This window comes from Nymphaea colorata, chromosome 10, assembly GCF_008831285.2.
Source record: "Nymphaea colorata isolate Beijing-Zhang1983 chromosome 10, ASM883128v2, whole genome shotgun sequence".
NCBI classification, from domain to species: domain Eukaryota; kingdom Viridiplantae; phylum Streptophyta; class Magnoliopsida; order Nymphaeales; family Nymphaeaceae; genus Nymphaea; species Nymphaea colorata.
Window position 1 is genome coordinate 17,972,139 of NC_045147.1, and position 69,707 is coordinate 18,041,845.

At 39.5% G+C, this 69,707-nt stretch overlaps 7 protein-coding genes across 9 annotated transcripts; 2 read left to right on the forward strand and 5 right to left on the reverse strand.

Annotated features, from left to right (window-relative positions):
• Positions 1-980: 980 nt before the first annotated feature.
• Positions 981-7,840, forward strand: LOC116262540 (pto-interacting protein 1-like). Its single transcript, XM_031641993.2, has 8 exons — positions 981-1,219; positions 2,287-2,425; positions 3,601-3,851; positions 3,931-4,057; positions 4,737-5,010; positions 6,985-7,117; positions 7,229-7,315; positions 7,548-7,840. Exons 2-8 carry the CDS (start codon positions 2,332-2,334, stop codon positions 7,677-7,679), a joined length of 1,098 nt encoding a protein of 365 aa, XP_031497853.1. The 5' UTR covers positions 981-1,219; positions 2,287-2,331; the 3' UTR covers positions 7,680-7,840.
• Positions 7,841-9,781: 1,941 nt separating this feature from the next.
• Positions 9,782-16,674, reverse strand: LOC116262344 (probable receptor-like protein kinase At2g42960). Its single transcript, XM_031641628.2, has 8 exons — positions 16,123-16,674; positions 14,706-15,380; positions 14,428-14,532; positions 13,879-14,001; positions 13,452-13,622; positions 13,235-13,364; positions 12,285-12,494; positions 9,782-10,263 (listed from the first exon to the last, which is right to left on the reverse strand). Exons 2-8 carry the CDS (start codon positions 15,374-15,376, stop codon positions 10,132-10,134), a joined length of 1,542 nt encoding a protein of 513 aa, XP_031497488.1. The 5' UTR covers positions 15,377-15,380; positions 16,123-16,674; the 3' UTR covers positions 9,782-10,131.
• A 10,476-nt stretch (positions 16,675-27,150) lies between these two features.
• Positions 27,151-29,017, reverse strand: LOC116263160 (protein CURLY FLAG LEAF 1-like). Its single transcript, XM_031642776.2, has 2 exons — positions 28,710-29,017; positions 27,151-27,772 (listed from the first exon to the last, which is right to left on the reverse strand). Exons 1-2 carry the CDS (start codon positions 28,869-28,871, stop codon positions 27,401-27,403), a joined length of 534 nt encoding a protein of 177 aa, XP_031498636.1. The 5' UTR covers positions 28,872-29,017; the 3' UTR covers positions 27,151-27,400.
• Positions 29,018-33,822: 4,805 nt separating this feature from the next.
• On the reverse strand, positions 33,823-39,558 carry LOC116263304 (nuclear envelope-associated protein 2-like). Of its 2 annotated transcripts, none has more exons than XM_031642991.2 (6): positions 38,924-39,558; positions 37,041-37,421; positions 36,852-36,959; positions 35,870-36,331; positions 35,613-35,714; positions 33,823-34,330 (listed from the first exon to the last, which is right to left on the reverse strand). In XM_031642991.2, exons 2-6 carry the CDS (start codon positions 37,227-37,229, stop codon positions 34,163-34,165), a joined length of 1,029 nt encoding a protein of 342 aa, XP_031498851.1. In that variant the 5' UTR covers positions 37,230-37,421; positions 38,924-39,558; the 3' UTR covers positions 33,823-34,162. The 2 variants fall into 2 exon arrangements, with proteins under 2 accessions (XP_031498851.1, XP_049936262.1); XM_050080305.1 differs by lacking the exon at positions 38,924-39,558 and adding an exon at positions 38,715-38,737.
• Positions 39,559-43,044: 3,486 nt separating this feature from the next.
• Positions 43,045-53,201, reverse strand: LOC116262587 (novel plant SNARE 13). Of its 2 annotated transcripts, none has more exons than XM_031642076.2 (10): positions 52,901-53,201; positions 51,405-51,497; positions 50,928-51,021; positions 50,806-50,843; positions 49,483-49,580; positions 48,813-48,892; positions 48,677-48,733; positions 48,489-48,581; positions 48,340-48,414; positions 43,045-43,616 (listed from the first exon to the last, which is right to left on the reverse strand). In XM_031642076.2, exons 1-10 carry the CDS (start codon positions 52,975-52,977, stop codon positions 43,596-43,598), a joined length of 726 nt encoding a protein of 241 aa, XP_031497936.1. In that variant the 5' UTR covers positions 52,978-53,201; the 3' UTR covers positions 43,045-43,595. The 2 variants fall into 2 exon arrangements, with proteins under 2 accessions (XP_031497936.1, XP_031497935.1); XM_031642075.2 differs by lacking the exon at positions 43,045-43,616 and adding an exon at positions 46,149-46,487.
• A 5,807-nt stretch (positions 53,202-59,008) lies between these two features.
• On the forward strand, positions 59,009-63,686 carry LOC116262510 (uncharacterized). Its single transcript, XM_031641956.2, has 3 exons — positions 59,009-59,358; positions 60,363-61,962; positions 62,161-63,686. The coding sequence occupies exons 1-3, from the start codon at positions 59,121-59,123 to the stop codon at positions 62,369-62,371; spliced, it is 2,049 nt and encodes a 682-aa protein (XP_031497816.1). The 5' UTR covers positions 59,009-59,120; the 3' UTR covers positions 62,372-63,686.
• A 2,017-nt stretch (positions 63,687-65,703) lies between these two features.
• On the reverse strand, positions 65,704-68,804 carry LOC116261948 (uncharacterized). Its single transcript, XM_031640903.2, has 6 exons — positions 68,646-68,804; positions 67,235-67,327; positions 66,783-66,813; positions 66,616-66,642; positions 66,413-66,542; positions 65,704-66,091 (listed from the first exon to the last, which is right to left on the reverse strand). The coding sequence occupies exons 1-6, from the start codon at positions 68,709-68,711 to the stop codon at positions 66,037-66,039; spliced, it is 402 nt and encodes a 133-aa protein (XP_031496763.1). The 5' UTR covers positions 68,712-68,804; the 3' UTR covers positions 65,704-66,036.
• Positions 68,805-69,707: the final 903 nt, after the last annotated feature.

The following is a 69,707-nucleotide window of genomic DNA, read 5'->3' on the forward strand; positions in this document are numbered from 1 at the left end:
GCATAAAAAAGCTGACGATTAACGAATTTATGAGTACAGCTTTTGATGCCCTGGAATTTCAGGTAGGAAGACGGCAACACCAACCGTCTTGCTCCCACTCTTCTATGATTGATCATTTATCCCTTTTTTACACCTTTTTTTTATATTTGAGATCTACTGAATCCTGTACTTCTTTGCAATTGTTAATTTTTTTAGAATTTTTAGATAATTGTAAAAAGGTCAACTTTCGCATCTTTACGTTCTTATTTTGACCAGCATTAAAATCGGGAGTCTTCGATTCGATATCCCGGGTTGTCCTGCTTTTCTAGATAAAGCGGTAGCCAGCTGGAGTTTGTTTAACCCAGCCAACCTAAGCGCGTACCGGCCGGAGTACCTCGTTCCTTCTTGTACAACGGAAGTGGGTCCACTAGGCTGCTTTGACTGGGTGCAACTCGGTCCACGGGAATGAAGAGTCAATGCGCTAAGCTTGAACAAACGATCCAGGCTGAGTTTTGACTCCATTTATTATCGAAGCTGAGTCAAGTCTGCACTCGGTCATGTCCTTGGCTGCTAGGCTCGGTCAGCGGCCTTCGAAATGGCAGCTGGGCCCGCAGACGGAGTCATGGTTAGAAAGAAATGTTCGTCAAACAAATTTGGCGTTGGGGGTAAATTCGTAAAATAGGTGATCAGGGGGCCTGGCTTCGGTCTGAATGAAAGCCGCCTGCGCTGCTTGGACTGAAGGGCGCCGCCCACCCCAGTCTCTGACTCAACCTCACCATTTTCTCCGGACGCCCTCCACTTTTTTGCTTAAACAAATTGTACCTCAAATTTTTCTAAGATTCCCGATATTTGCCTCACACTGCTCACTATCTGAGTCCAAGATGAAGATGGCATGTGAGAAACAGGAAAACTTTGATTGGCTTTTACGAATTATGTCTAAATGCATTGGGTTCATTAAAGTTAGAAAAACGTTCGGTTTCTGTGTCTTTTTTATCCCCTAGTTCACGACTTCGCGGACTCCCCTCTCTCTCTCTCTCTCACGCCCGTGCCCCGCCGGCATCAGATCTCCTAAATTTCCTCTCTCTCGCTTTTTCTGCAGTGAGCGAGACAGTCGCTCACGGTCAGAATTTGTATTTGCGCTGAGAGAAGTTTGTGTGGAGAAGGCTGCCAAAGATTCGGCCTCATCCTTCTTCTTCTACTTGTCACTACCAGCTGGTTAGCGTGGGATTCACCTGCGGAGGTTTGCGCCTTTTTTTCGTTTTCCTCTTTTTTGCATCGAGGCTTTGTCGAAGATCGATCTGTGCTTTTGCGCTCGTCTTCTTGTTTCCTTTCGTGAAGGATCGTTTGATTCTGTTGTAAGGCCGGTGTGCGCTTTGTTTTCTGGTTACTTTCCTCCCGTTTCTTCCTTGGAAATCTTCCGCCTTCTTTTTTGTTACCTTTTGTCTGGCGACCGATTTCTTGCGGATCTTTATGTTCTTCTTCGTATTAGTTTTCTTTTGTTTGTTTACGGCTCGGAAAGTACTTTTCGCCTCTTGTTTTTGGGTTCTTTGCTAGGCCTGAAGGTAGTTTCAATGGATAAAATCAGGATTTCTGTCATTTCCGACCGTAATTTGTGGCGTTGATTGAACGAATAAGATCGTAGACAGATTCTCTGTCCGATCGGTGCATTTTTCTGAGGTTAGGGTTCGGTACCGGGAATCTTCCGCTAATTTTACTGTTGAGACAGTGGAATCCACCACGTAAGTGTCCGGTTGCATGTGGATGTCTTCTTACTGGTTCAGCTGCTGGAACGCACTTTCTTCTTTTTACTTTAGCCTTTTCTAATACATTTTCAACTGATCTTCCTATTCAGCTTCTAGCTGTGGTGATGTGTTAGGCCTTTCCGCTTGAATGACTTTTCACTGATCTTCCCACGTCGTTTTTTCTGCAAGATTTGTTTCAAGGCGTGATTTCGCACTTAGTTTCTCTCCTGTGAATCACTGGGGCAGGGAATAGTTTTCGTCGCTGGAAATGTGTATTTTTTTGTTTGACCCGGCTTATTTACTTTCCATGGGCGCGTTTCGACTAAGTTTTTGACTTTTTTTTTTCCTGTGTTTTTTTGTTTTCAGAATTTGTACCTTCGCAAGTGATCAGGATTTTAGAATCTAATTCTTCGTTTACTTTGTTATTTTTTAACAGTTGACATTTGAATTTTCTTTCGTCTCTTATGAATTTGGTTGCATTAGTTTACATTTAAATTCTAGCATGGGATTTCGCAAACGTCTCTCCCTCTCTCGTCCTAAGCAACCATTCTCTTTCTTCTTATAGTGCTTTATCGAGAAAAAAAGGAGCTGGTTCGCTTCAAACATAAGTATGAGCTGCTTTAGTTGCTGTGATGACGATCCTATGCATAAGGCAGCTGACAGTGGGAGCTCATTTCCCCCAAATGTTGTAGCAAACCATCAGCGTAAGTATCAGAGTGGAACAAAGATGTATCTGCAAGTGCGCATCTTAATACTTTTTTTCATCATGCTTTAACTGCTAGTCTCTTTTTCTTTTGTCGTCTGTACGGTTTCATTTGATAGCGGATTTTCCTTTGGCAATTCAATTCTGTGCATTGATAATGCTGGTTAACTCTTGGTCTGCTTTTTCTGAAGTTTCAAGTTTCAAGTCATTTATGGAGATGAATACCCTTTTGAAATCGAAGGAAGCAGTAGGTTTTTGTGGTCATCATATGATCTTTAGTTTTGTTTTTCTTTAAGTGGATGCAAAATATTTATGATTTAAAGCTTTTTGCATCATCATACTGCATGCATAATGTTCTAACTGGTTTTCCTGCTTTTGATCATTATTGAAGGAATAAAGAGTAAGAAGCACTCGTTATATTGGTGGTAGTTTGGCAAAAAAGTTTTAATCGCAAATTTCACTGGCATTAGAAAGGATCGTTTTGAAATGTTAGGTTAGGGTTCATTTGGTGATATACTGCATTATCCAAGGACCATTTTGATGAAAAATATTTCTAGACCTTGCAGACCTTACGTCTGTCCTTTTGGTTCCAGCCTAGTCTGTGCTGTCTTGAAAATTCTGATCTTTGTTAAACATGATTGATCTTTGTCGGACATGTTCTGTTGCAACTTGCAAGATATTCTTACTGAATTCTTTGTCACAGATATCACTGTTTTTCTTGAGAAACACTTTAAAAAGGGAAAACAAAGAAAAAGAAAAGAAGTGGAAAAACCACAATATATTTGAAATACAAAGATGGGAATATCCCATTGTTCCAGAAAAAGGTGATTTAAATATATTTTTGATATTTTTAAAGTTTAGCATTCTAATATGTAATAGCTATTTTGAACTTTTATCAATTTATTTCAAGAAAGTTAGTAGAAAACTCAAAATTTTCGTATGATTATATGTTTTCATATTTTAAAATTTTTTGAATCTCTAAATTTCCCTAAGAAAAATCAACTTTCCAATTAGTTCCCGAGAAAAAATTGCTCATAAAATCCAGGGAAGATATTTGTGACAATAGTTAATCACTATATACATATTCATAAAGTATTTGTTTCAGGCTTTGGATGAGGCATTAGGTGCTTGAGTATTTATTGGAACTGAGAAACTTATTAAATGGAAATAATGCAGGCAATGAAGGTGCTTACCGTCCCACAGAAGCAGCTCCTAAAGGTGCACAAACTGTGAAGGTTCAACCTATCTTAGTTCCTGCTCTTTCAGTGGATGAGTTGAAGGAGATAACAGACAACTTTGGTGCTAAATCCCTAATTGGAGAGGGCTCATATGGGAGAGTATACTTTGGTGTCCTAAAAAGTGGTCAAGCTGCAGCAATCAAGAAGCTGGATGCTAGTAAGCAGCCCGACCAAGAATTTCTTGCTCAGGTCAGTCTTCTGCATTATTAGGCAGTTGAAAATTGTTAATGTGAGCAATTTTTTATTAATTTGTGGACATTTTTATTAGGTTTCAATGGTTTCAAGGCTTAAACATGAAAATGTGGTGGAGCTAGTTGGCTACTGTGTTGATGGAAGCCTTCGTGTTCTTGCATATGAATTTGCAAGCATGGGATCACTACATGATATTCTTCACGGTACATGAAAACATTGCCAATTGATTTTGAATGACTTGTTTCTGGCGACTTGTTCGTTTTATTAAATACAATAAAGAGTGTATTGTCCCCCTAGAATCCAACTGGCTGGATTGTTTGACCTATGCAGTCATTGCAGTCTGTTCTGATGCTTCTCTGACTTTTTTTCCCTGTGCTCAATATTTCCAAGTTAATGTTCAAATTGGAATATGGCAAAATATAGAACTATATAAATTCAAAAACTTCTCAATCTCAGACAGTATTACAATTCAGGAGTGTGCTTGAAATACTCAAGCTTCTGAATGTTAAGGAAAAACACCGTGAAGGTCATGGAACTGTAGTAACAAATTTAAATGGAATGTAAGGAAAAGAGGAGAAAAGCAAAAGAAAGGTTTTGAACTCCTCTAGTTGCCACTTAGTTTGCTTGCTTGAATACAAGTGTGAAACTGTTTCAGCCAAGAGCTCTATGTGAGTTCAGGTAAAAACATGAAATCTGAAGCCAAATGATTGACCAATGTATTCTGTGTTCATGATTTTGCTTGGATAACACAAGCATTTTATTGCAGCCCTGTTTTTTGCAATCTTCCACTCCTTTAGAAAGAGTTTGAATTGCATTAGCTATTTGCTGATATATGTATATTAGAGTACAAGTTTTGATATGTGCTATGATTGCATGAGGCAGGACGGAAAGGTGTGAAAGGAGCTCAACCAGGTGATGTCTTAAGTTGGACACAGCGAGTGAAAATTGCTGTAGGTGCTGCAAAAGGGCTCGAGTACTTGCATGAAAAAGCACAGCCTCACATTATCCATCGTGATATAAAATCCAGTAATGTTCTGTTATTTGATGATGATACGGCTAAGGTAGCTGATTTTGACCTGTCCAATCAAGCACCTGATAATGCGGCAAGACTTCACTCCACTCGTGTGTTGGGTACTTTTGGGTATCACGCTCCAGAGTAAGTTCTTCTCTTTATGCTTGCTGGATATATTGGTGAAATATCCAACATGTTCAGTCAAGGATTTCAAATTTTCCATATGATCATAATGACAGATAGCCGCACATCTTTGTGTTAGGAACTATTGGCTATCATGCTTCAGAATAAGTTTTTTTCATGCTTACTGAATATAATGGTGAAATTTCCAACCTGTTCAGTCAACGATTTCCTCATGATTATAATGATAGGTACCATATTTTTTGTTCAGATAATCGGCTACTACAAGTTCCCATTAACCTATTTTTCCTTTTTGACATCTTAAAAATGTTGTGCTCAGAAATAATTGGTCATGTATCAACTTCTAACTCCTTTTAATTACTTTCTCACTTCCTTAGAACTGGGATATACATTATTCAATAATACGACAGAACTAAGAAGTAAGAACAGATAATATGTGATTCCAAAAAGGAATACGTTTGTTCTGCAGTCATAAGGCCCTCAGGAAACCAATTTAGTTTCTGGAGACTTCCAGCTGCCTTGGAGGTTCTTCCTTCAAACCTAGTCTATTAATCTGATGGACATGGTAACTGTAAGACGAAAATGGACTCATCCAGGCCAGAAGATGTGATAATTCAAACGGCTGATATATCATTTCGGGCCTTCAATTTAATTGGTGGGTATAGCTTATTATAGTTTGTTGTAGCATGGTTTTTCCATCATCATCGTTTGTCAGAGTTCTTGACCATATTAATGTCTTCGGATCTGGTAGGTTAAAGTTTATTCCAATGTTATCCGTATCGTACGATACGGACGCGTATCGTACGATACGTATCGTATAGGTCAAGAAAACCTATACGATACGCTGTTTAAAGACGATACGCGTCTATATCGTACACGTATCGCACGATACGTGCGATACGGGGCCGTATCGTACGATACGGGCGATACACCCCCGTATCGTACGATACGGGTTAAAACACAAAATTTTTTATTTTTTAAAGTTTAAATACTCCTCCCTCTCTCTCTTCTTGTATTTAAAGACTCCAAGAGACGTAGGAGGGAGAGATTTTGCACATTTTCATCAAAAATAACCAAGGATTCATCGATTTGGAAAATATTATCGTTAAATCATGAAAGATGATAAGTTGATAACTATATGTTTTGAACTTATAAAATTGTGATGTAATATAAGTCCTAAAACTCAAAGTCCTAAGACTCTAAGTCTTAAGATTCTATAAAATTTTCAAGTTTAAAATTGTGATGGATGCTTATTATGTTATTTTGAATATCTAATTTCTAATTTTTGAATGCGTTGTTGACACACATGAATGTTCCTTATGTATGATGATCTTTTTTATATTTGAATATATTTTTCTTGATTTCTGATTTTTTGTTTATTTTTTCAGATTTTTAATAATTTTTCTCTATTTTTTTTTATTTTAAAATATTTTTTAAAATTAAGAAATTAATTTTACGATACGCTACGCTACGTTTATGATACGTTACGATACAGTGTATAGGTCAGCCCGACCAATACGCGATACGCTACGCCTTTTATAACATTGGTTTATTCTGTCAAATAATAGCCTTCACACCCTTGGTTGTCTACCTGGTTCCTGTCAAGGCTCTTCAGAGATTCAGGAAATCTGACTTAACCATTGTTTTCCTATGGGCCATTTTAGATATTGAGGATCTTAGAGTTTCTCCACTTGCTTTGTTGTGTGAAAATGATAAGCACCATGGGTACAAGTTTCAACTTTATCATTTGATGGGGTGGACTGTGGCTTTGTTTTGGTTTTGAGCCAAACTGTCTGTCACTCGAGAACATTCCAATCACTTTTGTTTTTTGTGCTAGAGAGATGTCTTGGTTGGCACAAAATTGTGCAGTTCTGTTGTAGAATATAATCATTTGCCAGTGAATTGGTTTGGTAGTGTCACAAATGTCTTTGTCATTTCTCGCTAAATCATGGGCTGAGATTTCTGTATTAACTGCAGATATGCCATGACTGGGCAGCTGAGTTCAAAAAGTGATGTCTACAGCTTTGGGGTTGTCCTTCTGGAGCTTCTGACAGGTCGGAAGCCCGTTGATCACACACTCCCAAGGGGGCAGCAGAGTCTTGTGACATGGGTAACTACCGATTACTGACCCCAGCTTGCTTACCAGTGTTTTTGCTTCCTGCTTTGTGATCTACATGCTTGCATGAGTTTTCTTAATGGCTGGTGTTATGGTTCTCTTCAGGCAACGCCAAGACTCAGTGAAGACAAAGTTAGACAATGTGTGGATCCTAGGCTTGGTGGAGATTACCCTGCTAAAGCAGTGGCAAAGGTTTTTCTCTCAGCTCTTGTAGGTTAACACAATTCCGCGAGATCACTAGTTGGATCTCTTGATTTAGGCTGCAGCCAGTTCCTGGCTATCTTCTTGAAGCATAAACTATTTACTATTCCTTAGCGCTTCACTTCAGTGATCTGTGCGAAGCATAAGTCTGTTGTGGATGTCGTTTCTGCCTTGGGCCTCCTTTTTACGGGACTTGGCTAATGGTACCTAATTGTTCGAACAGATGGCTGCAGTAGCTGCCTTGTGCGTGCAGTATGAAGCTGACTTCCGGCCAAACATGAGCATCGTGGTGAAGGCTCTACAACCTCTACTAAACGCACGCCCTGGGCCAACTGGTGACGCTCCAAGCTTGTGAATTTCCCCCCATCTCTTCTGGCCTCGGTCAGCGCCGATGCTACTATTGAGCTTGTCGATTGGGTGATTGTAGATTGATGTATCATTCTGCCGACTTACATAATTTTATCTCTTTCCTGAAGAAGGAAAATTATATGGAAGACCCTCATGAGTTTTCACGAATTTGTCAATCTCGAACGCTGGCATTGCTTCTTTTGCAATTTGTGCGTTTGAAGAGTGAATCACGCTGGTGTGAAGGGATCGTTTTGGCAGCAACAACATTGTTGTGACCTATACTCACGCCCTTTTGGTTTTGGCTGGAGTCCTACGGTGAACAGCGTTGGGAATGCTTTGGTGCTTTTTGGCGACTTGTAAGGCTCGTTTTTTGGTCTATAAATGAGAAGTGCATTGTTTTTTTCTCTAAAAATAAGGGATGTGCGAATCTGTGTTTGGTTTCTCCTCCTTCAATATGCTTACGCTTCCAATCAAAACAGACGGTGACTCTTGCAGTATTAAATGCTGTGGTGACCTTTCTGCATGTGGTGGCATCGCCAGGCATTTCACTTGGCTTCCTTGGAGATGGGGGTGGCCTTCACTTCCAGCAAATAGTTGCTGTGCTCCACATGGCTTCTACTCCGAATTACGTGTGTATCCCATCTTGTGAGTTGGAATTTTTTTTTTTTTTCCTTGTAATAACTTACCTCATCTGCTTATGGTCCCTTCTTGCTCTAAGCAATCTGCTTTTAATCGCCTGCAAACTTGTCACGTACGGTTTGACCGTTGAATTAAATGATTAAGACGGAAGCTAAGCAGTTTCTCATATCTTTGTTTATACATAAGAAAGAAAGAAACAAGGAGTTGACATAAAAGGAGTGTGAGTGTTCCATGCATCTGAATAATAGTTTTAAGTATCCGACATGGCATAATTACAGAGTGCCTCTGCTGCCAAACTAACTCCTTGGAAAATACAATGTACTGGTATTGAACTTTATATTTCCTGTGTTTAAAAGACTTTACATGTCCTGGCCGGGCAAGCAAAATGGCCGATGTTATTGTGTGAAGGTAACAAGGTTAGGACCTACATTTTGGAGGTCTTGGCTTAAATGGGTGCTTGGCCGTTGTGCCACCATGGAAGGCGCTAGGAGGGTGCAAAGATGCACAACACAGTGCCAGTGCTTATGGTGGCTTTGTGGGCAATGTGGGACCATTGGCTTTGGTGGTATATTTGGCTTTTCAGTGGGGCCATCTTCACCTATACGGAGAACCAATTATACAGCATGTTATGGGAGACAAGGTCCACAGTTGAAGGCTAAAATGCAGTGAGTCATTCCCCATGATTACCTTATCCTGTAACACAGGGTGCCCCATCGGCAGTGGGATGTTAGTTATCTCGGAAGAGTGCTGCATGTGATCATGTCCACCTCCCCTCGGCCAACGCGCTGCCCAAAGAGCCAAATTTTTATCATAATCAATGGATGGGAACAGTTTGATGCTCTAGCATCTACAGTTTCTCTGAGAATCCCACGCGTCTCTCTCTCTTTCTTTCTCCATTTAACGGAGAAAGAGGATGGTCCACCTCTTGTCTGGAAAGCCAACCGAGCTGGATGAAAACAAGTTCTAGTGGAGCAGAGTGGTCCAGTCCAGACCAGACCACAAAAGAAAAAAAAACCTTCCACCGATCAACGATGTTGACGGAGGCAATTGTCCAGATCAAAGGCGGACAAAAAGAAAATTCCCATCATCGGGCGGACCGGATTATGTCCACTGGAAACGTCTCCGGTAGCATGTGCTCGAGCAACTTTGACAGCAAGTTGCAACGGTTACTGAATAAAGCTGGAGATGTCAGACTTATTGAGGGCGCAACGGCTACTGTACAGAGCTGGATGGTTCCAGATTCGTCTCAAACCACTTGGACATCAAGGCGCTTCCCAGAAACCGGGTGTTAAAGCGCTGTCTAATCATTTAATGTTGTTCATTAGAAGGGAGGAACAGAAGAAACATTATTTGGGACTGCTCGTTGCTCTCCCTCTCTCTCTCTTTGTTGTATACGTGCGTGTACGTGTTTCCTTCGAAGTGCGTAGCTGTGGAACACACGTGGAAACAGTTTATATGAACACATCAACAGGAATGGAGAAGCATATTCATTTCCTTCAGGTAACAAAAACAAACCAATCAAGTTCTACAAAGAACCGAGAAATTCTGTACAGGAGAGTTCAATGCAACTCGGGAAAATGAAACAGAAACAAGAAAAGAAAAAATAACATCATACAGAGATAGCTTCTTTCTCTCCACCATCCTTTACAAGAAAAGAGATGCATAGGAAATTTCCCCCTGCCACCCAGCTGAATGTCGGGTCAGTAGCATGCCTCTTGCAGATCCTCAGTAGTAAGCCCGTCCCAAAAGGAGTTTCCAAAAAAGAAAAAGGGAAAAATAAAAAAGGTGAATATAGGCTTTCTTATCCCTTGATCAATCAATCACTTCTCCAATGCTCTCATCCTCCTACTGTCTGATCGCGAATCCACGCGATCATTTCTGTCAGTGTCAGAGCTTTCTCTCATAGATTCAATTTCCATGCTTCCTGCTTGACTTCGGCGTTGCCTTCGATCCTGAGTCATAGAGTTCATGCAATTCAAATTTGCTTACTTTGTTGCCAGAAATATTCAAACTGCTTCATTTTTGTACAATTAGCAAATAGAAAAAGTTGGAGCATATGAGACAAATAAGAAATGAATTCTCAAACCAATTGGAACCTATATTAAAGAATGGCAACAAAAGTGACATTCAAGCAAGACCCACAGAAATAGTAAGCTTTTCTCATTCATTGACAACCCTGGTCGTGCAAAATTAATAAGAAGCCCAGTTTCAACCCCACCAAACCAGACGTCATGAGAAAGTAAACTATAGAAAAACATTTAAATAGTGGAGGAACTGAGATTCAAAAAGGATCAGAAAAAAAGACTAAGAGCAAACCCACATCAGCTGAACAAAGAAAAAAGCAACTATAGCCAACCTCGGGAGCAATGCACCCTCGCTACTCCATGCAAACCACTAAGCGCAACTTGTCCTACAGCCAGTGTTTTTGCAAGTTGATTAAAAATGTCACTGTCTATAAGCAAAGAAACAAAAACCACTTGAACAATATAACTTTCTAGCAAGTGCCTATCCACATCATAGACAAAACCAATCTGCCACTTGTAGGCCACCACATGGGCAAAGATAACGGAGCTTTTTACAAGGACACATTTTCTCCATAACTGGATCAAGAGAGTACAAATTTACAGTAAAAATATACGACTGTATGATATGAAGTGCCTGAACACTAACTGAAATTTTTTTTCTCCTTGCACATGTTGGGACCACAGAGCATCATCCTGTTCCCCATTATTAGTGTGCATGTTAGCCATGCCATGCCACAATATTATGACTCGAATATCAGAAATCTGTCCATCTGATCCGGAGTCAATTGCAGGCTATATACCTTTTATAATAAATTGTTTGCCAGGATTTCCAAGACAATCAGCCACTTTTGCCATTCATGATTCTCTTTTGAGTTCTTGCTTTCAAGAATATGCTCCTGCAGTCACCTTTTCCTATTGGTCCTTAGGACCTTACTGCACATTAATCTTTACTGAGGCCCGTTCCTTAGTTGATTGCTTTTTCAATGGACCATCATTACATTACCAATTTCGATCTCCTGCATTTTCAATCCTAATTCTACAGCTCTTCGCAGGTTTGCTCAAGTTGATTACTTGTTTGAAAAGCTTGTCATGTGAATCCTCGGTGCAATCTGTGCTCATTTCTCCTTTTACCGATCAGCTGGTTGAATAACTTTATCAAGATGATCTGATGAAAGGGCTTCTAAGTGCTAACCTAATAACATTGCGCTAGAGCCACAATGCCCTGTCATGCAATACTCCTTTTTACCTGCACCTTGTCCTATAGGATTGATTTTCTTTATCACTAGTTTCTTGAGTTCTTAGAACAAGAACGTGCCATGCAGGATGCAGGAAGGATTTTAACCAGGGAACCTCAGACCTCTAGTTTGATACCTGTCCTGTAGTTAGGATGAGACTTTCTCCTGTAGTCAACGGTAGTCATCCCAACCCCAAACATAAACCCATGAATCCACAGAAGTCTCTTCTTGAATACTAGGTTATTGGATACGATGATTGATCATTAGTGTACCATGCACTAGGACACGCTAGATCAGAATCATTTCAACTCATGAAGGGGCTATTATAGCTGGTTAAGTACCTCTAATCTTATCCATTTTGAGGGAAAATTTGAAATTAAATTAACATTCTATCTGCAGAAGAACAAGTTCTGATCAGTAGAATTTGTGGTGAAACTGGCCCCACTGAAACAAAAACAATTTCTTGCCCATGTATAAACATCAAAAAGGCTGGCCTTAGTAGCATTTTAAGTATTTTAACCATGCATCTTAACTGCATGGCTGCTTGTCACAGGGTTTCATAATTAGCTGCAATCTAAAACATGAGAAACAACAGAATGTCGTTCACTGTTTTCCAGCTATAAACATGTATTTTAACTGTATGTATTATGTAACAACACTATCAGTTATGATTCTCCTTAATTTGCCCACCATGGGAATGAGTAAGAAGCAAACCTCACGTAAGGGGAACTCCTCTGCTTCAAGCATGCGAACTACTTGGCCCATTTTGGGTCTCTTGTCAGAATCAGGATCAACACACCGCAATGCAACTAAAAGAGACCGTTTAAGGGCCCGTGTTGGTGGCCTGGTTTCTATATTTGGATCCACCACTTCTTCAAAGCGCCTACTGCCCACCATCACTTTAAGCCAGTCCACGAGATTAACCTAAAAAGACATACTATCAAATTAAAATGCAAGAAAAAAAACAAATTGTTTACAGGCAGACTTTTACGAACACCCAAGAAGACAACCAGCAGTAGTATTATTTAGATAATAAAGCAACAATTCTCAGCCATTAAGTAATTGATGAAGACAAGAATATGAAATAAAATGGTGAACTGATAGAATAGGGCACATGTATCAACTGCAAATTAGCATGAGATATGTTGAGACAGGATATTGAGCTATGTCACATGGGTGCAGGTACGATACGGGTACGGGGATATGGATATGGACACGGTATATTTTAAAAAATTAATGGTTCACTATTACAATCTTGTAAGAAAGTTTGTTTCATCACAAAAATGCTGAGTATTTGAAAAGATTGTTCATGGAAATAATTGGATGCATCACAAAAAATTGATAAAATGAAAAAAAATTAAATTAATAACTTTTATTTTTTGGTGTGTCCCAGCCGTGTCGCGTGTCTGGATCCACGTGCCCGCGTGTCGACATGCATACGTGGGCTAATTTGCCGTGTCTGTGTGACATAGATATTGAGAAATAACTGTTCTAAACTTGGCATCTTGGCTCTTGCATGTAACTGAAAACAAATCGTCCACTTGGCACTTCAAGAAACTAAGTTTTGTTTTCCAATGTCCATCATGAACAAAGAGAATTGCCATCACACTCCAATTACCAGATGAGAATTGGGTACAAAAAGGTGACTTAAAAGTAAAAAGTACCTCATTTGCAGGACGACCATAATCAACAGGATCTCTACCAGTTATAGCCTCTAGTAACACGACACCAAAGCTATAAATGTCGCTTTTCTCATTCAAGAGCCCTGTATTTGCATATTCTGGAGCCACGTAGCTGGAGTAAACAGTGGCAGAAGATGTTAAAGTACTGTGATACAAAAGTAATCACAATTTAGATTCAACAATGGTCACAGAAATTTACCCAAAAGTTCCCATAACCCGAGTTGTGATATGGCTCTTCCCAGCACCTAGAAGCTTTGCAAGTCCAAAATCAGACACCTTAGCATTGAATTCTTCATCAATTAGTATATTGCTAGATTTTATATCTCGATGCACAACTTTTGGCTCAATCGCCTCATGCAAGTATGCTAGCCTGCAAAGAAGTACAAAGAGAACCAAAAGGAACACCTTAAGAGGTATCCAAGCAAAAAACAATTGGCATCTGCAGCTAATAGATGAACATTTGCCATGAAATAAACGCAAAAAGGAATCTGTCAATAACTTTGAAAGCTAGAAGCCATCTCCCCTTACATACCTAGATTTTTTTTCTTTTTTATAGAATACAGAAGTGTTACTATTTCAATCCTCTGAGGGCAAACAGGATAAAGGGCTAATTTAAATATACTTACGCTTTAGCAGTACCAAGTATGACTTTCATACGAGCTTCCCAAGTAAGAAAGCCTCTTTGGCGCATGGCTCCATGCAGCCACTGCTCTAGGTTTCCATTATTGACATATTCATAGACCAGCATCCTGAGAAAACCAATGGGATACACTGATCAGATCAAATTGCTATTTGAGATGGAAATAATATTCAATGTCTCATTCTCATTCCTTTTCGACTAGGCTAGGGAAAAAGCCTCCAATCACCATGCAAACATTAGTGAGCATCCACTTGGCAAAACTCTTGCAGTCCCCCCTGTCCACCTGGAAGCACAACCAGTTCTAACCTTGTGGCAAGGGGTGTCCACGATGAACTTAATACATTCATGATGACGCACTTCCAGATGAGCATGTAGATCACATATTTGCTAAACATGGCGACATTGTTTGTCTCATGCAGGTCATAACCAAATCATGTTGGCAAATTGGCACAACCAAACTTGGTGAGAAGTGGACCCAATTCAACAATGAAAGAAGCAAAAAGACCGTAAAAACTATTACTTTCAGATTAAGTACCTATGAATTCCTTCCACACAGTAACCAAGAAGCCGGACCAGATTTTTGTGTCTGACATGACCGATTGCTTCCACTTCCACTCTGAATTCCTTTTCCGCTTGACCCCTGGAAACAAACAAATATGAGGGCTAGATTACCAATTGTAGACTGTTTTAAGGAGAAACATTGTCATGTTTGATTGAGTTAACCAAGGACCATAGCAACAACAAGAGGAAATGTTACTTATTGAATTAGAACTTAGGAAACAGAATTGCAGCAAAGACCTAGTATCCACTTACAAGTTGTTCAGCAGCTTCTTTACAGCTACAGGAGCTCCATTGATCAGCTGACCACGGTAGACCACACCATATCCACCTTCCCCAAGCACATTATCTTTAGAAAAACGATTAGTTGCGAGCTCTAGGTCCCTCAGAGTAAACCAATGGCCCCAACCCAAATGAGAGAACTCTGGTAGCCCACTCAATGGTGAAGGAGCAGTGATAGGATACGAAGAAGTGCCCCTGCATATAGTGATTGTCCCTGAACTCCCCTCATCACCAGACTGTGATGCACAATCCTTGTCTGTGTGATGGAATGATCCTGAATGGCTGCTATTATCTGCATTTTTCATCTTACCAACACCAACGTGGACCATGACCTTATCAGATTCTTTATCGCTGGATTTGTCATGGATGGTTAGCAGAATCCCATCTCGAGGAGCAAAATCATGAGCTGCTACTTGCTCCACTCTCACCTCTTTGATTTCTTTCGAGACTGTTGGTATCTGGCTTTGCGGAAAATTATCCACAGTTGTTCTCGATTTCTTCCGAGAAGTAAGCCAAACAGATAGAGCAACGAGGATCAACACAATGAAGACTCCAACAGAAATTCCAATTAGAACCCAAACCTTGAGGCCTAGAACAGGCGTCTTCTGAGATAGTGAATCATTGAGTGCTCCGCCAGAAGACATTTTCCTAATTTTCAAGGTACCCAAATGAAAGATACGTTATCCAATAATTCCAAAAAAATTTCTAAGAACAAGTAGCATAACATTGTAAGAGATGCAACTGATTCCAAAAAATCAATCAACCAAAAAAAAAGGTATTTGTGATGCAGAAGGCTCCGGAATTGGATCATAAACGGCAAAGAAAAACATGAAAGGTTTTGGTCAAGCACATTAAACAGATCTGACCGCAGAAAAACGTACTGGAAATCAAGGACGCAACAATCTTTTTTCTTTCAGTTTTCATGCGAGCCAGGTACATGGACTCCATGCCAGCCATTCTTCTCTTTTCACGCTTGGGGGAAAGGATGCATCCCACTCTCTCTCTCCCTCACTTATTCCTTTCCCTTTTTCCTCGGATATATGAGTTCCTCTCCAGGAACATTGTACTAGGATGACAGGACTAAATCCTTCCCATAAGCTTCCGTGATCCTCGCAGGATTCACTAACACCAAACCAACGGATCATTTCTGTAACTTTTATTGCAACCCACTTTCACAAATCTCCAACTTGCCGTGGACTAAGAGATGACCAATCGTTGAAATGGAAGGAGGCAAAAACTCAATAAATGAAGTATTCAAGGAAATGTAAGACCAAAGTAAAATCATGACCACTAGCGCATATAAAACATCGTTCTCCCGTATCAACGAAGAAAAATGAGGAATGTGAGGAGAGATGGAAAAGATCAAGTTTCCCTTCCTCTTTTGCCATACCTGGTTTACTTGATCTCCTCGCCGGGACAACCCTCCTCCAGAAAACCAAACAGGTGCAGACAAAAATCTCAGATCAAGATCCACCACTCAGAAAACAACCCCGGAGCAGGAAGAGATATACCCGAAACGGCAGCCCAAAAGCAACCCCATCTCCAAGAAACCCATCAACAGATGACGGTAGTTCCGGTGGAGCTTTTGCCAAAAACCCAATGTGGGCCAACTGAGTTGCTGAATCTATACTGGATTGTACCCTTGCTAATCTCCCCAAAGGCCTAAATATTGATTCCTGACCGAACTCTGCACCACCAACAACAGTCTTTGTGAATTGCAGCGATGGGTAATGGGTCATGGGAGGGGCGGAAAGAGAGAGAAAAAAAGAGACAAAAAGGAGGGGGAAGAGGTGGAGTTATCAGTGGTAGGTACAATGACCCTGTCCCTAAGGAATGGAACAACAGTAGATTGCAAGCATGAAAGAGGAGTTTGTGGTTTTCACAAAGACCCAATAAACAAGAAAATGATTGTGATTATTTTAGAAGACGACTGATTAACAGAATCACAGAAAAACAATCGGCTGATTCACACTGGGTTTCTTTAATTTATTCTCACTCCTTGCGTGAGTCTATTTTCTCTTCTCACTTTTCTGGTTGTTGTTGGCTTGGATTTACTCTTTACTGTAGAGAGAGAGATGTGGGATGTGTGATGTAGTCAAAACAGCCCAGAGAGACAGACTGGATACCAAATCCATGATTTTAAAATAATCAACTTACAATGTTCCCCTTGCCTTTTCTTGGGCTGCAGCTTTAGGTGCTCCACAAGTTTTGCTGGCTCCATAACATATAGGCCCCTTCTTAATGAATATGTTCACAGGGCTTGCCATCTCTCTCTCTCTCTCTCATGTGCCCATTTCTATTGGGCCCAACATGACACAATAGCCCAATAACCTAGGGCTCCATTATAGATTTATTTTATTGGCTTTTTTGTTGGATATTACGTTTCTTATTACAAGTATATAATTTTTTTTCTCAAAGGTCCCAATAATATTGTAAAAAACATCATCATTGATGCACTAGCTGAACTACAATACGAACTCCAACATAGACACCGGTACATCTTGAGGATAAGGAGCATGGAGAGGCTTCAACTCTTATGTTGAACAGTAGAAGAACAGTAGAACTAAATACTCCTACCTACCCAAGTGGTGACAAAAAGTTATAAAACGTGTTAAGGTGAAGCCCAAACTCTGCCAAATATTGCTATGGCCTTGTCTTCCTACCCGCTAATAGTGCTCTAGGTTTACCTGGGGTTTTCCTTCTCAAGATCAAACTCATCAAGTGGTCTTTCGCTAAAAGGGACAACTAGAACTCAGTTCATTTAGTTGTTTGTTACAATAGGAAGCAGGGGGTCTTTTTAACCCATTCACCATACATAATTAACAAGTGCCAACAGCCAAATTTCATCAAAATCTTGTGCAGAACATTGGTTTTTACGTATTTATCTGATCTAAGTACTGCCCATTTACATCCCTTCTCAATGTTCTCATGCACTCCCTTCAAACTTAGAGTTGCTGCAAAAATGCTGCTTAAGAGCTATCTATTGTTAAAGGTTTATGCAGACCTCCAAAAGATCCACCTCTAATTGAAACATTTGATTTGAATGCACAAGTAACAACTCAAATTACTGCTTTTGTTGACCCAAGCCCATCCCAATGCTTAACAACTCCCTACCCCATCCCAAAAAAGAAGAAAATGCCAAAATTTGAGTTCGTTCTCATGAATTATATTTTGACCTTGTTATGTTGCATATATTTTTAATATATGGATCTATCTTTGAGAACGTCATATATGCACTGTAGACAATACGAACAACTCTTTTTGTTTCTTTTGTATATAATTATTTACTGTCAAACATTTAGTGAACAAAGTGATAAATAAAGTTATTTCAATAGTATACAAACATAGAATTTCCTTTCCCAAAGTTTTAAACAAATAAATTTCTTTGGACCTGTCAAGTACAAAAGGCTGTTCAGCTTGAAAAGGGTTTCTGAATACCGTGATTTTGACATGTTAACAAGTTACCCCTTCTGAAAAGTCAAATGAGTTGCAGTACTTAAATGTTTTGTGGGTGGAAGGCCGTATTGTTTCTGTAACAAGATCACATTTTCATCCAATGTACGATATTGTATCAAAAAGAGCAAAGTGGATCCGAAACTCGGATCGATCCATAAATCTAGCCGTACTGGCGGCAGGGGTGGACACATGTGTGGGCACTCTGTGGGCAATGGCTCATATATACCAACAAAAAAATCCTTATTTTCAAGTTAAATTTTCTCGTTTGTATATTGGTGCTTCTTAAAAATTTAAAATTTCATAACTAGTGTCTTATACCCAGAATTACTGGTAATCTTCCTAATGTTCACAAACGCATAAAATCTTATAAAATTGGGTTCTGACAGTACGCCACTTGCTTATATTAATTCATGTTAATAAATTAGGTCAAGCTCTTTATATACATATATTCCCTTTTCTGAAAGCAGCTTGCTTCTATTTAGCTCCTTATTTTCACAAGATCATATCAACTATGCTAAAATAATGTTTCCAAACATTTATTTTCCTGCTTTCACTTCACATATCAATTCACCTATCCATTGCTGCTTGCTACGAATGATGGTTTCAAATCTAGATCTAAGATGGAAGTGACATTGCCTTATGTCTTCTGAACAGTCAAAGTGCCCACAGTGACCGGCCATCTTGCATGGGCATGGTCTGCTCATCCTTGGGGTTGAACAGTTCACCTTCTAACACATTGTGCATCATCCTCTTGAAGCCAAAGCCGCAATTGGACAGAGAAAATAGTTGAAAGTCCACAGCTAGACATATAGGCCTGCAAAAAGGTGGAGCAAATCATGAATTTCTGAATTTTTTAAGATGAGCTATGTTTCTCATTCAAATTGACTTCATCTCCATGCTCATGTAAACATTATACGAAGTACATTTCTTTCTTTTTCACCTAAGAAAATGAACTTCGTACCATGGTGAATATTTACATGGCCCCACTGCTCTCAAGGGACCCACAATGTTATGGCTTATTGTGTCATCAAGTGATATATGATCAAGTATATGAACTTCCAACTTTTGGTTGGCTTTTTATGAATTGGGCATATGCTATTCTATTGCAGAAAGTCTTAAAATATGAGTTTTCACATCTCACAAGTACATAAGTGGAAGGTTTCACATCCCATTCATAGATATGGCACAAAAAGGAAAAGGTGGGTTGTGGTTTTCCAAGAGTGAAAGGCCATAGTTTAGAAGGGCTCAATCACTGATGGGTCAGCCATGGTCACATTCTAGAGAACAGTTGCTTGCCATCTCTTCAAAGCAATCTCATTCATTCTCCTGATCTTTCTCACAATCAATACAACTCAAAAAGCATGAGTTTTGGTTTCTAATACAGAAGAAAAAGAAGTACAAGCAGATAATATAATGGATCTACATGCCATGGAAGGCATTTACCTGTAGTTTTCACTGCAATCCATGGTTTTTTTTTTTTCTTTCCTTTCTTCTCTTCTTTTCCTCCCGCTGCCGACAACCCACGTTGCTCCACACATTTTATCCCCCATTTCAAAGCTAAGAGCGATATAATTCCATACAATTCTCTGGTAAAAGGCATCTTCTAGAGAAGGTACTTTCCATGTACAAAAAAGGAATCAATTATTCTCGTTAAGTTGATTCAAAGGAATCATTAGCGACACACCTCAACGTTTAAACTAAGTAAATACGTCAGAAGAGACTGTAAGAAACAAAGGTTCACATGTTCCTCACAACGGTCCCAATACTTTTAAATTGCTCTTTTATATATACATATATATATGTATATTTGTGGGCAAGTGAGAAGATGTTTAAAAAAACTAGAGAGGGAAGAAATGTGTGATGCACGGGATGGAAAAGGAGGTGGTAACCAACGAAGGTCAAATCAGATTGGATGACACTGCCTTGGCTTTGAAGCACAACTGGACTTTTATTAATCCCTCAATTGATTGACAAACGCTTACATTTAAGGGTAGGTTGGGAGATAGTGACCCACATATGCAGCATACCTTTAAACTATTCAAAAAGGAAAAGGAAGAACAAAAAAGTGATTTGATCTGGTGGACGTCTTAAACAGCCAGAAACAAGATAGAACACCAGAAAGAAGAAAAAAGGGAAGGGGGAGATTTGGCTTGTTGAGCTTTCCGATCCCCGTGGTTTACAAGGACAAGGATCGAATCCGCACGGTGACAAAGTTAGTATATAGGGTCCACAACGAAGCTCTTGATCGCCTGAATTGTTCGATTTATACATGTAGTAAACCAAGCTTGAGCTTGAACTGAGGTCGTCAGTGCGTACAATTTTGTTTAAGCTTTAGGTGAGCAAATAAAGGTATATATGTTAATGGGCAGTACGCCTGAGGCCTCACACACACACACACACACATACATATAGGCACGTGTGCATGTGCTCACTAATAGCTCATTTAAACTAATAACAAGCTTAATCAAGTTAATTTTGAACGAATACCGCTTGTTCAAGCTCGGTACACTAGTCCTAGCGAGTCAGCTTCATGTTCAGTCATGAACTTGTTGAACCAGGTTTAGACATGCATGATATCAGCTAAAGTGACTCGAGCATGAGTTACTTGGTTCGATTCTCTGCCCTATGTGTGTATGAGATAGTTGAATAAATTAAGCCCAGACATTCTCCTTCTTCTTGAAAATTAGCAAACTGAGGCTAAGTGGGCGTTTCGATGCATCTTGTGATCCCTTTTTGAAGTTTAGACCTTATCTTTGGATCTGCAACAGTCATTTAAACTCAACCAAAATTAAATTATAATGAACCAAATTGTGAACCAACTTAAGTTTTAGGAGTTTATGATTGTCATGACCAAGAAACTCTCAATTCCCATTTACATATCTGATTTGTAATTTGACATGGATAATTAAGTTGTTGAGAAGCAATTAAGGCTAGCTAAGGTGCTATGAAGAAGATATCCAGCCATTTATTAAGGAAGACAAAAAATTCCTCTTATGGAGTCTCATCCAAGGGGTTGGCCACGGCCCCATACGGACTTTGCGCACGAGCTTACTTGTGAAAGAAAACTATGAGCACTTAATTTAGGGAATCCGGTTGTTGTAAATGACCAAAACTTATTTGCTCTAAGTATAAATTTGGGGCCACAGTTATTGACGTGATTATCTTCATTATCAGTCCCTATAGAGCTCTGATTATGTGAAATGAAACAAGTGTTAACTATGATAAAAATTTACTGCGATATCTGAAGAAATAACTTGGAAAAGCTTTTTCTGTTCGGAAAGTGCCTACCACTTTTTTATTACGTCATTTACACGTCACCTAGTGTTTCTATGGTTTTTTATCTATACTATATATGTTCTTATGCTTGCGTTATGTAGTTGTTCTTATATTTGGCAAAAACGTGTGACATATTCTATGCAGAAATCCAACATTCTTGAATTTGTGACATCGTATCCTATCTTATCTAGATGATATTAAACATCTTGTTCTAATTAATTACGTCTTATTGTTATATTTCTCACATCACAAGCAAAAATTGATGACATTTGCATAAGTAGTTGCAATTCTTTATTGATGACATTTGCATAAGTAGTTGCAATTCTTTTGTCTCATTTTTAAGTTGATGACGTTAAGGATCTAATTTGCCAAAACTGCTGCCTTCCACGGCTCCTCCGCCGGCCACACCACCTTGGCTGTTGATGGAAAATTTTTCCTCCACGAGCGATTTCGGGCAGAGAGGCCGACTTCTTCCGTTGGCAATCTTCGTTCCCCTGTCTCGACGGACTGCCCACCGTCGGCGCCGGTGACTTTTGTTGTAGCGTCTTCTTCCCAAAAAAACAAAAGCCTTCTATTACCAAGCCTCATTTTCACTTCAAATGAACCTCTGATACTAATACTATTTAAAGATCTTAGGCCTTTTACTGTGAGAGCCGCAATTGGTTGCTTCATTTGCACCCTACTCAGCACCGCGTCTCTTTAAAGGAGAAACTGACTGGCTAACTATATATAACAAACAACTAAATTGTTTGGTATAAGCTTTTTAAACAAATATATCATAAGCCATCAATTTTAAGAGGGCTACGTATCTGGGCCCTCTGTCATATACGTTTAACTGAAATCAAATTTCACAATCCTTTTATATGGTTTGCAAACTGTAATGCAGTAACCCTCTCTCTCTCTCTCTCTCTCTCTCTCTCTCTCTCTCTCTCTCTCTCTCTCTCTCTCTCTCTCTCTCTCTCTCTCTTTCTCTCTCTCTCTATATATATTTATTTATTTATTTATTTATATTTATATATAATTTAAACTAAGGGTGTCGAAAGTGGGATTCTTGATTTGATGAGATAAACACATAAGAAACCAGATAAGGACCGGTTAAAATAGAACCTAAGGACATAAACAAGCTATTTGGACCACTTACTTTGAGACCCATACCTACCAAACCGAACTTAACTTGCCTTGTTTACAAAATACATTGTTTTCAAGTTGTGATCAGCAATAATTAAACGTTCTCTTGGCTACACAAGGTACGGTGATTTTTTTTTCCTAGGGACCACCTTTTGCTCACAAAAATATCTGAAAAACAAACTTCAAAATTCTATTATTCCAATAGATATCACCTTTAATTTCTATTATCTGAGTGAGAGAAAGAGAATCTCATCCAGTAATAAGTTCAGCCTTGAGATCTTCTCATTCTTACCTCACATAGAGAAAGAGAGAGAGAGAGATGATGATGATCTTGTGTCTCATCTTTAACACTGAGAGTGAGCTCAAAAGAACTTCAAACGAGACACCTTTAAAGAGTAATAGATGCGCAAGCAAAATAACTTAGGGAGAGAATTCATGTTGAACTTAGCCAGAAGTTCAGGACTCCAAAATACTGTCACAACGGCAGTGACCTCAGGCTGGAGATTAAAGAGCAAGACTTGAAAATCATAAACTTCCCAGAGATAGATTCTTGCAATATATTATGTTGGTGCATGTAATCATGCATAGAAATTTAATATAACTCTGTGCTTGGATTGGAGCTTCCATGGTGGTTCCTGCGTGTTCTATTTTATATAAATGGGGGATGGCAAATGATGGTGTGTGGGAATATCTGCATTCCTTCAGGCAAATCGAATATGGGAGGGGCCGCAGGTTAGGTGCTGCTTCTGCTGCTGCTTCTCTCTCTCTCCCTCTCTCTCGTGAAAGAATATTAATTGGGCATGCAGCTGGTCGGGCACCAAACGCCAATCACCACTCTTTGTCTTCTGTTGTCCATAACCACAGTGTCGCCTTCGTCCTTGCTTCCTCCCCCCCTCTACCCAACGACACTCGATCTGCCTCCATGCATCTTTGCATATATAATTATACATATATATATTAGTTCTTCTTCGATTCTTTCCCTTTTTCATTGGAAAATTATGAAAACACGTCGCCTGTGAAGCTTCGACAACAATAGATAAACACAACAGAGGTTGTAATACTGTTAAAAATGTCCTCCCCTTCCGTCATCGTTAAATATTAAAAGAATTCAAGACTTGTCTGCTGCCAGGCGATCGTCCTTCTGGCTCTTCCTCATAAAACTTTTAAAGAAAAGAAGCAGTTGACATGTTAATGAGTGAGAGAAAAAGAGACGCGTTTTTTCAATTTGTTTAATTGGAGCAATGAATAAAGGTGGTACCGATCAAGCTATTACAGCGTCGTAGAAAGTTTAATATCAAGCTCGAAGGCTGAGAACTCGATATAATACTCGACGATCCTCACATGGAAGCTGAGCCAATTTGGTCAGTCGAGACTCGCTGCTTGGATTTAAAACGACCAAGATCGATGATCCAACTGATAGAGTTGTGGTTCGGTTTACCAAGGAGTGCAACTAGAAATTTAATATGGTTTGATAACTTGAAATCTTAGGTCTGTTTCTGAATATTTTCAAGATGACTATGGGTATGTTTTGATTAGTACACATGCATTTCATACCCGAATCTGGATTGGAGTAAGAAATCTGATAAGCAACGTAAACTAAACTTGGATTCGTTCTCAAAATTCCAAGTCTGGATCCGAGTGTGGTTCTGATTAAAGGGAGCTGATTATATCGGATATGGTAGATGGTGGATCCTGGGGGTCCAAACCTTTTACATCCCTACCCATGTCCCATTTTATGGCGTGTTCAAAAAAAACCTTAATGTGAATTCCCTATGGATAACACAGCGTCACCAATCTTCTATATTGTGGATTCAAATCAATATAAGTTTTTCCAAGTAGGTTTCGGGGTCAGATATTTGGATTTCAAATCAAGTTTCGATTTGGATCTGAATCGAATTTTGGCAGTTTGGGGTATTCAAGCCATTCGTTCATATTCAAATGCCTTGTTGCCGCATTTAACCGTTGATAGCCCAATCTAAAAATTATTATCAATTAAAATTTGTCAGTGACTTCACCATGACTTTTTAATTCTGAGATGAACCGACCATTGTTTTTAATCGCCTGTCGATTTTTTTAATCGTTCTAAAGGCAAAATTAACTTCTCGATGTCATTATCCTCTTTTTTATTGATTTTGAACAGATCTTGGCGATATGATTATTACCTGTACTGACTAAACGGTCTGCAATCAAAAGAACTCGACCTTATGAATTCAGATCGGGTCCGTTGATTTTGCATAATCCAATGCACGTATTTGAGAGAGAGAGACAGAGCCAATAAAAAGGAAATTCAATGCACGTATTTGTGTGTGTATATGTATGTGTGTGTGAGAGAGAGAGAATAAAATGGAAATTCATTAAGAAAAATTGAGTGACAAATAGTCACTAAAAAATAAAAAAGACAGCAAAAATTAAAAGCAAAGAAGAGAGAGAGAGAGAGAGAGAGATTCAAGGAAAAGTTTGGAAACTATTAATGAAAAGTTGTCCTCTTATGTCGGCTGAAATTAACGGAAAGCTGTTGGGCAACATCTAATTTGATTTCTTGAGGCACTCAAAGTAAGTCTGATACTCTAAGGAAAGGGTGGTGGCGGAATTTTATTTGTTTTATATAAAAATTTTGAAAAACGATATTTTGGTCCGTGTCAAAATTTTGAAACTTTAATTAGAAATTTTCCTCATGCTCATGCGATACTACTGTAATTTTATTTGGATACTTGAAAATGGTTTGAAAGATCCATAGATCCAGATCTGATCAATAACCGCACCTTTCACCAAATCAGGCCCCGTGAGATGTATAGTTTGTGTGATTGGAAAAATTGGTCCCTCCTGCTATCCACACAATATGGACAGTCTCGAATTATTTAAGAATACAAATTAGCTAATAATTTGGGCAGGTTGTCATTAATTAAGACAAGCTTCACTAATTATAAGCTAACAATTTACAAAAAATGTTGAATTTTGTATGCCAAAACATATGTGCATTTAGTTTCAGGAACTAGCAAAATTTGTGGATTTCACTACACCTTTCAATCTTAGTATTTTTTCATATAATTTCACGAATTGTTCATCATATAACTTCATCCCTGGTAAATTTATAAGTTTTTCTTTATCAAGGTCAATATGAAGGCGGTGTGGCTTGATTTCCTTTCATGTCTATTTTGCAAATGTTTGGATTTGCACTAGATTCAGCACCGATGAAATTCACTTAATTAATCAACATGCGGTTTCTAGTATATATTAGATGCTCTTTTTCCAACTGAGATTTTAAGCAAAGATGGTCTTTAGTGATAGTAGATGTACCAGCCCTGCAAGCCTTTTCATATGATCACGAGCCAACCTATAATTAGCTCAAGCTAACAAAGAAATTGACTTCCACAAGTTCAACTAGGTTATTAGAAATATGCCAACCAGATACATCATATAATATAAAATGAAGTTTTATCTGTTGTTGGAGCACAAATTTGTATATATATATGTGGGATATATAGGTTTTCTCAACTTTTATTTTCACTCTAATATATGTGGGAAGCAGATAAAATGAAGTTTCTACCTCTCTTTCTTTTTCAATTTCATCAATATTGGAGTTGTGATCTACTAAAACTTTCATATACATTCTAAACTCAAATAAATCAGACCTGCTTTCATCAAATATGTTATCAATAGTTCCTCCTTTATCCTTACTTGACCTACATGCAATACTGTTAGGTGAACAAAATGAATATTTCACCCTCCTGCCCAACAAAAGGGTCAAAGCTATCACCATTCCCTCTGTCCCTCTAGTTTGGTGTATCGATGTAATATCTCTACTATGTTTCAACTTGTATATTGATATCTCTCTTTTACAGCGCATAAGAAACAAAGATTAACCACTTATCAGCCCAAAACTTACGTGAAAATGAAAAGGAAAACTTTGAAAGGAAGCAAGTGAAGATCGGATTGAGGGGGACAGCTTGAGCTGAGTCGTAGGAAATGGGCTGTAGTGGATTGAGAGGTACAGCTTACGCTGGCGAAAACAGCGTTGAAACATAAGTAGCAGGAACAAGTGGACAGAAAATCCAACAGACACCAGGAGAGTCATCCATTACCTTCCTAACCAATGTAACCCAGGACCGCGTGGATCCCACCAAACACTACCCCTCAGCACATGCCCCTGTTCCTTGGGCAGAGAGTACTGTCCAGGACGCCATCTGACTCAACCACTCTATATATATATATATATATATATATATCTAGAGAGAGAGAGAGAGAGAGAGAGAGAGAGATTGAATCTGACGACTTACAAGTGGGTGCGCCTTCTACAATTCCCTGAAGTTTTTTGAAGTGTTGGTTAACAAGCTGTGTATACATCTAGTTTATTAGGAACGGCAATGTCTTAAAGAACTTGCAACGTTGACTCTCATGGTTGGGTGAAACAGGTGGAAGCCTATCTCTACTCTTTTTCCTTCTTATTCAATGTTGAACAGTAAACTATAAACTTAGAAAATGATTCCAAGTTGGTATATAGAACTTCGATCAAGCATATGCATATAAGGAGAGAGAGAGAGAGAGAGAGAGAGAGAGAAGAGAGAACAAGGAAGCAACATCACTAAAGAAGTTCCTGGTTTCCCAAAGAGATATTGGGAAACACTGTCTATGGAGAACAAGAAATAACATGAAAAAGAAAGAAAAGAAAAGCTGGATCCCTCACAGACATTCATAGAAGGTGATGTCTTGAGAGGAAGAGATCGTAGGGGAGGCGGGCCACCCTTTTCTGCACCACACACTAGAAGCAAATGACAAACGAAGTCTGAGAGGTGCAGCGGACGTGCGACTCAAAGTGAGGTGAGGTGCAGCAGAGGGCTGCTGCACCTCGGGCACTCGTCGGCAACCTTGGGGAGCATGAAGTACATGAGGCACTGTTTGCAGCCGGCCACCACCAGCACCTCCCCCTCCTCTACCATCTTCTCCGCCGTTCCTCCTCCTGCTGCAGCCACCAAGTACCTCTTGTTGCAGCAGCCCCCCGGCGTTCTGCAGCTCCCAGCATCACTATCCGTGCCGCTGCCCTCCGCCTGATCCTCCTCCTCGCCTCCTTCATCATTGCTCCTCCTGCCACCTTGCCGCTTCCCAGTGGCTCTGGTATTCCAGCCCCCCCTCTTCGCCTTCCTCCCTCTCCCCCAATCCACAGAGTACATGATTTCTCCCGTCTAACCAACACAAAGATGAAGAAATAAAGAAACAGCAGGAATTCATGATGTTTCTCAGTACGAACTCAGCAGAAACGCTTTAACATTCTTATATACGTTGGTGTAAGTTATTTGTGGTTCATTTTTGTGCGTTCGGCCTGGCCTGGATGAAGCGTAGCAGGTGTGCTTTTTTCTTGTTCCATATGTGTTCTCCATCATTTATATTTACAGGAAGGGTGAGGAACGACAGTATTTTCACATCTTCAAAGAGCCTCTATTGGTCCGGGACTATATAAACTCATGTTTTTCCCTGTGCAAAGAAATCGATGATAGATATGTCAAACCTCTAAATCAATGGAAAAATACCTACCGACTACGTTCTTTGCCATGTTCCGATGAGATGCATGAAAAAACTGCACCCTCTCTCCATCTCTCTCTCTCTCTCTCTCTTTCTCCACTGTGTGTGCAGTGTGGAAATCGAGAGAGAATCGGTACTGCGTACAACCTACTACCAAAACAAGCAAAAGAATGGCCATGTTTCCCCATTTTGGGCATCTTTTAGGCGTACACGCGGTTTCCTTTCTTCAGTTAATGTGTTTCCTTACGAAAACGAGAGGAACCAGAATTTTGTGCATTTTTTTCGTGGGAAAATTGAAACTTAACTCTCAAAGGCTTTTCTGCATCACTTTGCAGTAACCAACTGCAAGTTTTAATATTTTGAACCCTTTTCGATTAACATATCGCCGGTGCGAATATCTGTCCAAAGATGCAATTAATGAAGCCTATTCGTTCACCGAAACGTTACATAGTATTTAACACCAGTTCAAATCCATCACGGCGCACCTGCCAATATGTGCCTGCCGGCGTGTATGTGTGTGAAATGGTGATCAGTTCTTCGATTTCTATTTACATGGAGGGATACCACTTAGGATGTAGATGGTAGAAGAAGCATGTGTACCTTCAGGTCCAGATACTGATCCCAGAGGAAGGGAGGAGAGGTGTCGTGGAGGTTGAGCTTTGAGGTCGGTGCAGATTGGTTTTCCGGCGAAGAACCCGTGCTGCTGCCGGCGTCGCTGATGGACAGCGGCTCCAGTGACTGCTCAAGAGAGTAGGCCTCCATTACTCTTGAAGCAAATGAAAGACAAGATTGGAGGAAGCGGAGATGAGGTCAGGAAACGGTGACTGGTAAAAGGAAGAGCGGTCGTGAGGAATTTGATTTCAGTGAAGAGTTCAAAGTGCCTCTTCATTAAATAAATAAAGGCAGGAAGACAGAAATTAGACAGCCATATTGTTTCCTTTCCAAAAGATTTCCATTCTGGTGCCTTTTATTTTAGTAAGAATTTAAAACAACCCTTGTTGCAGAACAAGCTGAGCTTATCTGATTCAGAATCATGTCATTTTGCTTAAGATATTTCACTAAAGAGAAGCTTGATCATTATCCGTGTCCATGTGGTGAAGGGTTCTTGGTCAATTTCTTGGACCAAAATCTGAAGGCTAACAGTAGGCATGATAGGTGCTGGGGTGTTGTACTGCCTTTCGGGAGCAATGTCTTGGAAAGAAGTTTAGGAAAATAATGGAGTCCAATGCCCAAATGTTGGGGCTGGAAAAAGCAGGAAGCATTTCAATTTTAAATCATTGCAAAATCCAAATATTGGAGATGCAAAAAGCAGAAAGCTTTCCAAGTTTTTGAATCATTCCAAAAATTGTATATGGGAGTTGGAGAAAGCAGGAAGCTTTTCAATTTTTAAATCATTCTTTCCTCTTCTAGGACAATGAGAAAATTAAAGGAAGAGAAGGAAAAGTTCTTGGACAGTATTGTTGGGAAGCATTTGGGTATCTATACTATAAATGCGACAACTGACAAACGAATGTAAACGGATCGAGGCTGTGGACAGGAATTCTGGTCCTTCTGAAGCTGAAGATAGTACAATCTAATCGAACAACAATTCACCTGTGAGGCCATCCATTCTTTTATATATAGATATATAACTGTAACTTTCTTAAAATCGTGAGATATTTGAATGCAACCATATTTGGAACTGCAGTTGAATTTTTAGACGAACTGAGTGAGGTGTTCTCTCTCTTTCTCTCTCTTTCTCTCTCTCTCTCTCTCTCTCTCTCTCTCTCTCTCTCTCTCTGTGTGTGTGTGTGTATGAAACTTCAAAAAGAATGTACAGCGGGAGAATCTCAGTGGGATTAGCTTGGACTTTTCACTGAGAAAGAGAGAGATTCCTTTCGGTACATCCCACTTTTGCTGCCTTGCAAATTCGGGTCCTTCTTTATCTCTCTTCTTTCTTTTTAGCGGGCGGCAATGTGCTTACCACCTTTTACTTCTATTTAGCACGACATTCACCATAATTTTGTGGCCACTTGCGATGGTCCTACGGGGACTTTCTTCAACCTTTTTTCACCTTTTCTCATATGGGTGTTTGATTGCAAGAAAACATTTTCTACGCAGAAGATTTTTTTCCATGAAAAGTGAACCGGACCCTCCCAGGGCCAACTTTTTCTTCTTACTTTCCTGCCTTTACGACATGAAGAGCGAGCACTGATTGGTGAAAGTTTCGCCCGTTCAGCACACGCCGGAATCTTTCTCAAGGTTGTCAAACACCCCCATAGTCTTCTGTCTCAGCTACCAAGTTGTCCCTCCCCCACCTTAAAGTTGAAAGCAGTCAAGAATCGGATCTCTTAATATATGAAATCTATGCAAAACCAATACCTTGGGTTTGCAACCAAGATGAAGATAGAACATGGCTTCAAAGGTCCAAACATTTCCTAATCAAACTAAGATCACATCCTTAGGATCCTTAGGAGTAAGGTTTTCAGTAGGCCGACTGCAGAGGAGAGGTTTTTCTGCCATTTTAACAGCACATATAACATTGAGTTCCAATCTGAATCTTAATGTTTGAGCTGGTCTCTATGGCCGTGTCCGATCCATTTGCAACCATACAGCGCCCAAGTTGTATTTGGATCCAATCCCAATGGAATGTCAATGTGTTTCAACTGATTCATACTTTGATCAATTTACAGACCACAAGGAGGCCGGTATGAGAGGAAATGTCAGAACTTACGTGGGGTACTTTCCAGTTCTACCTGTAAAGTCCAAGCTGTCCAAGAACAGCGTTAGGCTTAACCAATTTCCGTCATATGATATTTTGGCAGCGGATAACTTCACCGGAAAACTTTTTGCCTTCATCATTTTTAAACCCTGTAATGCAAAAATTGGGGCCTCAATCATCGTCTGTTCAAACACACACACATGTTCAGACTCTGTCTACGTGACTGTGTGAAATAGAGAGAGAGAGAGAGAGAGAGAGAGAGAGAGAGAGAGAAAGAGAGTGTAAAGCAATTACTGGAATAAGGGTAGAAATGGTATTTACAGTTCGCACGGGCGGTATGTTGGTCATTGTACCATCAATGTTTTCATCGGCTTTTGCTTTTCAAGGTGTTCCTTTCTAAAAAGAAACGCACTTAACTTTGTGAGATTCTTCAAAAACAATGTGACCTTCCACATGGAAAAGAATTCACTTTTGTCCTTTCGTTTCAACAAAGTTTCGGTGTCTTCAAGTTTAACTCTTAGTTGCTTCCAGGAATCCTCCAGCTTCTACCTGTAAAAGGGCTACATCAAACCCCATGTGGGAAGGAAATATGCACGACGATCAGCTGCGCTTCCTGAAAACAAAAGGGCATATCCAATCTGCTCAGTTGTTAACTGTAGAGGTTAGTATCAACTTCCACCGTCTGCTGTGCATTTCATTTGTTTAGGACAGCATCACTCAACTGCAAATCTATTCAAGTACAGCATGTTTGATCTCTTATCCCCTCATAGATATATGAGTTCATACACATGAACCAATTTGTGAAGAGCACTGAAAATTTGGAAGGATGTTCATGTAAATCATATCACTTGTCTCAATGGCGCTCGGCAGCACAGCACACTGAGATTACCTTCAGATGGAGAAACCTTCCCTCCAATAGAAGCAAAAATTTCACCCGACTACAAGTGATCAGACAAAAAAGTGGGATTTATATTTATTAGATAGATCGGGCGCATTCTTTTGAGTAAGTTGAAGACAACCTACAGCTGATGTCCAGGACTTTACAAAATCATCGGCCGCCTACAGTCTGGCCCCTGGCGATCTGTCATCTAGATTCTAGACCGCAGCAGCAAACGACACAGCTCGCTAACTGATTTAGGCCATGTAGCCTGGTCCGTTATCACCATAAAAAGTTTGCAATTAGTAGAATCGGTAAAACAAGTCACATTGTTGCTTGATGATGTTTCACATTGAGAGGGCCACCAGTAGGTCAGCTTATCTGCTCTCTTGTATGAGGTCTAAAAGCTTGGCAACTTTTTGGTTGGAAGTTGCATTCGAATCGTAAACATATAAGCTTTGGAAATGAAAGGAAAGAAAGCAGGGAGATATTACAACCCTTAACGGCAGATTGGTGTTGAGATGTGATCACAGAGGAAAGCCTACTAACCAGTTGTACATTAAACCCCAATCATTCTGCAGGCGTTCTCAATCAACTATCTAAACACAAAGGAAACAATACGAAGACATGACCGGCACACACAGATGAAACTTTCTGGACGTCATAATTTCTGAGGGATATTTTTCGGTGCAGAGCGACCAATTCTGGTACGAAACGCCAGTAGAGTATGATGTTTTTTTTCAAACTGAGCTTCTAATCGCGGATCTCGTATGATGCAAAAAATGTCATCATCGCCCAAAGAGACCAGAAATGTAATAGATAAGCTTTATAAGGGAACAACGGCCACTTCTTGGAAATGGGCAAACCAAAGAAGGAAGCAAGACACAGGCACCAACAAAATTCCAAGAGCCACCATACAAGTTGATACTTTTGTTATAACCAGTGTCATAGCTTGCGCTCCACAAATACATAGTAGATAAAAGAAATGGGAAGCATTAAAGATGCCATGCATAAACGCATTGAAACTTGTGGCACCATAGAAAGGCAAGTCATTTTATCATCCCCACTGGTCTCCTCGGTACCAACACTAGCAACACTCAAACTTTTCCACTCTGACAAAAGTATTGATTCCACTTACAGTTTTTCTTAAGCAAGCTTAAAGAGAGCAAAATAGATCAAAAGGAAATGTAATCCAAATATTCAACCATTAAGTTCATGCACAAAGATCAATATTTCATTAACTTGGGACATAGATTTACTGAGACAGGATATGTATGCATCACAATCCAGAACTTGCCATGAAGCACAATCTGCTGATCAATACTAAGAGCAACACAGTCACAAACTTAGAAACTAGCAACTTTCAGATAAACAATGCACAAGGAAGTAGTGTTTTATCCCATGCCACTATGCATAAACATTTTAACACCATAGCACGTATAATCCCAAGTTTATCAAATGTCTAACAACCTGAAGAGTTGAATGGGTTTCTCTTCCAAAATAAATCAGGTTCAACCATGTGATCACCACCTTCAAGGCAACTAAATTCATTAAGCTCAGGCTCCAACTCTCCTTAATCCTTTCTCAGCAATCAAATGAGATTGAATATGCAATTCCAGGTCCAGTTTTTACTAGTAAGAGCAATTCGATTAGCTCTAACAGTTCCTGAGAGCAACTTTCCGCTATAGACAAAGCTATGCACAAATTGGCATTATGCATCAAAGCACCCTCAGTATCTGATTCCTTGACTAGGGACTAGGGAGCAATAATAGGAGGTTTATACAAAGTAAAATTGCCAGTCACTAACTCTCATGCTGGTTAGACAATCACTCCACTCACTTATCATCTTCCTAAGAGCCTTTTCTCCTCAGCTTATTAAATCCATCAATGATGACCTTAGATAAGGAATGCATATGCACCCCCCCCCCCCCCCATATATGGAACCTAATTACATAATATAGTGAATTACAAGCATAGAGATCTTTCACAGTCCCAATAAACATCTTTCAAAGTCCCAACAGAATGCCAACCTGATTAACTTTCTATAACTAGTTTCGGCTAAAAATAGCAACAATCACCATGCAAGAGGCTGCAGATCAAGGGGATGGAAGAAGCTCCCTACCAAAGCGAACAAATTTTAGCAGGAAAGTGTAGGAACCTCTCAGATCAATTAAACAATACAAGGCAAGTTAATACCAATGTACAAGTTTCTACCTTATCAAGCAATCGGATCACAATCTCTGGCAAAACTAAGCTTCACTAAGATATTAAAACAAGCATCTGTGACATAAAATTGCTTACAGTGCCAGGTTCCTACAAAATTTAAGTTGCTCTAGAATCTAACTGACAAAGTTTTCCTAGTATACTCCAGTGGTGGATTTACAACAGAGAGGAACATGATACATAAAACTCTCTTAACTGATACATAATTTAGTACCTACATGTCAATTAAGAGAAGAGAGTCGAAGATGCATTCTATCGCTTTGCAAATATCACTAAAACTACCATTGTCATGGAGGCCACAATCTTGAAGCCAGAACTTTCCCAAAAATTCTGCTTATCACTGCTATCAACAGCTTTCTGTTGCTTTGCACCAAGCTGTTCCTTCAGTTCTTTCAAAGCTTTGTCCCTTTTTTCTCCCATCTGCATACACAAAACAAGAATCTTCACTTACCAAGAAAAGGAAAATAACAAAAACATCGGTACACTCAGAGACACAAACAGTAACATCTTCATCTTTCGCAAAGACTCAACAGCATCTGGCAGCACTAGTTCATCCAAATAAATGGCTAATCATAAGCTTAAAAGAGTAAGTGGGAGGTTAGAACTTTCAATTTCCAAATACAAGAGTTAAAGAAATAATCATCAGCAAGCACCCAATCTAGGTTCTACAACCACCGACTGTGTTCTTAGTTTGAAATTAAAACTGATGTCATAGATATGTCTCAGACATTCACCCACAAGGTTCAAAAATATTAATCAGAAAGCTATTTCTTTCCTACAAAACATCAAAAATTTAAAAACTTGGCAAACACTAATCATAAAATTATAAAATTATAGGTTCACTACTGTTTTGTTTGGAAAATATCAATAAAAATACAAAGCCATTGTTAAAATAATGTTAGAAAGTTTAAAATATTGTCATAAACATAATAATTCTCAGTACCAACTTTGTTTTCAGGTATAAATCAAAAAGTTTGTTTTCCCATAGTTATGACAGTTGAAGCTAACCGCTTAGATATTTCATTGAATCACCAATTTGAACTTACAAGTTTAAAGAACATGAACTGGACAACATAAATTTAACAAGGTTATCGCAGTCATTCATCTCAAAACTTGGAAGAGAAGAATTTTCAGATGGAAGACACAACAGGCCCAGAGTGCTATGTTTGGATGATAGATTTAATCCAACAGCTCAGGCATTGTTGCAAACTTTAAAGCTTCGAATAGTACACAAATGAGTTAATTCATAAGAGCAAAAAGGCTTGGCTTTGATTTTTTTTTTTTTTTGAAGGGGTAGCAGTCACCTCCACTTGCTATCACAGGTAACACCCCAACAGGCATTGCCAGAGCCAATGGAAGGAGCACTAATTCCCCCACCCCCCTTCAAAACCACCCTAAAAAGCATCGACAGAAGTGAACCGTTTCCTCCCCCATTCTATCCTTTTAAAAAAAGAAAACAGTATAGTCCAATCTTAAAGATCGGATGACGCTAAAAGTGCAGTTTACCAGGCATCATTCCTCAATTTTCAACAAGATTTCATTAACAAAATTACAAGATCAAATTTGGCATGTAACATTCAAATGAGAAAGTTATGCATGCATAAGCCGCAGTTAGTCAATTATCTATACAAATGAACGACTAAGTGCAAAGTTGCCAGCAGATGAGAGCCAAATAGAAGAATAGAAAAACAAAGGCATATACCCTCTGAAGTTTCCGAGTGTGAGAACGAGCTTCTTGTAGACAAAACTCTAATTTTAAAACTCTTTTCTTCAGCTCCTGATCAGCTCTCCGTTGTTTCTCTAACTGTCCCAAAAAATATGTTACTTGGGAATGAGAAGTTAAACTAATTGAAAACTAATGAGAAGTTAACCTAATTGAAAACTAGAGTATTGGAATCTAAATTTCATGTGATGTGATTGAGAAGATGAAATTTGGTACGTCACTGATCATGAGCTTACCTGTGATTCCAGCTCCTGGGTTTTCAGCTTCCAATGTGCCGACAAGATCCTGATCTCATCTCGAAGTCTAGCAATTTCATCATCTTTCGCATTTAAATGCTTTGAGATGTTTTGCAAGTTTTTTGGAGAGACCTCATCCAAGATTTTCATAAGTTCAGATTCCTTTGTCTCACCAGATTTGGCCACTGCATGCTTGATCTCTTGCTCAATTCTGAAGACTTCATCTTTCAGCTGCTTCTGGGAAACCTCCCTTTCTTGAAGCTCCTTCTGTAAATGATCCAACTGTTCACCAAGCTTGTTGACTTTATCTTCATGCTCCTTCAAAGAATTGTTTTTGTTATCTAATTCCTTCAGCAGAGTTAAACACTGCAGTTGTGCTGTTTCAGCTGATGCTGTGCTAGCATCTGCTGTCGCCTGGGTCACTGAAAGTTGGGATCTCAAATTCTCCATCTCCTTGAGATGCTGTTTTCCATTATATGAAATTGCAGTTAGTATGATAGATTTATCAAACTTACCAAAAATATCATAGCCCTAAAAGGGCAAAAGAGCTTGACTAAAAAAATACTCTGCAAAAAAGTAAAATTCCTTTTGAAGAAAAAAAATACACATGAATGGAACAGACGACCTGTTTTAACTGTCTGTCTGAGTAAGATCACTTCCATGACAATCAGATAGAATCATGCACATTACAAAATTCCTTTCAAGTTAAAACCTAAAATCCACTATATTATGCAGATAATAGCACGATGAACATCATAAGCTCCTTGAACTGTTTTTTGGTCCAAGTTTCATTCTTAGTCGCCAAACAGTTGCCAGCTAAACAGTTGGGGTTAAACTATAATAAAATCATGCAAGACCATCCTATGTCCCTGAAAAGACTAAGGGCCTAAGGCCACAGAAAAGGAAACAGGTTACCAATCAGGTGTCTTAACCCTCAAACAATTTGTTATACAAAATAGTCATCGGGCCCATTTGTTCTCACCTTTTCTGCACTAGACATAGAAGCTTCTAATTGCTCATTCCTCTGCTCTAAGCTCTTCTGCAACTGAAAAATTTCCTGTTCCATATTTCTAGCCTTTGTTTCTGCAATCTGAAGTTTTAAAGGAAAAAATTACTCAAAAAGATATCCTCATATTCCCTATAGCACCAGAAACAGTAAATATTAATTCACCTGTCTCGTTTTTGCTTCCCGAGCAAAAGATTCTTCTTGAGATGCCATCCTACTGCGGACCTCTTTCAGTTCAGCTGCCAGAGATACCACATCACACGCCATTCGTCTGAAGCTCTGCTTCTTTTCATGGAGATCTTTTAACAGAGGATCCAATTCCCGACCATGTGCCTTCTCCAGGTGACCCATCATCGACTTGCTAAAATCCAACACGGTCTAACTACCACTCAAATACACGCCCACAAGATGGTTCAAGCCTTCAAGGCTACTAAAGCGAACTCCGTAAGCTCCAATTTCACACGCCACAGAAGAAACTTCCAACTAAACGGTCCTCGGAGAATTAGAAGTTACGCGTTGAACTATAATCAGCGGGAGAGCGCTCCTCTGCAATAAAAACGAGAACCATGGACTAGAGTCAGGACTCGGAACCAACCTTTTGGGGACTACAAAAGTAACGGTTCTATCCACCACTAAGTAACAAAAAAAAAAGATTTAAATGCCGTATTTACTCTAATAAGAGAGAAAAACCTCCCGTTTTCAACCAGTTTTGGCCTAATGTACAGAATCGTTGTGTAATCTGAAATCATGAGCTATGAATTTCCCGATAGAGAAGATAAGTTAAGAACCATAAAGCAACAGGGAAAAATAACAAAATGAATGCTTCTGACAAGCCTATCAGCTAAGCAAAGTAAAACACGTTGCGGAGATGCAATGCAGCCACTAGATAGGAGTTCGGTTGAAACTGGAGACACGAGAAGGAGCATGCCACCACAAAAGTGAGAGTTAACGAGAATTGACTTTCAGCAACGGACCATCACGAGAAAGAACCTCTCTCTCTACGAAAGTTTTAAGCACCGACATAAAAGGAAAGGAGGCAGATTCAGCATTTGATTATCTAAAAGTGACCAATTAAGTTAACGTCAACATTAATATTGCTCACATAAAAACGAGCATTTCCATAGCAACAGTCTGCACAACGGTGTCAAAACAAATAAATCGCAATAAAAGTGCGGAAAAAGAAAGGCCAAAAAGTTTTAGAACAGAAACTACATCCACCGCCCACTTGCCCCCTTAACAAATTCTTCGAAATCGGATGGCAATCGACATGGTTCAATAGAAAAATAACCACAAAAGGACGCAATCTGTCAGAAAAAATTGAATTCCTAATTTTGTCAGTGCAATCTAAAAAGGATACAAAATGATGAAATCCAAGCTAAAGGAAGCCTCCTGTAAAGAATAGGCAAAGATTCTAATCGGTTTCGCATCTTCCGAGTTAATCAACAAACTCGAATCAAACAAGAAAAGCAAGGCAGACAGAAATAACAACAAGATAACGAAAGCATTCCAAATTTATGAACAAATAGATGTAAAAGCCCGAACTCAACAAAAAACACACAGTGAGCAAAAGAGATCACTAGAACAAAACAACCAGAATCGCCCTTTTCTCTGGCGTATCTTTTTCCAACAATACAGAGAAAATAACAATTAGAACACTCAACGCGAAAAAGAAAATAAAACGAGGAAAGGAAAACGAAAAGGAAAAGATAAACCTGAAAACCAGCTGGATCAAAACACTAAAAGGAATCCAAGGTATCGTCTGAACCACAAATTAAACCAAAATATAGCCTAAAAGGGAACGGCAAGAGAGAGAGAGAGAGGGAGAGAGAGAATAGTTACTTGCAGACTCATCAATATCAAAGAAAAACCTCAAACCGTCACGGTAACAAAGACAGATTACCTACGCATGCAACAATATCTCATGAGAAAGCAAGGACGACGAAGGAAAAATGGACAGCGGCATGCAGAAAAAGCGACTACTCCGTCTCTACTTTTTCATGTCACGAAAACAAGAAAACGAGAACAAAAAGAAGCTCCACATCACTCACCAATCGAAAAAGCGACAATAACAAGAACGCCAGCAGAGAAACGCCTCCGATCGACCCCACAAAATCCAAAACTCAGTACGACCCAAAACTTCTTCTTCTTCTTCTTCTTCTTCTTCTTCTTCCTTCTCTAACACTCTACAGAGTCAAACCTTCGCACCAGTAAAAACAATAAGTTGAAAGAGTAACTCAACTTGAGCGAAGCCAGCTGCCAGCAGTAATTACTAACTACCCTTTTCGCCTCTTCACTCAGCGAGTCCTTTTCTTACTCCAAAGACGACAACGTCGTTAATGGCACAATAACTACACCCGAACCATCTCCTTCCTCCACATACCGTCCTCCATGGACGGCATCCAAGCGTCGTTCCCGCTTCCCTCTGCGACTCCCCTTCTCCTTCCCTCCGTCCACCTCCCCCGATCGAACTTCGCTTAAAAAAATGGACTGAAAACGAATAATCAATTAAACAGATGAATAAACAAATCCCTGAGTCCAACTGCCTTTCTTTCTCTATCTTTCTCCCTCGCTTACTCCATCGGGCAACTGAGAAGAAGAACCGAGACGGATCGCGGCGAGACTCTCGGGGCAACAGACAGAGAGGAAGATCTGTAGCTGCCGTAGACGGGTGAGTGAGTCGAGAAGCAACGCGGCCAAGCTTAGCCAATTATCCAACTAATATTCTTCTATTTTCTTTCCCTTTTCATCCTAACATTGTGCCCTTTCGACATCTTGGTCCTCATGATTGCCAAAGCTGTTCTAAAACGGCCTCACAATTTAAGAAGGGTTCCATCTGCTTCATAATAATCCATGTTATATAATTGGTAGCATTAGTTGGTAGGAACAAATTGCAAAAAAAAAAAATTGTGAAGATTGTCAAGTTGAAAATCATAAATCAGAGCCCAACTCTTACAAGGATTCATGTTCAACGGAAGCTTACATAAATAAATAAATAAATAAAATAACATGCATAAGTCGTGAAAGGAAGGAATCTAAGCTCACAAACATATATAAACAAATGTTAAATGGTGAATGTATGAAGCATGTCCGAATGAGGTCGGACTTTGTGAATTTTGTGAAATTTGGGGACGAGCTTGGAGAAAGGAGCCCCGTGAGTTTACGTACGGATTTGTTTTCATGTGGTTCGGGCGCGAGTTTGACTGGAGCGCGGCAAAATCAAATTTTTCACTCTTTTGGGATCTGACCGTACGCGTGGCACGATGGACGGCAGAGAGGACCTCTCCGACTCCGCGGTGCTGCCGGTCCCGCTCCTTTTTTTTTTCTTTTTTTTTTTTCCTCTTTTTGTCTCTATTGTGGGAGGTGGTCTGATTTTGGACCGGTTCTCTTAGTCGGGGAGCGTCCCGCCGGGACCCACCAAGTGGGCGAGGGGAACCCGAGGTCCACGTCTCTCTTTACTGAGATTGATTGGGACGGGTCCGGGTATGGAGTTATATCCGGATCTAGTAACTGGATCGGGTCTGGATATCAGGATTTGCTTAAACGCTATCTAGAACATCTTGATAAGAGATGGTTTGAAGATCCCATACAATATCAAATCAGATGCATATTTATTTTATCTCTATCGTATTTGATTGTTTTACTATTGTATGCCCCTGCCATGCAGATGCATCTATGTCATCTCAAACAACATTTAAGAGCACGATTGATCATAGAAATATTTTATTATCACAACACCATGTTTTTATTTTCAATAACACAAAACTATGGTGTGGTTGTGGATATTATTAATAAGATCAACAATCAAAATATTGTCATTCCCAAACAGCAAAAACTTGGTGTTTTCGTAGCATGAAATTTAACAGCACTTGTTTTTAAGCAACACAGTATTTTCTCATCAAACGTCTTTTATGTGAACTCGAGAACAACAATGGCTGAATATAGAAAGCGACTCACATAGCATGTACTCATGCACTTTTCTATTCCGATTGAAACAAACGGAAAAAAACTTGTGGGTACTAGTAGTCGTTGAATTTGATAAACTTCTTGCTTTAAACGACAGTCTCTATCATAGAGCATCTATTTGACACTTGTCGATCAGACAGGCTACTTTGGTATTATTAACAATAAAAAACTGGCTATTGGAACAGCACACGTCGGCTAAGCAAAGTTAAATTTTTGCCAAACGTGCACATTATTTTTACTGATTCAATTAATTTTATTCACAAGGCGTCACATGAAAAGTTGATTTTTTTGGAAAGTATTCAACAATTAATATTTTCACAAGTTAAACATCCCGATAACAACTCATAACCAATCTAAATAGTTATCATATTTACTTGATCTACAGGTTTCAAGAATATATATATATATATATATATATATATATATATATATATATATATATATATATATATATATATTCATATTTATTTATATATTATTTTGCTGATCAAAAGATGGGTTGTCTACTATGATCAGTCACTGTTTTTGTCCCTTTCTTCTTCCTTCTCTCACTGTCATCCACGCTAAAAATCCAGCTTTTCTAGTCTTACTAGGAAGTTCAGGGCCCAGAGTGATCCAAACATGACCGCGAATATATGGATAACAAAAGACGGTGGGATATATATATAATCAATGTCGTGAATGGGGATCCTTACCCTGAGATTCTAACTGCCGGTTCTTCCACAGCCGTTGATCTCATCGGCTCTCCTTAATCAACGGTCAGGAGGGTAGCTCCTAAAACCCCATCAACGAAGTTACACGACCACAATATAATTATCAATTAGTTAAAACATTTGAGAAACCTGTCCAATAGTTGGAAATATTTAATAAACAGTTTTCCTGAAATGATCTCAGTTCCAATTCATCTGAAACCATACGAGAAGTAAGCCCTTGTGCTATTTGTGAATAGCATTCTTTAATGAAAATAAAACTATATTTTTCATACAATCAACTGAGAAGGTCCAGATTCAACATCCAATTTTTAGGGTAATAAATCATTTCATTGAACTCAGCAAGATCCAAATAGGTATTCCGGGTTCATCCATGAGTAATCCAACATGCGATTTCTCAGCGCCTTCATTTACCAAATACCAAATACTGATTTGAGCAATGCCCCTATTTTCGTGTCATACTGCCAAAGTTCATGTTAAAAACTTGACGCAATCTCTACAGAAAGGATGCTGATATTTCGCTCTAATTATTTTTCTACAGTAGATTTTTGATATTAAAACAAGAATTAAAAACAATGCATAATTATGCTGGCTCTAAAAAATCCACAGTCTTTTTTCTTCTTCTTTTTTTCAATTGGCAGATGAAGTGAAGAGGTGCTTCTCATGTACCGAGCTCCTCACTTTCTTTGGCTCAAAGGCCTTAGTTTAAACAAATACTAAGATATATGAAGTCCACTCAACAACCATATTTAGATAAAACGAAGTAACAAGATCCGACCTCACACCAACATCAGTCTAATTTTGAAATTATAACTTGGTTTTTATCCCGTTTGAACAATTTTGGTGAAATGGGTATTTGCCAAAACTGGGTTTAAACACATTTCAGGAAAAGCCGAAGGGCGGCCTTTTCATCCTTCGAACGAGTTTTTCAGTTTTCTATAGTCAAAACTAAGCTAAAGGGTTTTCTAGAAAATTATTTTTTTTCCACAGGTAAGACCAGGTTCGGTCTTTTCCCACAACAGAGAAGTCGTGCCATGGTGCATGTGATAAGTCTTACAATTAATTGCTGATTCTGACTACTGTAGTTGCGGCGTAAATGCTGCCAGATGTTGACGCCCTCAAAAGCTGCGATGAGTGAGACGAGTGAATCTGCACTGTATGTGCCCGCCCTTCTGAATGTTCTGACTATGTTAAGCGCGTTCTACATGTTGATTTGTTCAGGTTGAACTCTGAAACACGACTTTCTTAATGCTAAACTGCATTCTTCTTTTAAATTGAAGTATTTTGGTGGTTTGCAAAGGTTTTTTTTTTTAAGCGTCACAATATTATGTCAGACTCCAGCAATTCAGATGCCAGTTCCTATGAGCATCATTCATGTCATTGAGATTTTGGTTAAATATGGTCAAATCAATCGCTATTGATCGGTTTGAGACCAACCTTCCCGAAGAGCTACAGCAATGGTGGTTAGAAGCAGTGGCGGAGCCAAAAATTTTTGGCTATGGGGCACTAATTCATAGTATGTGAAAAAATTCTCAAATTAAAATATATGTTATTTTAAAATACATAAAAGTTGGTAAGCATTTTCAACGACTTGAGAGCTTCCTTCCAAAAAAAACTAACTTTTCTATTACTTTAAACTTAAAATTTTATTTTTTTAACTACTAAATTTCATGGTAACTAGTACATTGGATCTAATTTCAGCACTTAGTATATGAAAGTAACTTTCATATCTCATTCTTCTTCATCAAATCATAGACAAATTTTCTGTTGCAAGGAATCAAGACTAAGCCTATTATAGACAACTTTTCTGTTACATTGGATCAAATTTTCTTCATATGAGGGACAAATTTGAGCTTTCCCGTTCTGCCCACACTGGTATACATCCAACGTTTGTCTCTTTGCCTGATCATCTTGAAGGTTATTTCAAACCAACTTTGTAATTCTTCATTAGTTAAAGAAATCTTCATTAAGCATTTTCTTGTACAGCTTTAATATCGCTGCGACGAACTGCTGCACTTGCTTTGTCAAGTGTAAGGTCTCAGCTTGGCTAAAGGCTAAAGCTCATCCCCTGGTCTCCACACGAACAAAAGCAAAAACAAAAACGAAAACAACAAAAACCATGTAGTGTTCAACTTCAATCACATTTCAGAAAACAAAAATGAAAGCAAAAACAAACAAAAAATGCCAGTAATATGAAATTTAAATAGCACACAAATGAGAGAGAACAAGTAAGTGGAGAAACTCTGCTTCTGGCACCATCCACCTCAGAGAGATAGAGAGCACATTTTCAGTTGAGGGGAATTAGCAGATTTAGGGCTAACGAGATGCAGACAAAATAGAAAATAAATCAAACAAATAGACATTAAACACCCAAAACCAAACACCCAAAATCGCTGCAGGGCTGAAGATGTGGAGGGGAGAACTGAGAAGCGGAAGAGCCAACCTGCGGTGGACGGGGGAAGGTCGAAAGGAGGAGCAGAGTCAGCAGACCTGCTGTTGCAGGAGCTCTGTCCTGCGGCTGCAGATGGGAGAAGATCCAAGCAAACTTGCTGATAGCCTGATGTTGGAGCTGCGGAGAACTGCTGTGGCAGCGAAACGAAAGAGCGTGTAAGATGCACAGATTGGAACCGGATCCATTTTTGGTGTGGGCAACACGGCGTCAACACGAGCATGAGGCAGACTGAGGCTCCATTTCATTGTGAAGCTTTCTTGTGCTGGCGTGGGCAGGCGCCCACGCTTGCCCCACGCTGGCTCCGCTACTGGTTAGAAGCAACTTACAATATTGAGACTAAAGGGCAACTCTATATAGCTGTCTGAGTAAGTTTTGAAAAGGCACCAGCCAAACCGTGTAGGGTCGCCAGGTTTCATTAGATCTCAGTTCAAATTTCAAATGTGTTTTCTTTTTCTTTTACAGGGAAAATAGATGTGCTTCAAGATTGACGATGGACTAGTAGTCCTTTAATCAATAAAACCCTTAATGTCCCCCTTACCCATTAAAGGGTACTATAGCATCAGCCATCCAGCAAGAGGCACTGTTTGTAGGTTTCGAACTTGTGGCATCTCATGAACGTAACAACATTTGTAAGTTGAGTCCCCCACGTGGATAGTACTCTTGTGAGCAAACATCCACTTCAATGAACAACATTGGCATGTGATAGGGGCACCATAAGGAACATGAGCTTTGTTGGTTCATGGCGTTCATGGCGATGTAATCACCGGTAAACATGATCCATCAACAGACCCGGAAGACCATCTGTGTCGCCATTTGCACGGCAAGATCTTCAAACAAAGTAGCTGCTAAGTTAAAATTATGCCTTTAATCAAAACTGCAGACCTTCATAATTAGAGAGGGAGAAAGAGAGAAACCCAAATATGAAGATGAACCCAAGAAGTACAACTAGGGAGGGCTTGACATGTAGGCAACCGGTGAGGGGTTCCAACTGACCTCTCTTGAAGGGCAAGGTTTTGGTGTGCTTGACTGGGTAGAGGCACAAAAGAACTGAAAGAATTTTCACCTTGGAGTTTTATACAATTAAATAAGGGACGGTAAGTTTGACAGAACAAACCAGCACAACCAGGTTACATATCCAAAGAACAGTTTCTCCATTATTGGGAAACAAAGAACATCAAGTTTGATCAGAACATGTAGAATGCCCATGTTCCATTCAATAAAGAGGGAAACCACCCAGTTTTCAGATGGTGTCAGACACACATGTGCATATCTACCCTGCCATGTATTTTGATTGTCTATCAGTTACTATTCACTCAGTGTAAAGTGAAGTTAAAAAAAAAAAAAAATTAAGTTCATCTCAATACTGCCCATCGTGTGTTTGCTGCAGACCAAAGATTCGACTTTTTCCTGAGTGTTCACTGAACATCTAACTTGTACAACTGAATAATGAGAAGGATGATCCATCCCTAGTAATACCTCGTACCATCCAACACATGGATCCTAAAATAAAATTTTAGTTTACCTTTTCAGTTTTCCCCCAGAAAGTATTATTGTTTCCCATCACTGTTACAGAAGTCATTATTTGATAGTCACAAGCTGGGTTAAGGTAGAATAGTAACATGCCACATTAGGATGCCACATTAGGAGATGACCCACCTGGAATACTTCCCTAGGTGTCTGCCTGGAGATGCCCTGAAGGTTCATGCCTAAGTTCATCTTTCACATTTCTCTTTTTTCTTTTACTTTTTTAAATTTTTCCCTTAAAGAACCAGTGAAGGAAAACCCAGACATCACCCCTCTAACTTCAATTGCTTGCAATCTCGACCAATCATATATTTATGCTGCTGCCGTCATAAGCTTCTGCAGGGCATCACACTTTTGCAAAAGCTGATATCCAACTTAGTTCTGGAGGTGAGAATCCTAGCCGGAGTTCCACCATCCTAACAGCTGGAGTGTGCAAACTAGTAGCTTAAATTTGCTGCTCGGTGGGGTTCCGATCATCCAGTTAGCGATGTAAAGATTTACCTCTTATTGGACTCTAGGTCCTTTTGTGTAGCCAAATAAATAAACAAATGATTAAAACTGATGAGAAGAGAGGGCCAAACTTTGGGATCTTCGTCTTCACTATCACTAGGAAGAAGAAACAAGTTGAAGAATCAAATCTCATGACATTTACACTGGTTAAAAAGAGAACAAGCAGAGGGAGAAAGAGAGGTCGTGAGAAATAATAAAAACCTCAACATACTTTACAGGAAGCCAAAAAAAGGAAAAGATAAATCATAACAAGCAAACGGATAAGTGAAATGACATGCATTAACAGATACCATCAGGACCAGTTTTGAGTCTTCAAAATGTTGGAAATCTCTTCTCGCAAACCAAGAATTTTTAATAAGCCTGGTAGTATTGTACAGATAACAATTTCCTTGCAGGTGCAGGTGGTGCTAAACCAGGGATGTCCCTTATGCTCTTGTTGTTTGGATGGACAATCTAGAGAGAAGGCATACCATGAGAAATGCACCAAAAAAAAAAAAAAAAAATCTGATCGAACGAAAATGAACACAAAATAAACATAAAAAAGAACCCTGCACGCAATAATCAATAAAAGCCTTGGTCAGCTTATCCGTGGCATCTTACATTCTGAGGTTATCCTAGTATTCATGGAAATGTTTACCGTAGTTCAACAAAAAGGTAGGTATCTTCTGTCAGTCGGTGTAGCCTATTTTGGATTTCACCACAAATATTTGAAGCTTTAGGCCTCAATGTTTAGGGGATCCATATAGCCTGCAGGCATGAAGTTGCACCTATAGATGGGTTTATCTTGAGATTTTGACGTATAATACAGACCAGTTAAACAAACAAGTGTAAATCTACCACACTATAAATTCAGAGCATGAAAGCCAATTCTTAGTTGAAAAACATTTCTTTTGATGAGACAAACCTTCAAAATTAATAATCCAGACTCTTGAACACAGCCATTGGTAACAGTTTCTCCAATTCCAAGTATGCACAATAGGCTGCTAGCAGTTGACAATATCCACATGCACTTGACTGCAATGCATGCATGCAGAAAAATGCAGATACACCTAGAATAGTGAACCATGGATCAAAGATGGCTTCTGTGGCACAAAGAACCTAGACATTATGACTGGAACCAAGTTATGTGCACCAAAACTTGGAGACTACCAGACACAGTGGACAAGAAATTTTAATTCCAAAAATTCACAAATTTCTCACTGGCAACACATGCAAACTGCATAAGAAGATCCCCAAGGTTGGCAAATGATGAAAAGAGGACCTCACATCCAAGACAAGGAATCAGGCTGGGTACCCGACTGGTAGTCGGTGCTCGGGCAGAAATGGGCTGGGCCCAGGCAGCAGTTGCAGCCTGACAGGCTGAAAAAAATTGGGCCCAGCTCAGCCTAAAAAGATAACAGGCCGGGCCACGGTCGGTGCAATGGGCTGATGGGGGCCCGTCAGGGCCCGATAAGAAGCCCAAACGCTCTTTGGTTTTTTGACCCAAGTTTTGGGTTGGGCACAAATTAAAACTTAAAAGTAACTCAACCTACCATACCCACTCCTTTTTATAACTGTTCCCTAGGCAGCTCTCCTCAAGAACTTCTGTACAGGACTAGAAGTTTGCATCCCACAAAGTGGCTTCTCATTAAAGAGTGATAAAAAAAAATTAGTTCAGTACTGCAAATTTTGAGGAGTGGAATAGGTGACTAGTTGTATGTTTTCTTCTTGTGCCATTTCAAGGAGCCTTATTGAGTTTTGATCCTTTTAAGCAGCCATTTTAAGGCTCATTTATTGAAAGGTAAGGCCTACTGGACAGCGAGTTTGGCCCAGTACATGATAAACCCCAGGCCTAGCCCGCATAACTATTAACGGGCTTCACAATCACCCAACCAGGCCCATTGCCTGCTTATGAGAATCAGGCTGGGCCGGCCCAGCCCCAATCGCATCAACTAGGATAAGCGCAATGACTCCATTATATGATTGAAGGGATCTAGATACATTGCCAGTTGTAGGGTAATAATTAACAATATATATTCTAGTTAGTCCAGAATATTTTTTTCTCTAGCAGGATTCGGATGCATGGATGACTTTCATTAATGATGATACTAATAATAATTAATAATTCTCATGAGGATGAGGGAGCAAGGATGAGGAGGTTTGTTAAATTTTCCAATTTCATGGATGGCAACAATCTAACAAACAAAGATCTATAATTTGCCATACATACATAAGTATGTGTGAAAGAGAATGTGTATGTGCTTGTATGGACGAGAGACAAAGAGAAAGAAAGAGAGAGAGAGAGAGAAAGAGAACGAGAGCTGACCTTCACTACGATTACAGCTACAACACCAACAACAATCAAGAACAGAAACAGCATGATGCATTTATCTGTAGCCACCTGCGAATCAAAAGAGAAATGTAAATATGATACTTTTGTGTAGTCAATAACAATTTGGTATGTTGACTGTGTACCTGCCTACCAATCTCCTTTACAAGCTGAGAGGCCTTCTTGATTGAGAAGTTAATTGTGTCCAGCTCATTAACAATTCGGCCCATTTGTTCAGTCTGCAAGTGACTTTTTTAGTAAATAGAAAGACAAACGGACCAAAGGATAGATAACCTTTTAGTTTAGCTTCTGAATGAGGAAAAGAATATCCTACTTGGCCCTTTAGTGTAGCTGCTGTCTGGGCTCCAACCTCAACAGTTTCATGAACAACCTGACCAAGATGTCAATAACAAAAGTAAGAAACTAACTAACAGAAAGGAAAATTTCAAAACTATTATCAAAAGATGCACCTTCTTTGAGCGTTCAATGGTCTGATCAGTTTCATCCATCGCTTTTCTGCCAACGTCAATAAGCTCTTGATTTGACATCTCTATTTGTTAAAAACGCATTAAATTATATCACCAACTAGAAACATCAAACATAATGAAATCTATGCAACACGACAAACAAATGTGCATAATGACAAAAGTGATTCACGAATCATAAGCAGCACATAAGGAACAACATGCAAGAAGACCAATAGATCTTAAATGGTCCTACTTGGAACTACTCCAACTTGGAATAGAAAATGGATCAAAACCCGTGTAGGACCAGTTGGTAGGGGAATAAAAAGCCACTAGAAATAGGAAGAAACAAGCAAAAAAAAAGCACGGAAAGATAGAACCAAAGAAGGCAGTAAAAAAAGAACATTTTATCACAACAAGAAACATTTTCCAAAAAAAAAAAAATTAAAGATAGCATTATAGGAAAAACATCACAGTAGAACCAGAATGTTGAATGGTTGCACTTGCACATCTTCAAATAAAGAAAACATAAGCTCTTGATTTTGGATCTTTTAAGCGATTATACTAGTTTTTTCCTAAATCCTTGAGAATGCTATATAGAAGCTATCCAGCAAAAAAAATTACTGATGGGACATAAATAATATCTTCTTCCAAGGAACGGAACCGATCATCCAACCTGAAGCCATTCTAACATTGCTTTCAGCTGCAGGATCACTCATTCCAGCTCCCATATCAAAGAGCTCAATTCTCTTATTGCCAAGGCTACTCATGTACCTGTAAATCAACTACCATGAGTGAAAATCACATTAAGCATACAGTAAACAAGCAAGGGCGAGCGATAACTGGAAGAAAAGGCACCAGAAGCTGGGAGAAGATCAAAACAGAGAGGAGAAAGAATGTGTGGAGATATTTCCACTGATAGAAGGGTGAGTTCCCCAGTAAGCATATGCAGCTTGAAGCTCCATTAACCCAAAAAAAAAAAAAAAACCCACAAGTATGCAGCTGCTGGGAGCCTGGGACCTTTGCTTAGCAATGAAAGAAGAGAGCTCAAACCTTGGAATCCAATTATGCCCAAGCATATGCCCCTTCAGAACATTTGACAATCCAACCAAATGCAATTTAAATAAGTGGTGAACTTCGCTGTACTAAGTCGCCTGTTGCAATTACTCCCATTTGAAAGAGGGAAGACTACAAAAACTATCTTGGCCCATGCTATAGGTTCAATTAACATGAATAATAAATGAGGAATGCCTCATATGGCAAGATCATTAACAAGTCATGAATCATGCTAGTGCTCAAAATGCATTCTTTGGGTTCAATAAGTTTAACATGCCTGATGTCAAGTACTGCTTTTGGTGACATCACATCCAAATATGCTATAAATAAAGTAGCGATGGCATTTACTGCCTTTACATGACTGAATCCAAGACAGCTAAGTCAGCAACTACCAACTATACCAGAATCTGGCTGCTCTAAATTCTTTATGATTTTTGTTTTTTCATCTTCCTTAAATTGTTTTAGAGATGAGTTGCCAAAATAAATGAGCCAGTGTGAGATAACAAACTATGCTACCTTATCAGTTTCTCAAATAAAAGCAAAGCCATCCTTCAATAAAGAGGACTGAGATGCTAGAATAAGTATCCTAAATGCTTCGTTCATTCACAGACCTAGTTGATTGCCCTACAAACCATCACAAAAGGAGGAAACTACCATACAAGAAGCCCACACGTCTTACGAGCAACTGCTCTGTTCGTAGTACATATTCACTGCCACTGCCTTAGGATCCATCAGAGAACCCACTATTTAAAATCTTAGGGTAAAATGCATCAAAATGAACTTGAACAACTCATTTCAATAGTAATGAATTATGAACAATATTGTAGAGTAGTAACACACTCTATCAATCATAATTGTATGTACAGTTATTAGTTGTGCATATCACAATCTCACAGGCTACACTCATCCGTACAAATAAAGAATAAAAGAGAAATGGCCATACGTTTTCCTCAATGCCACATAAGAATTCAACTCTTTAATCTGCAAAAACAGATCAGTGCATTAACTTCAGAAAAATGTTCAAGCACATTACACTCATAAAAATGTCTCTAAAACATGGCCAACCATAGATTGCTTCTTCTCATTGAGTTGTTTATTCACTTCAGGAGGATTCCCATTTTCTTCCTCTTTGAGCTCACGATCAAATTCTTTTATCAAACTGAAAAGCGAACCAAAAGTAGTTAATATTGCATCAAGTTCTGCAATCAATATACTATTATAATGAGACAAATATGATGATCAGGAAACTAAATTTCATTGTTTGTTTCTAAAACTATATTCAACGAGAATAAGGCAGCGATGTGCTGGCCCGACAGCTGCAAACTTAATTGCTTAAATAGTTCGATTTGCACAAAAAATTAATATCTGTTTCTTATAAAACACTAAGTGCGGATGACTAACAGTAAAAACAATTTAAAAGGCAAAAACCAGAAAGAGGAGGCATAATGATGGAATGGAAACAGTAAAATTCACTGACATGGTACAGAAGAGATTAGTAAATATAACCCACCCAGAAAAGGAAAGAAACATTAGATCACATACCGCTTGCACTCCCTCATTTTTGCAGTCAGTTCTTCCAATTGCTTGCTCTGCCTATTGGGGTCTTTAATCTTATCCAATTTCTGAAAGCCATTTCTGCAGAAAACAATTGTGTGAGATTCTTCAAAACAAATAAAAATTAAAAATAAGGAATGAAGAAAGGAAAAGACTGCAAGTATTCAGCACGTGGACTCTTAGGGAAACACCATCTGGCTGCTTAACCAGCAACAGAGATGTTCAAGACAAGTCATAAAGTAAAAAGAAATTATACAAAATCACAAATTCCTTTGCTCCTAGCATGATCAATAGTTTGAGTTCTAACTTTGTGTAACAACATGACAACACACTTTAGTTTTTATTGCTATTCATTTCAAGCACTTGTTTAAAACAAGCCTTATGTGGTACCAAAACTTGGTGGCCTAACAACATTCGTAACAGAAGCAAATGAGAAAGGGCTAGTTGTGCATATCCAACATCAGCACCGTGCCCAGCCCCTCTCCCTCCCCCTACACAACACGCACGAGTTTAATTAGAGTATCTCGTGCCAGAAAGGGTATTATGGCATGATACCGGGACAACAATAAGATTCACTTATTTGCTTTCACGTTGTGCATTCAATTAATAGCAGTCAAACTTATTGAAAGTGAAGGCTGGCATTTCAGCTTTCAATTTTCATCAACGATGTCCTTCCGATGATGTATGTCTCATTCAAGTATATCCTCAGTACTTACCAGTCTCGCACTTGATATACTTTCAAACACCTTAAGCAGGGAAAGAAATTGGATAGGGGAAACGACCACATTTGTCCCACCTACGGACACGGGACAGGCAGGTAGCTCGATTTCATCATTTGAATGTCCCAGCTAAACAAGATACACCAATGCCATCATGGGTTCCATGATCTATTTATACTCATTGTAGAGCGAACAATCTCAAAAACCCCAAAAACAATCAGCAAGATCCAACTACTGCAGGCTACGCAAAACGGAAAAAGGAAGAACAAGGAAAATCTCCAAGCTACGGACTGCAATGCCGCTCGAGCGGATAGCACGTCAGATGCCTAACATCAACATCAGAGAACCAACAGCCACCAAGGAACGTTTCCAACGGCCGTCGCGCTTCTAAATTCTCCAATCTTGGCTAGCACATTCAGTACGCAACGGAAAGCAAAATGCATCAAATATTCACAAACAAGAAACTCAACGAACGCCACACTAGCACCCGCCTTGCTCCATCTCTAAATATCCCAAGTACCATTTCCCCAACGCGAAAAATTGACCACGATATTACACCAATGCTAAGAACATGGGCCCTTGCAGAGTAGAAAAAACTCGAAATCTCTATATATCGTCAAGCCAGAAACTTCCCCCAGTCGAGAAACGACGAAACGATTCATAGACCCCTAAAATGGACGAACGGGAAACCGAGTTCGAGATATAATTCGAAAAGAAGAAGAGCGAAGGAAAGGATAGGTAAGCAACAGAAGGGAGTCGACTCACGCGAGAGCGCGGAAGTGATCTGCCAGCTCTCCGTCGATCTGCTCGAGTTGTGCGCTCATCTTCAATTCGCTCGCCATAGCCGCTCACAATCCGGTAACTTCCCACCGGGTTCCGGCGACTGAAAACCTAGCCCTTCCCGAGGCCAAGTCTCATCGGCAATTCCCGAAAGGACCGGAAAGCGAAAACCCGCCAGCCACGCGACCGCCGGAATAGAAACCCAAATTTTCGCGATTCCTTTCTCCCCCTTTTCTCCTCCGACTCTGCGCTGGTCGCCCAAAGAGAACGCCAAAAGCAATGAACTTCCAACCGTGTTTCTTTTCTTTCAATATTTGTGCCAATTTACGATAATACCCAACATTCCTTTCACTCAATGGCAAACGATGAGCTTGGCTCCTCGGGTTTGACATACGCGACCGCCGACCCGAACTTGCCCTCATACGGAAGGATCTCAACGGATCGAATTCGGGTCAGATTTGAACTCTCCGAATGGGACCTTTTAATTCACAAGTTCAAATAAACGGATAGCACATATCTTGTCACGGATTCGATCTTGAATTCATCAAGTCATACTTGGTACAATATCGGAACTTGATAGATTATCGAATTCAGATCTGATGTTCAGTTTTGTAACTGAGTTTTGATCCGAATACCACATCTCATTATTTTTCGCTAGTTCATTTTGAACTCTATTCTGAACAGTAAGGTCTGAAACCAGGTTTCCATACAAATCCAATTGCAAGTTTTAAAATCATCTCTCCATGTAGAGGGGCCTTTTGTTGGCTATACACAATTCTTATGAAATCTAATTTAACTAGATATTAACCAATTGGGGTAATACTGGATCTAAATGTTTAGGTAATGCTACCTATTCAAAGTGGACATCCCAGAGCAAAAAACCTGACTTCTAAGTAATAGCGGTTTCCGTTGCTAAATATGATGCCTAAATATGTGTTTAAGTCAATGGTATATGAGGTGTTCTTATTTTTTCCTCTTAACATAGATAGCGGTTCTAAGCTATCTTAGCTTACGTCCATATATTCTCAATGGGGTTGGTGCAATGGACAGAGTGAAGACTGGTAGATGGTTAGTATCTGTTTTAAAAATTACAGCAAAAAATGAGGGGAAGTGGGGAGGGAGAAAAGACACTGATATACAAGTTGAAGCATAGTACGTGAATCACCTTAAAATACTAAAAAAAATATGAAGATAAGGAAAACGGTGACAGTCATTTTGTTGAGTGGTATGATAAAACTGCTCATCCAGCATATATCTATGCACTAAACATTTGATTTAATAATTAGATATGTGATTTATTAACTTATTTGCGACCATGGCAGTTCTAATCAATTGCATTTTCAGGCAGAAGTTTAAAATCGATTCCAGACATTTGAATAACCCATATATCACTAACGCGGGATTTGATTCCCACATAAAATTTGTCCCTATCCCTATCCCCAACAAAGAAGAAGAAGAAGAACAAGCTTACAAATTAAAAAAAAAAAAAAAGGCATGTTTAAGTAATTAAACTGCTGGATCTTTAACTGCATTGAATCGGCGTCCCGTTAGTTAGGGATGCGTGCCAGATAAGTTCAGTTCATATGCTGGATTAACTGTAGGGGTTTTAATTTGATATCGGATAACCAGATCCGTTATCCAGATAAAAAATGGTTCAAGTCCTTGTAGATTCAAGTACCAGGCTACTCCAAGCTCAGATTGAGAAGGGAGAATCGGATTGCCCCGGATGTGATTATGCCGGATCCGATTAAGTTGGATTTGGCAGAGGTTAGATCCGAACCCCAAGTCCATTATTGGGAAAGTAAAAGGTCATTTTCGTCAGGGTTTCCATTGGGTCGTACTCCAACCCAACTCAGCCCTTCGATTACATTTGAACGAAGAAAAAATGAGGGAGCGGAGGCAATGAAAGCGAAGGGACGAGATGACCATGAAGAGCTTAGGTGGAATGAGTTGTTCCCCCAATCAGCAACCCCGTGAAGGCGGGCCCCACCCCACCACCTACATTCGCTTCGCCGGAAATTTAGGCCCCCCCCCCCCCCTATCGGGTCGGACCTTTTACGATCTATTTAGTTTGGAACTTATTTATATGTATGCAGACGAATAGATCTAATGTATTTAATAGATTTGAATGAGACTCATTTTCGTGATTATTTGGTAGTTTAAACATTTATTAAAAGTTTCATGAATCTATTCAAAAGTTGAACAGATTTATGAAACAGTAACATTAAGCAGCATTCATGAACGAGTCTAAATCTTTGAAGCATATTCATGTTCATTGCTGCAAGCATTGTACTGCATTAATTTATTTCGGTGCATATTCATAAGATAGTAACAATATGTTATTATTGTCAAACAACTCCTAATTGTTTGTCCTTTATGCTAAATATAAAAAAATAAAAAGGAAAATACTAGGGTTGGTCTTGAGGGGTTGGTATGATAGTCTCGGACCTTAGCTATTGGACCAAGAGTCACGATTTTAGCTTTAGGAACCTCATTTAGCTACACAAGCCAAAGCATGAGATTTTAAAAAGACAAAAACACTAGCCTTGTAGATAGTTTGTCAATAATAAGAACAGTGATATGTTGTTTTATTGTCAAGTCACATTGAAGGTAGAATAGAACACTTTGTGAGTATGACAGTGACATATTTGATCCACAATTTTCCTTATTGTTCCCATTGACATAAGACCAGAAACCATATGACAGTGCCACATATTTGAATGATATTATTGGAAAATAACTAGTGGTTGTTGAAACTCGAACTCGGGGCAAGGAGAGTCCATCTCTTGCATCCATCTTGTTATTGCTTGGTCCAGGCTTTCTTGGCCAGCTTAAATATAAAAAGGAGAAGCAGTCGTCTTAAATGGAAAGAAAAGACAAGAAGTTATTTATAAATTTAAGGGGTGCATTTGGATGACACACCAAAACTCATTTTTTGAGTTAAAAAAAAATGATTTTGCTTCATAAACTTAGTTTCACGAGTGTTTGGATGACATAAGAAATGAGTTTAATTCGTTTTTTTTTTTTAAAAAAATCATTCTTTAAAAGGAAGTGAATAATTTGGTTACCCTAAAAAAAATGTGTTTTGGTTCCATTATCCAATCGTAGGCAAATGTAACAAAGTAACAATTATCAGATTTTACATGCGTAAATTGATCTTTCAAGCATGATATTTAATTGGTAGGTTCCCTTGGACCCTTTTTTGGGGTCAAAACATGCTTTCTTAGCAACAGGTGCTATTGGATTTGGGGTTTTGGATATGCCCATAGATGGGTTAGATCTGGATCTATTTCCTAATGGAGATAATGGTCGCTTGTTATGTTCAACCCCGTCCATTTTCACAGAGGTTTAGAGCTGCTTCAGAACTTTGGGATCTTCATATTTTTAATTGGTAGTGGTTGCATTTGGATCCGGTCATGTCTCGGTTTGTCGAGCCATTTCCCCGTTAAGCTTGCATATATATGCAATCAATATTGGAAACATGAGGGTGTTTGGATGACACCATAAAAAAAACTTAGTTTTGATGGTGGGAACTAAATTTTACAAAAGCCTAGTTAAAAACATAGGGGGTGTTTGAATGCCACTTGAGTGAGCGAGAGCTCGAAGCGATGCTCGAAGGCCTTCAATTTCTCCTGCCTTCGGGGTCCTGAACTGCGTCGGTGTCAATGATAAAACGGTGCACCCTTCAACTTGAATGCCACTCCAAAATCACTTTTTGGAAAGTGTTTGGATGACAAGAAAATTCTCTTTTGTGAAAACTGGATTTTTCACATGAGAATGAAGGTAAAACCCCGTAGTTTGCCCCCAAAACCTAGTTTTTTGTGGTCATCTAAAAGCCCCCATTTTCCTATTGGATTCAAACGGGTTCTAAGTTATTCCAAAGTTTTGTTTTTATAGCTGTGCCAAACTCAACTCGGTTGGCTCTTGAGATAGTTAGCCGATCTGAATCCAATCCAATCCATTTACATTTACACTAATGCTTCATAATTAGTCATTGAAGGAGTAATTAATGTGCTGATTTGATCTATTTCCTATCTATGATTTCTCCCTTTCTTGATCAAACACGAGTAAACAGTTTTGCGTTGAAATCATGTCTCAGTTTGAGAGGAAAAATTGGTCCCATCAAACGGCACCCTCAACGGTGATTTTCCTTCACGAGAAAGTTTCTATCCCATCTTCATAATGTGTTTACCTTTTCCTCTTTTTGTTTTGGTTTTGAACACCTTTCGACATCTTTTACTTTCGGTGAAACTTTACCACACATTTAAGATCCACGGTATTAGATAGGAGGAAATCTTTGTCCGGAAAGACCTCCTTTTTTGTGGGTCTCAAACGCACTTTCACTTATGCACATGTCTTTCTATCATACATCGGGTGTTCACCTTTATCCCAACCAAACATCGTGCTATCCATCCCACATCCCATACTTTTCCATCTTTTATTAATAACACTGGAAATTAGCAGGACGCTGGAGCGAAGACATGTTTTTTTTGTTTCACTTGTCCTCTCGAGCTTAGCAGTGATCCAAATGGGTTGGGTCTGGCTGGTGGGGCTGCACAACAAGTTAAATCAGCTTGAGTTCGGAACTCACAAGTCGAGCACAAGTTCATATGTACGCTCAAAATGTTAAATGAGTCGAGTTTAAGTGGTAAGAACTCGACTTGTTTAAATTCGAGTCGGATCAAGTATACAATAAACATTGAATTATAATGAAAAAAGAATTAACTTGAGTAGCAACTAAACACCTTAATGAGTAGTTAGTTACAAGGAATGTGACATGCTTAACATAAGCGAGTTAAATGAGTCGAGTTCGAGCTCGAGTTTTTTGAGTCAAGTCGAGCTCAGGCTGACCCAACTTGAGCTCGATTTGGCTTGTGTGCAGCTCTACTCTCAGAAAGCATTTTTGTCCAAACTTTTTCGGCATCTTTTTTTTCTATGAAAAACCATTAAAAGAAAAAACAAGTAAAGTAAGATATTAATAAAATGTGAATGTTGCTTCTTCGGATCTGTTATTCCTTAGTATGATAATAAGACTTTCGCGATCCACCAACAACTAATCAGTTCTAGTATAAAAGGCAAATTATTTTTAAGTTAGTGGCGAGACTGCCGGATCCAAGAAAGAAACAAGGCGTTAGCGAGACGGCAATTGACAACTAAGACATTTCGTCCAGGCGTTGGAAATCTTGCGTCATCTTGTCTCCTTTCATTCTTCATCTACTCAGTCATCCTCGACGCGTCCTTTTGACTCCTTTAGTAAGTTTCTTTATTAAAAAAGAAATTGGAAGAACTCTTAAGAACAATATTCTGGAATGACTGACAGATCTGTTTTGAATACTTTCATGAAAAGTATATCAATGTCGTCAGGATTCTCATAGTTGAGCAATAAAATGTTACCGTAGATCAGCAAGGTCCAGTACCAATAAAAATGTGAGAAAAAAAACCCTTTTAGATATGATATCCCGCTCCTAAGTTAGTCTATTTATTTTCACAAAAGACATCATAAGCGAGATCTTAATACATGAAAATTAAACAAATCGTAGAGTGTCAAATTTTTGAGACTTAAAAAGAAAAAGGCACTTTTAGTTTCAAATTTGAATGCATACATAGGATTTGATCGCAATAATACAAATGTTTTCTTATTCAACCTAACGGAGCAGGTCTCAAGTGACGATTGATAAAATTAGGCAGCACAAGAGAAAAATGTAAAGGCTCTGGATGTTCGTGAAATTGTTTTGGGCTTCGGTTGCACGATGGTGACCATCCATCATGAAATATGAACGGTCAGGATTACAGATTATTTTGAAAACGCGATCCTATGAAGTAGTCAGTCACGTCAACGTCCTCCACCTTTTTCCACCCAAGGTTTCGGGTCTGTTGACCCGACCCGTTTTCTGCGGGAGGAGCGGTTTCGTCACGACGACGGCGATGATGGCAAGGGGAGTTATTTATCAAAAGAAGGGGGGCTATTTACTGAATGTGCCTCCCCCGTTAAGGTTTTCCAAAAAAATTACGGGAAGGCCGTTTATTTGCAGGTTATTGCAGAAACCCGCGGAGTTTCCCGATTAAAAAGCCGGGAAGGAAGGGAGGGAGGGAGGAGGGAAGGAAGGGAGGGAGAAGGAGAAATGGTGGGCGACTTGCAGTAGGGTGAGAGCAAAGAGAGAGGGAGAGGGGGAGATAGAGAGGGGGAAATAGGGAGAGAGAGGCTATGGCGGAACCTGAGTATTCGAACGCGAAGACGTCGGTGTGGTGGGATATAGAGAACTGCCAGGTGCCGAGGGGGGCAGAACCCCACGCCATTGCTCAGAACATAAGCTCCGCCCTCGCTTTCGTTGGCTACAGAGGACCCGTTTCCATCTCCGCTTACGGCGACACCACCCGCATCCCCTCCACCGTCCAACACGCCCTCTCCAGCACCGGCGTCGCCCTCAACCACGTCCCCGCCGGTAAACCCCGTTCTCGTTATGGCTTTGACCAGACAGAAACCCCAAGTACCCGTTTCCTTCCTAATCGTCGGACAGATTACAGGATCGACCCAGGGGTCGGTGTAATTTAATTTCGCAAACCCTTAATTCTTGATGGTTAGAATCGGTCGGTTGAATAATCAGCGGATTGCTAGCTTTAAGTACCTAATCCCCGATGTAATTTTCGGAACTTAGTCACGACTCAATCGCTTTGAGATAAGAGCTAGTTTTCTTTTGTTGTAGATCTGCGTTTTCTTTACTTGCATCAACAGAGTTCGTGATTCTATCTCTTGATTCTCGAGGTTCATTGCATAATTGAACTCTAATTCTCTCTGTCGATGATATTTTAGTGTGGCCCAATTGTTGGCATCCACATGTCGCCTATTATGGAATTAAAGGTTTTACGAAGAAGGCCTGGTTCACTGATTTCGTCCTGTTCCTTTGTTGCTAAATGGTTGGGAAAGTACATATGTGTTGGTTTTGCTATTTGAAGACTAACCTTTGGTAGTCCTGTGTGCTTATTTTGTTTTCCTGACCTTGTGCATATTCAGGAGACCGATTTCAACGACAAATTATGAGCGGCTAATTTAACTGTTTTTGTTGTGGATCCTATTTGTACCTGCAAAATGAATAAGAATTGAGTGAGGACGGTAAGGTTCAAGCTCTTCCATGGGGGTTTTGTAGAATGGGATACAGGTAGTTTGGTGTGATGAGGAATGAAGTTCGGGGACTGTTACTAGTTGTATAAGCATATAAATCCCGTTGATTCTGTGTCCTTGTCCTGTTTTTTACTGATAAAATTCTGACTCTATTTAGCTTGAACGAAACTAATGGTTGTTTGCTTAAACTTTTTCTTCAGATAGATGCTGGTAACTGTAACACTGCTAGTCTTGGCTATTTACTGCTGCCGTGCATGATTGTAATTCCTTTTTGCTTTCCTGTTTACTCACTTTGATTCTGGTAATTTTGCGTATGGCATCATATAGGTGTTAAAGATGCAAGCGACAAAAAAATTCTTGTGGATATGCTGTTCTGGGCAGTGGATAATCCTGCCCCTGCAAATTATCTGTTGATTTCTGGAGACCGGGACTTCTCTAATGCACTCCACCAATTACGCATGAGGAGATATAATATCCTACTAGCGCAGCCTCAAAATGTTTCTGCTCCCCTTGTTGCTGCTGCAAAGACTGTCTGGTTATGGACAAGCTTGTTGGCTGGAGGTCCAGCATTGCAAAATGGTTCAGGACCAGCAATGCCTAATATTCCAGGCGAACTAGTACAACCGATTAATGGACATAATGCGGACAGACCCAGGATTGCATTTCCTGAAAATCAGCAAGAAAAGCTGTACGTGCGTTCAGAAGCTGAACATACACAGGATTTCTCAGGGGGCCAGAAGAACTATGGTACTAAGGCTACTGATAGGACTAAAGGGAAACCGTCCAAAAGAAACCCAAGTCAAACGAATGGTCCAAGAAGTATGAACCGAGAAAATCAGTCACCCCAATTTGGAGCTCAAGATGCACATGCTAGCTCTAACAGATTGGACCTGAAGACAAAAATGGTCAAACAGCAAAGTAAAATTCCTAACCAAATGACTGCACAGTCTGATATGATGGGATTAAATTCTTCTAGCCAGTTCACATCCCAGCAGAGAAGTTCTTCTAGTAGTGGTTTGCATCCTTCGACATCATCCTCTTCATTGCTTCCTGAATTTGGACCTCCACCTCAACCTATGCAGCTTAAAACATCTTGTAGTGCTCCACCGATATTTTCTTATCCTGGTCCATCGCAGAACAGTGGAAATATTCCTCGTAATTTTCATCCTCAATATTCTCAACCTGTTGGACCCAGTAACTTGATGCCTATGCCACACTCATTCTCAGTGGGAAACCCTTACCCACCTACTTCATGTGCACCAAGCCCATATCCTTATCATTCAAGATACGATGGGCCTCGTCATCCTCCAGGACCTATTCCAGAGATGCCAAACATCGGAAAGTTAAATATTTCCGACCATCAGGTTAGCACACAGAATACTCCAGTTTCTCACCTGAATGGAGAAGCTAATGTAAAAGTTAATTTTGAGGCATCTACGCTTCAAAAGGATTTTACACAGCAACGAATCGCTCATCCACATAATGGGAAAACTTTTCAGCATGACAGCATGCATAGCAAGCAGATGCCTTCTGGTTCTGAATCACAGGCTTCGGCTCCAGTTCAGGCACAGTCTACTGAAACAGTACTTTATCATATAGGTGTTCTTTTGCGTGTGATGCAGACACTGAAGAATGACAAAATGATGCCTTCAGAAACTAATATTGCAGATTGCATTCGATATGGAGATTCAAGTAATCCTAATTTTGATTTGCGTTTGGCCTTGGATAGTGCCATTGAGAGAAAAATATTGGTAGTCCATAGCCCTGGAGGACCTTTCCAAATTTATCTTCCAAAAAATGATACATTGTGGAAATGCATCAATCCACTAGATACTAGCATAAAACATCCCAAAGAAACATGGGATGGGCTATCAAAGTATTTGGCTTCTCTTGAAGGTCGTTCAGCAATTATGGCTTCCCAAAGCAGGTAATCTACTGCATCCTCCATTTATGTGTGTGCTTGCGAGTGCATGATCGTGCATGTGTAGTATGTACACATGCAGGCATGGGCATATTTACACGTTGGGTGGGTCAATATGTTTATGTTTGGCTACGGAACATCCTTAGTGAATAAACTATAAAGATAATTGCTCGAATAAAAGATTTTCTTGTGCTTTTGTGACAGGTATCATGCTGCAACTATACTAAAGAAATCATGTTTAAAGCATCTTGTCATCGGTGAAATACTTCAGTTGTTGAATGCAGCAATAACTTTGAGACATTGGATAGTGCCCCGTCACTCAGGCTGGCAACCACTGCAGTTCAACCTAGCAGAATCTGACAAAGATTCAGATTCTAAATCTATTCCTGATGACAGGCAATCGTTTCTTTACTGAAATTTGCAACCAGAAATGCGGACAAACGGGACATATTCTGTTTGATATCTTTCAGGTCGAGGCTACTAGGGTTTATGGTATTAGACATACTGTTAGGGATATAGTATGATACAATCTTCTCTTACTTTTAGGCTAGATGTTTCAAGGTAGTTTGAGAAAGCTAGGTTCACTTCAAGGTAAGGTGGTACACACATCTTTAATTAGTTACTCCCAGCAGCATCTTGAAGTCAGATGCTCTGATGGCATGGAGAGGCATTTTGACAAAATGCTTTAGAGTTGAACTTCTTGGATTTCCAAGTTTTCAAGAGAGCTGGATCACAAAAATTGAAGACCTTAAATGGAGCTTGATGGATAAATGCTCCGATCTTCTACTCATATTTGGCTGATGAAGGAAAACACTTAGAAAATTCAAAGTGCAAAAACAATTCTATTTCGAATGGCAAAACTTGTTGGACTTGGAGAAGCCCTTGTTGCAGTTTGGCTATGCCTGTGCTTTTATGATGTGCGACCTCTCAACAGTTTTTAGCATTCATTACCTTTTATCATTTTCCTTTTCTCCTCAGATATCTTCTTCCGACTTATCCCATTTCTTCCTCATCTTTAATTTGGACATCTCTGTCCTACGCCTGTACATATTCGCTGCTTCCATTCCTTGAATGCTTATTGATGTTTTCCCGAAGTGATTGGTGATGCCCATAAAGATTATCTTGTCCATGGACCCATCCACGTAATACAGTTATAATTCTTGAAACCCTGAAGCTCAGGAATCGTGGCAATGTGTTTGTGCCCTTGCTCAGCATTGCCTCTGCTGTGAAGAAGGATAATTGGAGTTACAGGAAGGTTCAATGTGCTGGTGTGTTGACAGATAGCACGTTTTGATGGTGATTGAATTTGCTACTCTTTCACTGTTGCGGGATGGCTATCAATAATATAGCTAGTTGAGCGGTGATGCTAAGTACTGTTTACGAGGATTCTACGGTGGAGACCGCGTGTTTGATGAATTACTAGAAGGCGTTACCAGAGAAGTGTTAGTGATCCCTTTCTTTTTTAGTTACAATGGACGCGCTGGCCTTATGTTCTGTAAGGCATAAAAGTGGCAACTTGGCCCCTTCTTAGTTGGAGTTCTCTTGTCAGATATGTAAGCCATATGCCATCATATGGGATATCTGCTAGTTGACCGGAATTGCAAGTTATGCTTTTAGCAGCAAACCTTACCACCCTGCTTCTTTGATTTTCTATGTATATTCTCCCAAGCTTTGATCAGTAACAGAAATATTAAGTAGCAGGATTACTGTACTTTTTTAATTTTTAAGTACTTTGTGTGCCTACTTTCATTTGCATACCTGGTAGAGCCTTTTGTTCTTTTTGAGTTTGATGTGATTGAACCTCAAGTTTACGCGATACTTCTTTTTTGATCGATTGTTGCTAGTGTCATCTGGATTCTCTCGTCCATGTTGTTCAAGTTCGATGTTGGTCTGGTTCGAGTAGCACCATCGTTAATATATTTGGAATTTTTCTTATTGGTCTCATGCAACAAAAAGCGAGGATTTTTTAGAAGCGGATGCCGTTGGTTCAATGGAATATAGCGAGTATTAATTGCTACTTTCACATATTTGATACTGGAAGTTTTGGGGCTGATTTTATTGACATAGCAGTCTATGGGCACCGAGTTTTTTTCACTTGAATGGTGATTGTTTTATGAATTTGTGGTAACGGTCGAACGCCTGCGTCCATATGCAACCCTGATGCTGGCTTGCTTAGCTTTCTGAATATTATTCCTTTCATTTGACTTAATGATGCAACCATCTAGTGCGGGGTTCCGTCGGCGTCCCACTAGACGGTATATCTGGCGACTCAGTTTTGAAGCCTGAAGATTTTCCCAAAATACAGAATCTATTAATAAAGGCCACCGCCCACCTCGGTTCTTTGGTAACAACTTAGCCTGAAATCATGGTTCTGTCCGTCACCGTTAAATTGAGTTGTGTCTATTCTGATCTCTCATACTCGTTTCTTGTTTGGCAAATCTCACGGCCTTCCTGTTTCTTGGAGACGTGCGTGTGAGCATACGTGTGAACGGCATTATATAGCCATTCAATGCCGCTGTCCATTTTCGTAAGACCGTGGATCTCTAGCCACGACTCTGATGGTTGGCGGGCAAGGGGGCTGGTTCATCTTTGACCAGGCTGATAGAGAAGTGTACCTACAACATCCCCGAAATAACTGGACACAAAAGAATTCGTTTGAGAGACCTTCTTTTGGCCCTTGAGTATAGGATTGCCATTCCTTGGTTTGAGTAGACAACTAAGAAAAGACACTGTGGTCAGAATTGGTCCCCTTTTTGCGAACTCAGAAATCTGAACATCTGTATTCAGGACAACCGAAACTAGAGTTTTTGTTGAAGGTAGGAGGTGCATGAAAAGATCTTCCCCATCTTCTAAAGCCCACGCGCTGTTAACTCGGTTGGCCGTGCTGTACTTGATTCTTGCCCGTGGCTTCTGTGGCCTTCTACAGTTTGATCTTTAAGCAACCCAATGTCTAAATATCTACCCTTGCATCTCCCACAAAACTATAAGTTTCTCCAGCTTCTATCTTTTTAAATCTATACTATCTTTTATTCTATCGAGTGATGAGATTATAGACTTTATTGATATCAAACACGTTACTCGGATGTTCTAGGCACACACGTGCTGCGGAATGGTGTTGTGCGGTCCTAAAGAGTCCGTCACCTGAATCGGCTCACCTCCCCCTGCACTCGCCGCTCTTAAGAATGAACAGGCATGAAGTATTTGATTGTTTGAACTGCTGGTACAGTTCCGTTGGTGTACCTTTTCCAAGGTGCACTTTCACTCTATAATTGGGTGACGAAAGTTAGAGCTCTCTCTCTGATTTTCTTCACTTGGTCTCAAGGTGTAAACCTTGTATGATGGTGGAAAGGAAAAGAGTGCTGGACTTTCTCTCAGCGTGTTTGATGTGAAATATCCAAAAATATAAAATTTCAAAAACAAAATCGCAAAGATCAGATGTTCGAATAAAATTTTAAGATTGAATTTCAGGGATCTATATTCAACCTAGACATAAGAAAACAACTACTTTTTTTTTTTCTTTTTGGAACTTGCACTTCCTAAACATTTTACATCAACGGATGATATTTGGGAGAGTTGATACTATTTTTGGAAAACCTTAAAGATAATCAGTCAACCTAAACGTTGTGTTAGACTTTTGAAAGAACCAGAAACTTTAAGACACCAGACGATCCAAATGTTGGACGGCAGAATCCATAGACCCCTATTTCGGGCATCATTTTAATGTGGTCACCCAGGACACCTGCCCACTAGCATTCAAGAGTTCCCCCGTCTTTTATTACTTACACCAACAGTGGCAAGACACAGCTTCAAATGTCGCAACTGCAAATAGAGACGTACAATTTGCACACTGCAAGTTTTACAAAGAAAACATTCCAGCACACAAATTGAGTACTCGAAATAACTCCATGCTTTGCAATCAAATCAAAGCAGCAGCTCCAGGCAGAATAACCAGTAACTTTTCCGAACATAATATCATCTTTCCGCAGGAAACTCCAGCCCAGGCATGACAGAGAGTTGATTTGCCATGAAGTCTTCATGTTAAACCTTGTTTGGCAAAGGCAAGAAGTTGCTGCTTTGAAATCAAGGAAGAAATGGGTGCTGTGAGGGAAATTCCTTCCTCTGTTTCAGGTATGTCCTGTACAAAAGTTGTGTAACAAAGTATCCCATCAGGTCCTTAATGGGTAAAACATCCAATTTCATTGGTAAAGGGCGCTGCAGCATCCGTGAGGAGGAAAATGCTATAGGCCAAGTTTCGAGGTAGGAATGATGAGAAAATGGCACACACTGAGTCTATGACAATACAGAAGCACAATTTTGCTCAGTGCAGGGAACAAAGTCCAGTAAGCTGCTATTTGCAAGCAGTCACTGAAGCTAGAGCAAGTAGCAAGTTCTTTCTGGCAATCCAACCTAAAATGAAATAATGAATGATATGAGGATTAAGGAAGTTTACACTCACCTTGCAGCAACTGCACCACCAAGTGAAACCGTTGCCATCATCAGAGCTAGAAATGGCGCCTTGACCAAGAAAGGATGGCTTTTGCCAGTGCCTCTTGGAACGCCAGTTCTCACCACTCTTACATAAGAGGCTGCATACACACACAATCTATTGACAAACTGTATTGAAAAAAGAAGTGCATATTGAGGAAGAGGGGAGCAAACCTTGCGCTGGGGAACAATATCTTTGGTCTGTAAATGACAGGCAAGCAAATGTCAGCAAAGTCAGCCAAGATCTTAACAGAAAGTTAAATAGTGTCGCTAAAACAGATTTTGAATTTGGTTATGCTGTAAAAAACAAGATGGTGGTAGCCAAGGTGTGAGTCTCCTACCAACCAGTAAGGACGAGTAAGCTTCAGATATCTGCATATGTAGAGAGATGAGTGAGACTTGATCATCGATATGGACCATATGGTATCATCTATAACTGGAATTAAAGTTGAGAAAAAAAGACCTTTATATGCTTGTATAGATGTTAATTGGACTCTATACAATGACATTTGAGAGTGAAAAAGAAGACAAAAAGGTAGAACAGCAAAAGATATTCAAGACCAATCTCTCAAAGACTGGTTTTCAGATAGGCTATAGTACTTGGCTTCAAGCTCAGATGATGCAGGGCAATAAGGAATGTACAGTCGAAAGTCTGAAAATCAAACAAGTATTCATGGTAGATAAGTGCCACTTGACTCATTTCTTACACGCGATAAAAGAGTGTCTGTCCATGGCCGGGTTATTGGTAATTTAACAATTTGCACAAATAGGTAGAGGAAATTTCAAAATTTACCAACTTGAAGTTTGATTCTGCCATGGACTTTTGGAGTGCTGGAAAACGGTCGGGGTGTGTCTCCCATGCCTTTTGTTTATAAGCTGCCTTAACCTGCATTGATCAATACATTAGAAAAAGAAGATGACATAGAATACCAGCATATAAATTTGTGCATAGATCATGGTTTTAGATGTAAAAGCTAAAATTCAAGAATCAATAACGAGTGCAAGAAGGAAGAATTAGAAGAAAGTTTCACTTACATAGGTTCATCAAGAAATTATCTCTTTAAAGGATAAAATACGTACCATGAGGATAAACCAGAATTCAAACGTCAATCATGAATGGCTTCAGTTGGAAAGAATTTAAATGTCATAAATCTAAGGTTTATCAAACTGACGAAGACACCAAATCATAATAACAAAACACAGTTTTGAAGAACCTCGGGATTTTCTGTTAGGCAAAGGATACCCTTCTCAGCAAACATTGGGATTTACACATTATCATATATAAGGGAAACGATAAAACAGTTTGCAGCACAGAAATGCCACCACTGACGCCCAAAACTATCAAGAGCTCCTTCATCCTTTTTTGCAGGTTTGACATTATAGATACTTGGAAGATGATGATGACTAAAATAGAATCGTGCAATCTCGATATACTCTTAAGATAGCAAAGCAGGAGGACAGCACTGTGGGATTTGAGTCTTGTAACCAAATACGTATGATCAACTTAACTATCCTCCGTATACTCTTGATTTGCAGCTTGAACAACTGAAAAGTATATTAAACCTCCAACCATGCTAGCTAGGGAGGAAAACACAATCACATATAGGAGGACATGCTATGAAACAGAGCAATTGAAAGAGAAAAAGAGAAAAAACTAAAGGGTCGTCACAACGGTAGAACTATGCAAGCACCATTAATAAAAACTGTGACAGGTTTGTTCTCCAGGGAGGCGATAAACAGCATCTACCCATTCCGGCACGCAATTTAAATGTTTTGAACAAAAATTACATACAAAAGCAACATGGCCAATAAACATTCAAATTCCAGAATCCCTAAACTTGTCAACCCAAAATGACATCATACCGCAAGGATAGAAGAAGAAACTTGGTACATATCAACTAAATTAACCATGAGACAGAAAGAGGAGAGATACTGATTTGTTACGCTGGACACCGTTTGACACCCAAAAATTCAAGACCAGCAAGCAATCTAGAAGAGCATTTGGGAACACTCCAATTACCCAGGAAAAGCTGTGTAACACGGAAGATAATTTGTTGTTCTCCTGCCTGTCAAGAATTCAATTGCGTTCAAGACTGGCATTCCAAACTTATCTAAACTTTTCCGGGTATGTCAGGAGGAACAAATTACCACCTGTAACTAGGAAAGAGCAATAGAAAACTCTTCTTCTCTTTCACTGAGATTACCTGGGAAAGCGTGGGGTGAGAATTTGGAGGAAAGCCCAGGAGTTTCTTTGCCTCACCGCCATGCATGGTCGATTCCCCGCCAGAAGAACAGAAGAGAGAGAGAGAGACTCCCTCCCTCTCCGTTTAATTTGGAAAGTTCCTGTTTGTACTGCAAAAGCCTATACGTCTCTCTCTCTCTCTCTCTCTCCCCCCACTTCCGGGGCAGTACAAAGGTCCTTCTCTACAAGTTGGTCACATGGACACCGATACGTAAAATTCAGGACTCCCTAGCCTACGAATGTGAATATATACGATTGACGGATATGTAAATATTTGTACTTTTCACAAATATAGTACTTTAGATTTTGAATATTTATCCAATTTTTTTTACAAACAAATAATGTATGCATTATAATTTCAATAACTTGAGAAGTAATTCTGTCAAAATAGCAAACAAGTAGCATAGCACCATTGGGCATTGCTAAGAACATGAGGAAAACGTCTGATTTATGGTTTCTTTTACAATAACTCACACTTAATCTTTTGTAGGAATATCCAAAATTGCGCCTACCACTTGAGTTTTTTTTACTAGATTTAGCTACTAAATTTGGACACAAGAAAGTGGCTAAATGAAAATTTTGACAAGTTCAAGCATGTTACCTCACAACAAATTTAGGCCCGTCTTTAAAATTTTTTAATTAAGCTATCTGTCCTATCAGGCGTAACCATAATTATTCCAAGTTATATTATAACACAAAATTTAGTACAAGCCATTAAGCGATGGTGCAGTACACGAGTTATAGCGAGATCTAATCACGTGCCCGTGTGAAGTTATCCTACAAACACTGTCGGCAGTACAAAACGTTGTACTCCATTCATCAGGTCCATCACTTAAAGGTTGAGATGTCAGTGAATCAAATCTAGATCGCATGTAACTGCTACTAAATCCCAATATTCAAATATTGCATAATTCAATGCGCAATAGGATATATATTCAAATAAAGAAGTACAAAATCACATATGCTTCCAGTATGATTTTTATATCTATACAAATTTGGACGTTTATGGGATTCAATAAGAAAA

Coding starts and splice junctions, on each gene's coding strand:
- LOC116263304 (XM_031642991.2), bottom strand. CDS start 37,229: ATGATGGGTCACCTGGAGAAGGCACATGGTCGGGAATTGGATCCTCTG. Junction 35,715..35,869: donor CCCAGGAGCTGGAATCACAG/GTAAGCTCATGA, acceptor TTTTTGGGACAG/TTAGAGAAACAACGGAGAGC. Junction 34,331..35,612: donor ACACTCGGAAACTTCAGAGG/GTATATGCCTTT, acceptor TTGTGTATGCAG/ATGGGAGAAAAAAGGGACAA.
- LOC116262344 (XM_031641628.2), bottom strand. CDS start 15,376: ATGTCTTCTGGCGGAGCACTCAATGATTCACTATCTCAGAAGACGCCT. Junction 12,495..13,234: donor ATGGTCGTCCTGCAAATGAG/GTACTTTTTACT, acceptor ATGTCTTTTTAG/GTTAATCTCGTGGACTGGCT. Junction 10,264..12,284: donor AGGAGTTCCCCTTACGTGAG/GTTTGCTTCTTA, acceptor TCTATGACTCAG/GATCGAAGGCAACGCCGAAG.
- LOC116262587 (XM_031642075.2), bottom strand. CDS start 52,977: ATGGCGAGCGAATTGAAGATGAGCGCACAACTCGAGCAGATCGACGGA. Junction 51,498..52,900: donor GATCACTTCCGCGCTCTCGC/GTGAGTCGACTC, acceptor TGTTTTCTGCAG/AAATGGCTTTCAGAAATTGG. Junction 48,893..49,482: donor CAATGTTAGAATGGCTTCAG/GTTGGATGATCG, acceptor TTTAACAAATAG/AGATGTCAAATCAAGAGCTT.
- LOC116263160 (XM_031642776.2), bottom strand. CDS start 28,871: ATGGAGGCCTACTCTCTTGAGCAGTCACTGGAGCCGCTGTCCATCAGC. Junction 27,773..28,709: donor ATCAGTATCTGGACCTGAAG/GTACACATGCTT, acceptor TGTGTTGGTTAG/ACGGGAGAAATCATGTACTC.
- LOC116261948 (XM_031640903.2), bottom strand. CDS start 68,711: ATGCATGGCGGTGAGGCAAAGAAACTCCTGGGCTTTCCTCCAAATTCT. Junction 66,814..67,234: donor CAGAATCAAACTTCAAGTTG/GTAAATTTTGAA, acceptor CTACATATGCAG/ATATCTGAAGCTTACTCGTC. Junction 66,543..66,615: donor ATATTGTTCCCCAGCGCAAG/GTTTGCTCCCCT, acceptor GTGTGTATGCAG/CCTCTTATGTAAGAGTGGTG.
- LOC116262540 (XM_031641993.2), top strand. CDS start 2,332: ATGAGCTGCTTTAGTTGCTGTGATGACGATCCTATGCATAAGGCAGCT. Junction 3,852..3,930: donor ACCAAGAATTTCTTGCTCAG/GTCAGTCTTCTG, acceptor CATTTTTATTAG/GTTTCAATGGTTTCAAGGCT. Junction 7,118..7,228: donor AGCAGAGTCTTGTGACATGG/GTAACTACCGAT, acceptor GGTTCTCTTCAG/GCAACGCCAAGACTCAGTGA.
- LOC116262510 (XM_031641956.2), top strand. CDS start 59,121: ATGGCGGAACCTGAGTATTCGAACGCGAAGACGTCGGTGTGGTGGGAT. Junction 59,359..60,362: donor CCTCAACCACGTCCCCGCCG/GTAAACCCCGTT, acceptor GGCATCATATAG/GTGTTAAAGATGCAAGCGAC. Junction 61,963..62,160: donor ATTATGGCTTCCCAAAGCAG/GTAATCTACTGC, acceptor CTTTTGTGACAG/GTATCATGCTGCAACTATAC.